The 71,521-nt window shown below is 41.7% G+C and overlaps 4 protein-coding genes, 1 long non-coding RNA gene and 1 pseudogene across 7 annotated transcripts; 1 reads left to right on the top strand and 5 right to left on the bottom strand.

Moving 5' to 3' along the window:
* Positions 1-19,712: 19,712 nt before the first annotated feature.
* On the top strand, positions 19,713-20,858 carry bcl2l16 (BCL2 like 16; the record flags this gene model as incomplete). Its single annotated transcript, XM_053420193.1, has 2 exons — positions 19,713-20,165; positions 20,425-20,858. Coding segments are annotated over 2 exons (582 nt in total), but the record flags the coding sequence as incomplete, so codon positions are not given.
* A 185-nt stretch (positions 20,859-21,043) lies between these two features.
* tubb2b (tubulin, beta 2b) lies at positions 21,044-23,996 on the bottom strand. Its single transcript, XM_053421146.1, has 4 exons — positions 23,480-23,996; positions 22,495-22,603; positions 22,298-22,408; positions 21,044-22,210 (listed from the first exon to the last, which is right to left on the bottom strand). The coding sequence occupies exons 1-4, from the start codon at positions 23,534-23,536 to the stop codon at positions 21,150-21,152; spliced, it is 1,338 nt and encodes a 445-aa protein (XP_053277121.1). The 5' UTR covers positions 23,537-23,996; the 3' UTR covers positions 21,044-21,149.
* An 8,146-nt stretch (positions 23,997-32,142) lies between these two features.
* Positions 32,143-34,627, bottom strand: LOC128438570 (Golgi-associated plant pathogenesis-related protein 1-like). Its single transcript, XM_053421156.1, has 6 exons — positions 34,530-34,627; positions 34,343-34,369; positions 33,963-34,166; positions 33,507-33,584; positions 33,116-33,265; positions 32,143-32,321 (listed from the first exon to the last, which is right to left on the bottom strand). The coding sequence occupies exons 2-6, from the start codon at positions 34,347-34,349 to the stop codon at positions 32,236-32,238; spliced, it is 525 nt and encodes a 174-aa protein (XP_053277131.1). The 5' UTR covers positions 34,350-34,369; positions 34,530-34,627; the 3' UTR covers positions 32,143-32,235.
* Positions 34,628-44,188: 9,561 nt separating this feature from the next.
* Positions 44,189-45,363, bottom strand: LOC128438572 (uncharacterized). The gene is made up of 3 exons (XR_008338345.1): positions 45,233-45,363; positions 44,731-44,800; positions 44,189-44,537 (listed from the first exon to the last, which is right to left on the bottom strand). It is a non-coding gene; the product is annotated as an uncharacterized LOC128438572 (long non-coding RNA).
* A 471-nt stretch (positions 45,364-45,834) lies between these two features.
* Positions 45,835-49,745, bottom strand: LOC128438571 (Golgi-associated plant pathogenesis-related protein 1). 3 transcript variants are annotated; one of them, XM_053421157.1, is made up of 7 exons: positions 49,615-49,745; positions 49,441-49,467; positions 49,061-49,264; positions 48,603-48,680; positions 48,189-48,338; positions 46,669-46,716; positions 45,835-46,055 (listed from the first exon to the last, which is right to left on the bottom strand). In XM_053421157.1, the coding sequence occupies exons 2-6, from the start codon at positions 49,445-49,447 to the stop codon at positions 46,709-46,711; spliced, it is 447 nt and encodes a 148-aa protein (XP_053277132.1). In that variant the 5' UTR covers positions 49,448-49,467; positions 49,615-49,745; the 3' UTR covers positions 45,835-46,055; positions 46,669-46,708. The 3 variants fall into 3 exon arrangements, with proteins under 3 accessions (XP_053277132.1, XP_053277133.1, XP_053277134.1); XM_053421158.1 differs by having other exon boundaries at positions 45,835-46,050; XM_053421159.1 differs by having other exon boundaries at positions 45,835-46,016.
* A 5,288-nt stretch (positions 49,746-55,033) lies between these two features.
* LOC128437900 (general transcription factor II-I repeat domain-containing protein 2B-like) lies at positions 55,034-57,224 on the bottom strand (annotated as a pseudogene).
* Positions 57,225-71,521: the final 14,297 nt, after the last annotated feature.

Below are 71,521 nucleotides of genomic sequence, written 5' to 3'. Positions count from 1 at the left end.
TTTACTATTGTTCACATGTGTGGTTAATAAATGAGTTTGAATTATATACTGAACTGAGAAGTAAAGAATTGCGGCAAGAAAAACAATTTTATACTTTCAAAAACAACAGGAAGTGATTCCATGATTTTCTTTTTTTGCAATGATGGACGCAGCACCTGCCGTCCATGTCTGTGCGATAACTGAATAAAAAATGATCCAAAGATGTGACTGCTGCTAAACACTGTCAGCTGATTTCCGTCTGCTTGCTTCTATTTTCAGCCTGTACACCATCGCACTGATTTGTTATATAATGAAACACATTTCCAAATGTGTTTTCTGGCTTGGCAATCATAAAACGCAAGTGAGTGTCAAGTACTAACTGGTCCCCAACTAACATAATGGTGCTAAGTTATGACATTTACTGGGTTATGCCTTCAACAACATGCCCATGGTCTCTCCGAATTGAATAGCTAGATGCTAAATTATTGTGTAAACATATAAAGATAGAATTCTCGAAAAAAATCCATTCTGACAAATCCATTTCAAAGGGCTTCTTCGAACATATTTTCTCCAACAGACAAACAAGGCAAAAACTCATGACCCTTTGACACATTATTGGTGTTCATGTCACAATAATGTGGCTGTTAAAACAGGTTGTGTATTAACATCTCTAACACATGCATCTTGTAGATTATTTTCCCCCACAACATTTAGCTGATTCTTCAGCTGGCGCAGCTCAGGGGGTGTTCTAGCCCCCTGCTTAAGGCTAAAGTATGCTTCTCCGAGTCCGTTACGCGCGGACGGATCGGACAGACTATTTTTCATTTATGGTTCTACGAGCTGTTTGTGCTGAAAACAATTCAACGCCAGAACAGTAGTTGGTGAAACGGAAGACGAGCTTAGAGAAATGCTTATGTTATCGTTTCTTAGCGCAGCGTTCCCCAGTCTTGTTTCCAAACTGGGTTGCTAATTCAACATCTTGAAGCAACACAGAGGCAGCTAGCTTCCCCCCCAGCTTCCAACACAGTCAGCAGGGACTACCGATAATAACTACTATCAAGTGTTTGCTTTTAACCTGACGGTATTTGAGAAACAGTGTCATGGAATTAAAGTGGTGACAGCGGGTTTTTGCTCTGTTACCACCGCAGCTAGCATGGTGGCTAGCGGCGTTATGACAGGGCATTATAACCGTATGTGACCGTACACACATGCCGTTAGTGCTCTAACCAGCCACCGTCAGCTGGACAACTCCGCTAGCTTAACACACTTGTCACATTAATCCTAGAGTCGTAGTTGTGTTTTGGGTTTATTGTGCCATAGGGAATGAAAACGGATGTTTGAGGTCCAGAAATGTCGTTAGCGGATGTTAGCGGACAAATCACAGCCAAGGGCTATCCCTAGGCTCTCCGAAATGCTGACAGATAGTTAGAAAAATCTGAGGCGCACGAATATCTCTCCGAGGAGCTCGGAGAGGGGCGTTCTCCTCTCCGTGTCCGTCCGTGACCGTCAAAACGGAGAAGCATACATAGGCCTTAAGGCCGAATTATAGTACTGCGACTGCAACTGCGGCTGGCCACGCAGTTGCATCGACCGACTCTTTTTGGTTTATGGTTCCCCAAGGGTTGCGCGTGTTGCAAGGGTTAGGGTTAGGGTTAGGGTTAGGGTTAGGGTGCATCTGCCATGTATTAGTAATTATTTCCCTGTTCCAGATGCAAGCTGGTGTACGGGCTGGGATAACTGTCTGATATGAAACTGCTGGCCTGTGGAATAACTTGAAAAATGGCATAAATGATTAGATTTCACCACTGCTAAAGTTGTGAACATGGGTCTAAAGTCGGTTGCTTTACGGACCTCTAAACTTATGTTATAATATGTAATAGAGGTTATCTGTATGTTATCAATAGGCTATTTGATGCTATAAAGATATGGTGAAATATGATAATTGACAGCTGAGGCAGACTAAAGATTAGTTAAAAGTGTGTACCTCATTACTGTGCCTCCATCCCATGATAATTTCTGGCTCCAAATGATGTCACCAGTGCAAGAATGGCAGCTCTCCTATCTGGGATACAATCTATGATCCCAACACATGGCGATAGTCTAGATAGTACCAACATACTGTAGGTGGGTTTTTAGATCAACAATTAGTTAGAGCAAAGTTTAAGTCCGAACAAATGGCCATTTTGGATGCCCTAATGTCAAATTAAAATATGCAGTAAATGAGCATTCATACAGTTTTACAGATTGATCAGTTTGCTTCACCAGCAGTAAATTCACAGTTTTCCCATGGTGGTAAAAGTGTGGTAAAAACTGAAGAAATTGGAGCCTCCACAACAGCTTCGTAATTCATTGTGAGTACCCACTGGGGCACTAAAATGATAATGAAACGCTGAGCTAATTTTCACCTTGCCTCTTTCATGACCAGTAGGGCTTTCTGTTTGTGTAGCAGTAGGGACTACTCAGTCGGTCAGAAAGGACATGTCAAAGAATTTACCATTAACAGTATTACACAGTTGTAATAGAAAAACAATCTACTCTTTGAAGGAAGATTCTGAGCAGAAGGAGGATGCTGGTGGGAGAATGGCACATCAGATCTATTCTTCAAAAAGGAAATGCACAGTGAGGTTTTCTGTGATTGACATTAAGAGTCAGCTGGTACACAGGTGTGATGAACCTGAAAGACATGAATCACTTGTGTGAAAGTGTGACATCATAGCAACACCTGAACTAAAGCTGTCACTTTTTTTATTATTATTATTATTTTCATTGATTTGTTATTTTATTTTTTTTAATGAAGTTAAAACATTTTCAGCTTGATTATCGCAAACAACTTTGTGATGCATTGTGTTGTCAAAAGTGTCTTGCAGTTGAAATTATATTGTATTTTCAAGCCAAACACACGTTTAGAAGGCTTCTCTTAAATCAACCTACTAATTCCACACGTCTGTCTGTCTGTCTGGTCGTCTGTCTGTGGAACAAATATCTCAGGTTCATCTAATCTTGGCATGTGTATTGTTAATATCAGAGGGGAAGTGCAGTGTCAAATTTGGTGAAAGTTGGACGTGCGTTAATTACAATAAATATACAAACTGCAATAAAAAACAGATGCGGTCAGTAACTGCGGACAAAATATCTGACCCACCTGATAATTTTGATAATTTTATTATTTTATTCCACTATTTGACATTATGACAAGGAATAATTCTTAAATTGCCCCAGAGCATTAACACAGGCCAAGAGAGCAGCCCATTCCAAAAAGTCAGGTTTAGAATGGGCACTGTGCTAGTGAGCATAATTTCCCTCTATATTGAATACTAACCTTATGTAAGACAGAAGTGGACCACTTATCCATAACACTGATAAAGGCTTGACTGCCACAGGCATTTTGCCCTTTATAAAATAGATATCACTTAGAAATGTACTTTTGTTGACAAGTCTGGCCTCATTCTTTTCACTACACATTTGATGCCAAGGGGAGCTTCCCACTCTCCAACCTAAAACCACTCAGTGAGCTGTACAATCCTGAAGAGCCAAGTACAAGCAGAGGAATATGCTGATCAAGCGTGCAGATGAAATGTCAGTGTGTGGTCTGTGTGTTTGTGTGTGTGTTTGTGTGTGTGTGTGTGTGTGTGTGTGTGTGTGTGTGTGAGGTTTGGCATTTCAGATAAAGATATCATTGCAGAGCAGGGTGAGAGGTGCACAGCTCGGATTCAGGAAGGGTGCCTGGGGCTGTTCGTTCTCACCCTGACAGTGGTGGACTGTGGTTTTCCAGACTTGAGCAGGGCCTTGCTACCAGACAACAATAGGTGAGATGCTTGGGTGCAGGCTAGGAGTTCAAGTCCACGTAGCTCCGCTGGGTGCCTGGTTCTCAGTCATGGGCTTGATAAGCAGCCTCACTTCTGATCTTCTCTGAGAGTCTCACCTGGTTGGAAATGCCAGGGCAGGGCCAAGGGCACAACTCGCCGAATGCAGCCTCACCTCGATGAACCACAGGGTACATATGCTTCTTATCAGCACCCATACACCTGCACAGTTACTACAATAGGAGGCCACAGAGGTGTGTCTGTGTGGGGGTAGTTGGGGGGGGGGGGGGGGGGACAGACGGACAAACAGAGGACGGCAGAGGAAGGAATAAGGCAGTGGACCCACACTGGTGTGTTAAACTTGGGTGTAAGATGGAGCAGGTCTGTTTTTCCACAGAAAACACAGACCTGACAGTTTGAGGTTTGTCGAGTCAGTGTGCATCAGCCTGTATCTGCTGCTGAGCTGAACTTTTCTATTCACCGTGGAGATGCTGCTAGATTGGACATCGGGCCAGCAGCCCTCCACCAATCTCTGGCCCCATCTTCTGCTCTGTTTGCTTATTCTGCTGGTCACGACCTCAGAAACGAGAGGGAGCTGAAACAGGGCACCGTTTCTGGGATGGTGGGTGAAAGCTATGATGGATCTCTGTAATAAAACAAGCTCATCATTGTTGCTGTCTGTTTGGTCTGTAAGACTTATGCTGTAATGGCCTGTGCAACAACTCTTTTGCCTTGAGGAGGTTAACTTGATCTATTTTAGATTTAAGTGGGCTGCTAAATGCCTCTTTGCATCTGTGTGAATGTTTTGCACACAAGCATGGCTTTGACTGTATACGTGGCTACACACTTTTGTGTATTTTCTATAATTGTGTAAGCCAATGAGGAACTGATAAGCCTGGTGGAGCCAGACAGCAGACACTTAAAGATGTCTGCATTGATAATAAAGGGAGAGTCTAGTATGGCAACCTTTCCTCCAAACACAAACAGGAAACACTCATTGTATCATTTTTAACCAGGGCTCAGACAGTGAACAGTGTACACAGTCACATGTGACTGAGTAAACATTCTTCAAGGAAGCAGGTAAACAGATTAATCTCATCACTGCTGGGATGGCAGGTAAAGCTCAGGTTGAACTCTGGTGCATGCGATATTATCAGGACACCATTTGTTGTCATCACTATCCAAACGCTGGTGCTGCGTTCTTGCTCTCTGGTGACGACAGACAGAGGAGGGCATTTATCTCTTCCTTCCAGTTTAATGTAAATCTCCATATTGGGAAAGGAAATCTAAACACATGAATGTCTGCGGAGCCTCTGCTCTGGTTGTGGGAGATCAAAGCGCCGGACTAACACTGTTGAAGGGGGCTTATCTAACTGCTGCGGCGAGGGGTCAGCGAGCTTAAAACAGCTATGATCTTAGCGCTCATTGAAATGAATCCTCCATGGCCGTGCTCTCTGCGTCTGTGGCCTTGAAAGAAACAAGCTTCAGAAAAAGGAGGTTAAAAGCTAATTGATTTCATGTTGTCAGAGTGCACAAATCGTGTCTCGGCCTGTGCATGTGAACACGTGTGTTTGAGCACAAGGACATCACTAGTGCTGGCCTGTGAGTGTGTGCGTGGAGTGCGGCTCTCGCCCCCATCCCTCCTGTCTGTGTTTTTGAACTTGGAAATGAAGCCATCTGCACTGCTCTCTGGAGATGCTGGGCTCCCTCGTCTACTCATCTCTCCTCCATTTTCTGCTCCCGCTGTAATGGGAAAATTGCTCTGTCTTTCCGCTCTAGTTGGGATTGGCAGCCTTGATAAGCATTGCAGGGACAATTAGAGGTAGGAGTTTTCATTGAGAGGCTTTCAAACGACGCTCAGCTGTCATTGGTGGCTGATACCCCCTGGGACATACCATTGCGCTGAACATGACTCCCTTATCAGTGAGAGAACACCAGAGGTAAAGTCCAATGTTTGGGTGCAGCAACAACCTTCCCAGAGAAACAGTCTGTCTGTAGTTGCAATCACATTGATGTGAACAGCTTTCACCTTCAGAATGAACTCCAGAATGAAAAAGTGTGGAGCAGCTGGTCTGATTTCTTCATGTTCTTTTATCTTGGAGTTGTCTTGTGATAGCAGTTGTGCACAATAAATACAACAAAAAGTATTTTTTCTCTCTCCAACTTTTGTCTTTGTTTGGATGGTTTTGATGAGCCTGTCATTATCTCAGCATGCTCCAACCAACACAGCTTTACCTTACCTTTCCCCTTCTCCCAGAGATGGGGAGGAATTAGGGAAATGTCTCGCTGTGCTGCAGTCCCTCAACTAATTACTGTTAAAAGGTTTGATATGACTTGGAGGCAGACAGGCAGAGAGAGGCTGGAGCTCATAGGCAGGCAGAAATATGAAGGTGTGGAAGGGGCTGGGGGCATTGTTTATGAGCTAAGTGAAGTGGACCATCACAGAGGGAGTCAAGCAAAGGCCAAGTAAGTGATGGAGGGAACGATTAGAGGAGAGTGAGGGTGGGATGAGAGAGGGGGGAGGCAAAAGCAACATTCCTGCGTAGGACTCAATCCCCCCCTTTCAGTAACAGGACACTCCTGTCTCTGCGGCGAGGGCGTCACATGAGGAAAGCCCAGAACCAGTTAGAAGCAGACCTGCCACCATTGCTGGTGTGTTTTCCTGTTGCTGGAACTGCCAAGTATTCACATCTGCTACTAGTGTGCACAATTTTCAACCCCTTTCCAAATCTGAGCCACGATCCAACCGTACAGCACAACTCTGCCACCATTCCACTTCTCAGGACCAGGTGTCCAATTTCCTCACGCATCTGGGGTCAAACAAACATCAGAACCCTAACTTAGTAGCCGCCAGGTTTCTCTTGAGCTCAGATAAAAGCTGTAATAATAACAGCGCTAGGTGAGTCAGTGGCGCTCCATTCACAGCACACTGCTAATTGGCCATAAATGAGCCCATCTGGTTTGATTTGCTGTTCGGTGAGGCAGCAGGATAGCGGCTCTCTCCTAGCTAAGCTCTGCCTGCTCAGCCCACAGCCCCACTATCATCCAAGACCACCTAAGCTGAACTCATAACACGAAACCTAAACTACACCTCTCCACACCAGCACGTAAAAAAACTAGGTGCAGCTTATTCCTAAGCCGTCCCTTAATGGCAGCATTATAAATAAACCCTTGGCTGAGGCTTTCAGTTGAGAAGTTGCATTCAACGTTCATGCCTAAGATTAGGGAAAATTTAACAGTGAAGTGAAATTTAAGACTGAAGAAATACAAAGTGCACTCAGGAAGGTTTGACTTTCCCACAGTGTAACATGATGGAATGGGGATGACAGTGTTGTCAGTATGAAAGACTTAATAAATGAGTATGTCTGCTCAGCCAGGTGGTTGAGGCTGGTGAGTCAGATCCATCAATAAACTAAAATAACACCAACTCTCTTTACATACAGCCATTTTTTAATCATGATGGTTTTGAGATTTCTGCATCCACCACAATGAAATATAGGAGAGTGGAATTTTGTATCTGGTCACTAAAGAAATGACATAAACCTGCATTTAAGGTTAATTTAGGCTTAGGGTACAGGAGGAGCGGGTTGTCCACTAACTGGAAGGTCAGCCATTCGATCCCCGTCTCCCCCATTCCGTGGGCCGAAGTGTCCTTGGGCAAAAATCTGAAAGACAAAATTACCTCTTACGGCTGTGCTGGCGGTGTAAAGGGTGGTGTGTGATCGAAAAGAGCTGCACATAGATGCACTGTATGGACACAGCAAAACTGCGTTTTCAAGCACTTTGAGTTGTCATCAAAACTAGAACACTGGTACATAAATCCAACGGAATGAAGACCATAATTATTTTCCCAATTATATTTCCATTATCACATTAGATATCCTCTGATTAAAGTCAAATTTGGAGTCTGTTTGCTACCTGGTGCACTTACCTTACAAGCGATAGTATGTGAGTGTTGGATATGTGTGTAGTGTAAAATATCTAGTACATCATAGTTTCTTCCAAAGTTCCCACAGTATGCCTTTTTTACTGCAGAGATTTTGACATGACTCAAAACTGAATTCAGGCTTCTCCTACCATGGAAAGTCACTGATTGCTGGGAAATAAGCCCATGGAGAATGTCCGTGACATCGACAGTTCATCTGTCCATGATGATGCACAATAACAATAATTAACTGCTCCCTCTTCTCTCTACAGTGTCTTATATTGCATGAGGAAACAAAGGACACACTGTTTTTGGACTAATAGTAAAATCAAAACTATTTCAATCACCTGGATATAAACAATGTTCTCTCATATTTCTTCAGCCTGATAGAAAAACAAGAGGCATTGGAAAAATGACGTTGTTACGTTACATTGTTATGATACGATGCTAAAGTAGATTAATTTAGCTGTTGGTATAAGCAATAAATTAAGTGAGCAGCCGGCTAACCTTTATTATAAAAGATCAGCTCAGTTTTAGCAAAATGCTAAACAAATTTTAAACCTTATCTTTCCACCAGTAAACTCTGCCTTTAGTTTCTACCATAACAACAGGGATGTTGCATTCCCAAAGTCACAAACTCCATTAACCTTTGCTCAGTTTAAACTCAAATAGTGGCAAATTTGACTGGTTCCACTCTGTGGGGTCCAGGCATATTGGCACCACTTCCCCACCTTTAGCCTCAGATCAATCCCAGCACATCCTGCCGGCTCTGTTTGCACAGCTTGCTGGCCAACACTCATACTAATACAGTACATTACCTCAAAGCAGAACAAACTATCGCAACCTGTCATAATGTGAAGTGGCTTCAGCTGGATCATCAAATAGGCGAACCTGCCAGCTCTGTGATGCTCAGGACAGGATTTGAAGCAGCTTTAAAGTCTGGGTCTGTGGCTGAGCTCTCTGATATGTAAACTGACTGGGTGGCAAAAGCAGGACACTAACCACAGTGTTTCGCACATCATTATATTATCAACACGGCAAAGATTTATTTGGTTTCTATTGATATCGCTCTGATGAGCATGGCCAGATTGACTTGCTATTGGGCCCTGAGGTTAAAATGACCCCCATTAACCTACTGTTCCTCCAGGTCTCCTTGCAGTGTGTACGGTTGTCCTATGTTGGAATTCTATCCAACACATTGTGTGCTGTGTGATAAAGTTATTGAAGACAAATGAAGCTTAGTGAAAGTTCACTCTGCTCTTTTCAGAACCCTGGGACTTTGTGACCCACCTCCAGCCTTCACCACCCTAGCTGCGGAACGCCCGGCCCTCTCCAATCCAACCCTCCGACCAGAAGTCTCCCTCACATGAAGACGTCCCAGCGGTGTGCTCAATCCCTCATCATCATCAGCAGTGTCCTAAATTTGTTTGTATTCAAAGCACCTACTTCAAAGGATAACTTAACATGGTGATGTTCTGCCAGTTACAGTCTAAAGCCTGAAACATGCTTCTGCGTTTTCACGGGCCCGTAAGCGCAAGAGCCCTTCCGGGTCCCTTACGTGCTTATGTATCCCTTCTTACGTGCTGACGGGCGTCGCCCCACTTTTCTAAAATTTACGACAAAGCTCTGCAAGCTCACTCAGCCCGCAAGGCTGTGATTGGTCTGCTCTACATCCCTTCTGGAGCTGCATTTCCAGTTTCATGCCCCATAATACAGGCAGAAACAACGGGAGATTTAGAAGAATGAATATGGACCAAATAGAAGAGCGTTTGGCAGAAGAGATCCGAAAGTATGTCCACTTGTATAACCCGTCACTGACCTCTTATTTGTCCGCCTGAAAAAGGCTACAAGGAGCCGCAGTAGCTATGTAAATAAACAATCGATGAAGAAGAAAGAAGGCGTCTCTCAGGTCGTCTTCGACAAAAAGCATTACTCCGCCTAGTGTTCTGGCGCGGAATTGCTTTGTAAGACGCGCAACGGTTGGGGAAGCATGAATGACAACGAGTCTTGCGCCACAGCGGCGTGAAAAGACGCAGACGCAGTCGCAGAAGCATGTTTCAGGCTTTAGGCTACATTTACACTACTAAATTTTCATTTGAAAACACATTAACTCTGTTACAGAAACAACTGGAGTCCACAGTACACTGCACTTTAAGAGAACTTAAACTCCGGAGAACGATCGGCTCCCCATCTAGGGTTGCAAAGGGGCGGAAAATTTCTGGTAAATTTCCGGAAACTTGTGTCACGTGCATCTCATGTGTGGAGACATTTCACCCCATTTCACGGCAATGTAGAAGGAAAGGCTGTGTACATTTGCAAATACTGTGCAAAGACCTATTTTAAGAATGACACAGACCCAGAAGCATATAGTCAAGTGCCCAAAGTTTCGTCAGGGCTCAAATCAGCCTATGACAAAACAAATGTTTATATTTATGTCTGTATATGACAAGGTAAACACAGTTAGTATAAATTACCCACACAATTTCCCGTTAATTCCCGTTAATTCCCATGGAAAGTTTCCAACTTTAAATATTCCCGGAATTTTGCAACCCTATCCCCATCACATGACTCAACCAGGATGACCATCCCGATCATACATGAATGCAGAATATTAAATAAAAGCTCCCTTTGTAATCTATCATTATATCACAAACCCCCTCATTTAGAAACTAAATACTCAACATATTGTGTAGATGTGTTAAGGTCCATCATGTCAGTGGTCGACTTCATCGCCTCCCTGATGACTGATTTTAGTAAGAACCAGCAGCTAGAACAGGTCAACTGGTTACTTTTTAATACAAAAATCCCCTTTGGGTATTTGATTCCATGAAACTGTCTGGTGGGATCACTAAGAGTTATTAATTCATACTGTACAGACACTCATCTTGTTTTTTGGAGAGCTGTACTTGACAGGCGACAACATATTGTGTACTTGTACACCTGCTCACTGCCTAGATGTATTTCTGTAGTGTTGGTGCTGATGTACAATGTCGTCCCACAATTACATCAGAGAAGCGGGGGGGAAAATCCATGACTGAAGAACAGTGAGGAACCGTGAGGAACAGTTGAAACGAAAATGTAATACAACAAATCATCAAAACCACACTATAAATAAAGTTGTTATTTTTTTGAATTTGTAGCATTTTGCACTCTCATTTTTCACAGTGCACTCTAGAAAATGGCTGATGGCATTATTTATAAGTAATATGAAATTGGCACACAGACACAAGCTTTGTTCCTGTTTCAGATTTGCTGCACCTGAGTGAATAAGTTGGGCTCTTGAATCAGGTGCTCGGTGGTAAAAGATCTGGTTTGCACCGATACAAACCTCAGCAAACATGTTGTGTTCAAATGGAACTATTTTAATGACAGTTCGCAAATATAAATAATATAGGCATGTGATGATCTGGCTTTGGTTCCAAAATCATATCATTTTGCATGGGCGATTGCACTACTGAGGTGTAATCGTAAATTGTATTGATTCAATTAGATTTTCTTCTGAAACTGCTTAGATTGTATGGGCTATTTGTTAGTTCAGATACATACAACATATTGTGATCACTTTTTTTCCAGCTGAGGACTATGACAAACCTTTTCCTCTTTTTTTACTGCCATCTGACCTTCCACTGAGCACTTACGTACCAGATGTCAGTTCATGTTTGCTAAAAACGTATATAATTAACAAAAGAAAATGTGAAGGAAATGTGAAGCACAATATAAACCACCTATAATCTGTGTGCACATTTACATTAAGTACATCATCACCAGCCATAGAAACGCGCCTGTTATTATTACATAGTCGAGGTTTGTCTCAGTTACAATCCACTAAATATTTCAGTAAAGACCACAGTTGAGTTTTGTAACCACCCACCCCACCCTCTAAATGAATATTGCAGTATTTCGCTTTACAATGCGTCTAAAGTATGTAATCTCAACATGGAGTGTCACACTATGACCCTCAGAGTCCCTGAGGTGGATGCTGAAGCTGGAATAAGGTAAAATCAAACATGGCCAGGTAAGCCAGCGCTTTCACCTCTGAGTGTGACAGCTGTTAAAGTGGGAAAATGGGAAAAGCAATTTCATTCCCATTCACTTTGGTAATAGCCGTGGTGTTGTGGAATTTTGCTACTAATGCATCACTTGCAGGTAACTGAGTGACAAAAATAGATTATAATCTCATTATCTCCAAAACTATGCAGGAGGAAAGAGAGTGTGTAGGAACAGAGCTGTTGGGTGTGTGTGTGTGTGTGTGAACGTTTCTGTGCTCATGCACTGTGAATGTATGTGTGTGTGTGTGTTTGTGTGTGTGTGATTGTTCATAAATGAGTGTGTGTCAGAGGGAGAGAAGAGAGAGAAGGGAGGGAGAGAGAGTGCAGGAGGGGGTATGGGTTTACAGATATGCACCCTCGCTTCCTCCCACCCCCGGGTGCTCTAATTGAGAGGAGGCTTTTGTTATATAAACAAGAGGTACACCTCAACTTGAAAATTAAATATTTGGAGAGCAGGTTTCGAAAGTGATATATATTCCAGTGGGTGAACGCTGGTGTCAAAGGATTGCCGATGAAGAGGTGGTTATTGGCATGGAGAGCCTGCTCTCTGCACCGGAGAGTCAATTCTCATCTCTCATCTCCTTCACAACTATGAACACAACAGCCTCTAAAGCGCTATTTCTGTACGCTCCATTTGGATCACGCTACTGCCAATTGTTTTACATCTCAATAGGCTGTTAAAGCGACAATCTGCAAGTTCCTTGTTATTTTCCTTTTTTACTTTGTCTCCATGTTTGGTGCTAAGCGCTCATTACTGCAGTTTTGCTCCAGACATCCCAGGGTTCAGTCTGCGTGTCTGCTACTCTGATGTATTTTCCCTTGAATTTTTGAAGCCTGACTTTCTGTAAGTAAGCAAGCTTTTGTGTGTTCGTCTGTGTGGCTACTGCTAATTTCCAGCTCTGAAAGTTGGTAAGTCTAACTTCCTGTGAGCAAAAGTGCAGCAAGTGAGTGAGAACACACCATGTTTTCACCATTCAGACATAATCCACCAAACAAAACATTGATAACAGATATTGTAAAGATGCAGTGAGAAAATGATGTGATGTTGAAAAGTTATCCTTATTTAGTTTTTAAGCTTTTTGCTATTGCTATTTCGTCTGGCACAGTTCCTCATGTTATTAGAATCTTTTTCTGACATGCATCATCCAGTGAATCTGCAAGATTTCTGTTATCACACAACCTCTAGGGGCCTTAGGGTCACACTGAAGTCTCAGGTGCCAAAGGAGAAGTGCCTGACTTTGATCAGCAGTACTGAGCTCAGATGGTTTACGTTATGATCATTGTGAGCAGACCATACAGTATCTTTGGGTGCCCTGTTAGTAGCATTATGGTAGCTACCCGGATACTGATGCACTATGTTGTATTTCTGATCTACTGTTCGTTAAATAACAACTCAAACTATACAAATAAAACAATAAAATATACATACATCTACAGTTTTGAGTAGTAAATAGTAAATCATCAACATTATTTTCTGAGTCGTTGCTGAGAAAGATGGAAGTTACTTCTCATAAAAACAGATGCTGCAATTAATGAGAATGACATTTGAAAGTTGAGCAGTTTTATTTTGAGATGCACAAACACCACACAGGCCCCATGTCTGCATTGATCAGCCACACATGGGGGCACAAAAAAAAGTGCTAATGCATTGGCAGAACAGAATAGTACCACTTAACAATTGCTGCTTTTGCAGATCCAGCTTTTAAGCTTGTGCGGCAAAGCAGAGGGTAAACGGGAGCTGGAGAGTCTGGTTTGAATCGATGAAAGCCATCAAACACCTGAGGGGTCCCCCAATTTTCCCGCAAACCACTCCACCCCCTGGGCAGGGGCGAAACAATGGCAGGGCATCAATACCTGCAATTGGGAGAAGGTGGGGCAGGAGACAGTGAGCAAACCGCACAAGTGGGTCACCTCTCCTCCAGACAGCAAATGGGCACACAATCGTTTACATCAATTCAGTGCAGTGGGAGATGGAGGACACGATGGGGAAGGGGTGCCATTAAGGATGTATTGGTATAGAAGGTGGGCACTGGGGATGAAGAAGGGGTGTGGAGGTTTTTAAAGCAGGTAGTGATGGACACACAGGGGGATATAGGTGTTTTCAATTACCCAGAAATTCAGAGCAATTTCCTCCTCTTTCTGACCACACCCCCCACTGTGAGGCTGATGGGAGTCCTGAACAAAGAGGTGTGGAGATTGCGATTGTTTGACTGCAGGTTGGTGGGGAGGAGCAGGAGGAGGTCTGTTTTCATCTGCCTGCCTTGTTCAACCTTTCTCTGTCACCTTGCAGCTTTTATTGGAGCCTTCTGTTTTTTTGCATGGGTAGGAACTTCAAAGTGCATTTCAACTTCTGTGTCGATGTTGATAAGCCACTTCCTGAGAGTGAGAGATACTCTTATGCTGCTTAAAGATAACAGGCCAACATACACATACACACACGCACTGCACTGTTCCATGTAGCAGAACAAGACTGTGCTGTTTCTGCATTGCAAAGTGTTTAGATTCACTCTGTAGGGTTGCCTGCTTCACGTCACTGATCACTGTCACCTTCAGTTCAAAACTCTTCCATTTGCTATTAGTGGACAGGGAAAGTTTGTAAGGCCTCACATTAAGTTAGAGCAGATACTTGCCAGACATGTGGTGTCCTGGAGGGAGCAATAATGTAATGACAAAAACACCTTGGCAGGGAAGCAAGAAGACAGAAATGGAACTATTGTGTTCAGGAGGTGTGAACCATTATCCACTCACACAGGCCTTAAAGACTCTTATCAACTCTTTTTTGTTGGTAGAAACGCTTATCCCTTGATCCAAGGTCAAAGCTCTGCTGCTGAGTTACTGCTGATAATTCACTAATCTACTTTTTCCTATGATAAATTCAAATCAATCAAAATCAAAAAAAATGTAATGAGTCAACTGGAGGCTAGTCTTGAATGCTGAAGAAGAAAGAGGGTCAGAGTTCAGATCTGGAACGCTGACCCTGCAGGGACCCAAAGAACCATGGTTTTTGATGCATCCTAAATTTGATTAAGAATTTAGGACACTATTCAGGACTGTGGGGCTGTCGCTGATGATGCTACTAGTACTCATACTGATGATGCCAGTTATTTCCCTGATTAATCTCTTAGTATGTAACATTTTACATGTAAACATTGCGCCCATCGAATCCCATAAAGCCCAGGGTAACTTGTTCAAACATATAACTTTCTTAAATTAGCTGTCCAAAAGCCAAAGATCATTATGGTTATTGTGGATAAAGAACATTCGCATTTGAGGAGCACGAAAACAAATTTTGGGCATTTTTGATTGAAAATGAATTACAGGATTAATTACCATGATTGCTGCTGATTTATCTTCTCTCACTCAGCTAATTGATTCATCTTCAGTGCGCTGGCTGTTGGCCTTGTAAATAACGAAGCTGCCATGTAACAGATCTTTGCCCATAAGGCCCCCAGCAGCTTAATCTGCCCACAATGACCAGACCACTGATTAGTAAGCAAGTTTGTGCTGTGGGTGAACTGTCTGTGGGTCTATGACTTTGTTCAAACAATCAATTATTAAAATTTTATTTGTATATTCACAAATCTCAATTTGCCTCAGGGGGCTTAACAAGTGTTTCCCCCTCTACCCTTAACTAGTGTGAGGAAAACTACCAAAGATAACCCTTTTAAAAATGGAAAAACAAAAACTTAAAAATCTCGAGAGTTGCAAGTGATGGACCCCTAATAGTGGTAGTAGCATATATGAGAATAAGCATATTGTATAGGTAAGCATTAGAGTTGGAAAAAGAACCCATCAGCTGCCATCATGATCCACAAAATACAATGTGGCTGCAGCATGATTGATAAGTACATACAAACACATGCATATCTCCCTAATCTGGCACCATAATCAGATCACAATTTCAGTTCATCAAATATTTTGAGACAAATAGCTGCAAAATCAATGACATTTGCTAACATGCTAAACTGATGAACATGGTAAAGGTTAAAGCTCACGTGGTTTCCTATACATTCTTTACCAATGCTACTGTGCACACGTGAGAATCCTCCCAACAGGAGACAGGAAGTTTCCTCTGCTTGCAGACATTGCCACATGCACATAAGAGAGGCCTGATAGCAGCCTCTATCAACCCAGTCACTTCCCCTGTTCCATGGCTTGGCAGCGAGGAACAACAAGGTAGCCATTTTACACACTAGCCCTGATAGTGGGCTACATCTGAAATAGTGTGTGTGTGTGTGTGTGTGTGTGTGTGTGTGTGTGTGTGTGTGTGTGTTTGTGAAGGGGGTAGGTTAGGGCTCTTTCTGGATGGTTAGCCTTATCTTCCCTCCCATGCACATTCACAAAGTATGCTAAGCCAGATGGCCAGAGAACACAGAGCCACTAATGGTACCACTTGATCATGTCTTTGCTCTGTTATAAATCAGTATATTAACTACGAACATAAATGCAAAACACAGAGCGTTTGACTGATCCCCCATGTGACGCATAAGCCAGTTCAAAAAAGAAGAAGTAACTCTTAGAGGACAATGTAGATTGCGACATTTGACTGAGCTTGAGTCCACTAAAGGGCTATAATAGGCAGTATCCATAATTTAAATATGTTTACTTAATTTAATTAGAATGGCTCCTCATGCTTGCATTTACATACAGTGTGTTTTAACTTAATAGAGAGATACGATTATTGCTGAACATGTGGGGAGATTTAATTGCACTACATATATGACTAAATACCTGCCACAGCCCCAAAACACACACAAGCAGTGGTAAATTAGGCTGTGTGTGTCTCGTAATACATTACTGCTCCCGTGTGGTGACATTAGGTCTGACGGCACTCATTGACATGAACTGGTGTTTCTCAATGCAGCTAGTTTTGCTTTTATGTGTACCAGCTATGTAAAACCTGTCTCTATTCTAATGCGATGAGGGTGGGATTTTTGTTTGTGCCACTCACAGAACAGGGAAATTATGTCTTTACTCTGTCCCATTAAACTAACTAATCCACAGAGGAGATACGATTAACAGATTTCCTTGGAGCTATGCTCTTATCCATTATATGCTCACTAGAATAATTGATGAAGACTCTTTTCATGACCAAGAATGAATGTTAAATGAAGATTTAAGGAACAATATACATTTCATATTATTGTGCGATGTCCATGTCATTTTTTTTAATTATTATTAAAACAAAGTTAAAGTTACAGGTGATGGACACTTTGATCACAATACAGCTAATATATAGTTGAATAGTTTTATAGGGCCATATCATGAGTTGGCTGAGCATTCGTTAACCTCAGCGCAAACAAAATTTCTTCGGGACTAGTTTCTGTGTTGATATCGTTAGCCTTGTCAACAGATTGTATATTATTTATTGGTCAGAGCGTAGTTCCAGCAAAAAATGTTCACAACAACTGTGAATTATCCAAGCAGCGATTAACTGTAATAGGGGGTAGAGGTAGCCTGACGTTGTCAGACTCACAATTCTAGTCAGAATGTGAGTCTGACACCGCTCCATTGGGCTGTGATTATGGGGCGTGTTTCAACTGACCAGGAAGTAAAATTATTCTTCGCTCAATTGGATAGACCTACAACCAATCAGAGCAACGTAGTATGTGACGTATGCTAAGCAACGCATTGTGAGTTATTTACTAACGCCGGGTTCACACCGGACGCTTCAGCGCAGCGCCAAGCCTTAAATAACAGCTGGCTCCCATCCACTCCCATGTTAAAACTTTGTGCCGGTCACACCGGAGGCTGAAGCACCGCGAGGCAGCCTTGGCGCAGCGCGTAGCTTCAGCCTCCGGTGTGACTGGCACAAAGCCGTGCAGCGATCTACTGGATCAACGGGTGATATTATTAGCGCTGCCCGGCGGTTCAGCGTCACTTCAGTGTCCGTTGTGAACAGCCAAGCGCCGGGGTGATAGGGATTAGCGCGGTGCTTTGGCGTCGCCTCCACGTTCTGTGTTCCTCTTTCAAAATGAATGCGCTGTCGATATCTTCTAAAACAGACTCAATGGCAGCATCTACACATCTCAGCTCGCTAGCGGCAGGCATGTTTGTTGAAAACGAATTCAACCCAAGGGCACTTTGATGACGTGGTTGATTACGTTACCGTTGATCATCTGTCAATCATCGTATAAAGCCCGCCCTGACAATCTGATTGGCCCGGTCGGGCCATAATTTTTCCTCAACGGAGCGAATCCAGACTAGCCTGGATGCCAGACGAATTTAGCCCCGCCCACAACATTTTAGGTCGGGCAGTTCGGTCTGGAGACCGAACTGCCCGACCAAAGTTCGTCTGGCATCCAGGCTAGGGTAGAGGTGGAGTTACTTATAACTACTTTACATTCAGTTTGTTTGCTTTGTCTAATGCAATACATCGTGATTTGTGAATGTGGGCTATACAATTTGATTAATGAATTGGTTTTATAAGACTATCTTTCTATCCAAGTATAAAATGCCAGAATTGTAGAGATAATACAAGTTCAAATACAAGTACCTCAAAATTGCTCTTATTCAGAAGGCTATTATGACAACAACCATTTCTACAAATGTTTTGCAAGTTAAACTTAGTAAATGCAGTAAGCTGCAGTCAACCTAAAGGTCATTAAATGTGACAAAATCCGTGGCTGAAACGTTTATCACAAAAAGTTCAATACTCTTGTGATGGGCACACCAGCAACCACACACATTCAGTAGCATGGTGGTATCCGTTCTAAATTCCTAATTTGCTTAGTTTGTTTCTCTTTGTACATGCACGCACAACACAGATAAATAACTGGACACATAGATTTTGGTTTCATACAACACACTTAATTTATTAAATAACTGGACACAGATTTTGGTTGCATACAACATACATCATGTATTTATATCTTTCTTTTCTGTGATAATTAATCAAGTTTTCTTTGAGTTACTAGTTTCTGGGGGTTGCTGCTGGAGTCATCTGGCCATTCATCAAAAGGAGGCCCAGCTGCAGCAGATAACCTTAAATGGCTTTGAGCATTAATTGGACAGCACCATGTCTTGTGTAATCATGGGGAGGGACATTGTTTCCTTATTTAGATTTTTAGTTGTTAATCTTTGACTACTGTTGATATTTATGTTTAATTATTGTTCCTTAGTTAATATTACATGGCCTTATACTGGGGTGTTATGTTGTGGCTGTAGATTGTTTTCGATATTAGTAAGTCTAAATCTACCCCCCTTTTGTGTTGCGAGTGGCTTGATCATCCACTATATATTTCCCCCGGTTGAGGGGCTGTTTTTGTGGTGTTATTAACTTGGCTTCACTGGATACCGGAGGCTAGTTGGTTGGTTGACCTTTTGCTGGCCCAGATTTGTGAAGTTGTCCTTTAGTGTTTTTGTTACTGAAAACTAAATTTAAATACAATTTTTTTTCAAAGAAAACTCTCTGCCTCTCTGGTCAGTGTAAAGCTGACCTGTTCCTCCTTGGTGTGCAGGTTCTCTGTGCTTTATTCTTTATTTAGCCTCCTGCTTGTGTTGGATTCGGAATGTATGTCAGGAGCAGCTATGACTGTGCATATGAGGTGGGAGATCGGTGTCAGTTTCCAACAAGGGCTCTATATTTAGCTGGTGAGGAGACGGGCTGACCTAGTCTGTCTGCAACACGCACAGACCCACTCCTCCGGACCTCAACTCTTTTACCTGCTGGCTCTTCCCTCCGCATTGGTGTGTTTGTAATAATGAAGAGTAGGTGAGTTGAACATACTTAATTATATGACACTGCAGTATGCAATTTAATTCCCCTTCTCCATATTCTAATGTGATTTTTTTTACTTCACCGTATCCCTACAGCACCATGACAGACAGAGGTGACATGGAGATTGGCTCTGCTGCAAGGAAATCTGTCAGCTAAGGCCTAATGAGAAAAAAGCTTTGTGGTTTGTTGAGTGGTCAGAGGGGACTATGTGTCAGTTGGAGGAGCCAGAGGCCTTACAGGGCCTGGACAATCCTGATCCACTGGTGAGAGAAGCATTTCTGATGGCCCATGATTACATCAACTATATTACCACAGGGGGGGCAGATGGAAGCATGGGTCATGCCCCTACTGCCTGCACCGCAGCCTTGCGCCATGCAGGGGACGAGCTCCTCAACCGTTTCCCCATCTTCTTCAGACGCTGGCCTCGTGTTTTCCAGGATGTGACGGAGAAAACCGCCTGCCCTATGCTCATGAGCATCCTTGATGAGCACTTTTTTCTGCCTGTCCCTGTGGGGCGCCGCAGGGACCTGGCCTGGAGCGCTGTGCTGTCAGTGTATGTGCTGGCTGGCCAGATGGCTCTGCATTGCCATGAGAGGGGCATGTTGGGGGTCTTGCCGCAGCTGAAGGAGTGTGTGGGCGCCTACGTACAGAGGGTCATCTGCCCTGACATACAAGACAGGGGAGGATGGGTGAGTGCTCACAAGTGAATATAAGAGGAAGATGATTCTTATAAACAAAGCAATATGTTGCTATGTTGAATCCCTCTGTGCATTGTATGCCACCTGCTAATAATATGAAGAAATACAAAATATTATAATTTCTGTAGTTCCTTCACATCGTATCTAAATAATAATTCTTCCCAATGTTTAATGGGGTTCCCTCTGTATTGAACACATCCTACTATCACTTTATATATTGTGGTGAAATCTTTTTATTTCTGTCTGACAGAGTGGCTTCGTGTCACGCTTTGGGGAGAAGCAGCGCTTGGAGGGTCAGGTGAAGAAAGTGTGCTGCTGGACATTGCTGGCACTGGCCACAAGCATTATCACCTACCTGCTGTGGAAAAGAATGGCTTAACCAGCACTGCCCCCTACTGTTCACCATCAGGAAGTGCTACATCACTGTCATCTGGGAGCGTTGTATTTTCTTTTAAATGTACAGAAACCTTATACAGGTAACAAGCATATCTGCACCCGTTCATATCGTTGTGTAACACACGTAGTATAAGCCATTCCAACAGTCACATGCCAGCTTATCATGTTTATTCAGCAATTCATGGACTTTGATTATGCATCACCCATCGCTGTTGTCAAAGTCTAGTTATTGAGGTTGGATTTATTGACTACTTTGGAAATGGCAACCTGCATTTCCAGACCAAAGCTCTGAACTACTGAAGTAAAGTAAAGCCTTTTAAGAGGCACAGTGCATGCTCAAGTAAACATATGGGCAATATTACTTTAACTGCCTCCATTTTTATGTAACCATGCATCTGCCAATCATCTAAACCTGTACATGATAATTAGGTCTGTATTGGAATGCACAGTCATTAAAAACAGACAGTTTGCCGTTTGTTGAACTTGTTGAACTTTTATTAACTCCAACAGCAGACAGAACACTGAACAACACATGTTACAAGAACGAAACAATTTTTAAGAACAGCAGATTGGAAGACTTTAGGCGAGCTCCTCCTCACCCTCCTCCTCAAACTCTCCCTCCTCCTCAGCAGTTGCGTCTTGGTACTGCTGGTACTCGGACACCAGGTCGTTCATGTTGCTCTCTGCCTCGGTGAACTCCATCTCATCCATACCCTCTCCGGTGTACCAATGGAGGAAAGCCTTGCGCCTGAACATGGCAGTGAACTGCTCAGAGATACGCTTGAACAGCTCCTGGATGGCTGTGCTGTTGCCAATGAAGGTGGCTGCCATCTTGAGGCCCCGGGGAGGAATGTCACAGACTGCGGTCTTCACGTTGTTGGGGATCCATTCTACAAAGTAGCTGCTGTTTTTGTTCTGTACATTCAGCATCTGCTCATCCACTTCCTTCATGGACATGCGGCCACGGAAGATGGCAGCCACGGTCAGATAGCGGCCATGACGTGGGTCGCAGGCAGCCATCATGTTCTTGGCATCGAACATCTGCTGGGTGAGCTCTGGCACAGTGAGCGATCGGTACTGCTGGCTGCCTCGGCTTGTGAGGGGAGCAAAGCCTGGCATGAAGAAGTGCAGACGGGGGAATGGCACCATGTTTACAGCCAACTTGCGCAGGTCAGCGTTGAGCTGCCCAGGGAACCTGAGGCAGGTGGTGACGCCGCTCATGGTGGCAGAGACCAGGTGGTTGAGGTCTCCGTACGAGGGGGTTGTGAGTTTGAGGGTACGGAAACAGATGTCGTAGAGGGCCTCATTGTCAATGCAGTAGGTCTCGTCTGTGTTTTCAACAAGCTGGTGGACTGATAGTGTGGCGTTGTAGGGCTCAACAACTGTGTCTGATACTTTGGGGGAGGGCACCACGCTGAAGGTGTTCATAATGCGGTCGGGGTATTCTTCACGGATCTTGCTAATGAGCAGAGTTCCCATACCGGAGCCAGTGCCCCCACCCAGTGAGTGTGTGAGCTGGAAGCCCTGCAAGCAGTCACAGCTCTCTGCCTCCTTCCTCACCACATCCAGGACAGAGTCCACCAGCTCTGCACCTTCCGTGTAATGACCCTTGGCCCAGTTGTTGCCAGCACCACTCTGGCCTGTAAGGGAAGAATTAAAGATTACGCTTTTTGCAGAACTAATGGTGCATCATAATATCTGAAAATACACATTTAATGAAATCTTACCAAATACGAAGTTGTCTGGCCTAAAGACCTGGCCAAAAGGTCCGGACCTCACGGAGTCCATGGTGCCCGGCTCCAGATCCACCAGCACAGCACGGGGAACATATTTACCACCTGCAAAATCAGGACGAGAGAAAATGTCATGTCTGACTATACTCTGCAACTTAAGTCATGTAAAATGAAGACCGAAAAAAACTAACCTGAGGCCTCATTGTAATACACGTTTATCCTGTCCAGCTGCAGGTCACTGTCTCCATGGTAGGTTCCAGTTGGGTCAATTCCGTGCTCGTCACTGATGACCTCCCAGAACTAGGAGAAAAATAACTTGTTAACTGAGGAAAGCATACATGACCAAGTCACGCTCATCCACCAGAATAGATTAGATTTTTCCCGTTTTTATTTTTTTTAAAGAATTCATATTGATCAAAGTTGTAATTTAACCATCTTAATTTCCCGCCACGCTGCCTTCGGCGCGCGCGCCTTCACCCCCTATTGGCTGAGACTCATGGGTTATGAGTTTCAAATTCTTCGTTACGTCACTAGCCGCCAACTCCGCCCAGAGCGGGCGCAGTTCAGACAGCAGTGCCAGGAGGGCCTGGCTGAGCCGCAGCTGCGCTCCCAGACAAAAGAGCCTTCATTTCTCCTTGTAGCGGTGCAAACGCGTTTTATCAGTACAAAAAACACCCAACGAGCGAATACGTTACAGGACTGAAGGACTCTGTCATTCTTATAAAAGAATGACCCTCACTTCCTTTTTCGCATTGCGCTACCGTTGAGTAACTGTTTTAATGAATTAACATATCCTCATTTAATCCCACCGTTATTGTTCAGATGGCTATTAAACGGTTATTAAAACATCAGATGAATTTACAATTATGGACTAAGTGATTTCGAGGAAATTTGAAAAACATGTCAAAATTGAGTTAAAATGGCTTTATTTGGTCCACTTTTCGATAAAATCGGGGTGCTAAAACAGCACCTAAAAGTCACCGAGTGTAGATCTAACGTTTAACCCCCATTGTTCCCTGAGAAGGACACATCGATCTTCCCAGGGTGTGGTTTTCAGGGACCCGTATGGACACAAAGCAGCGGCTCACACACACAATCAGAAATACAGCACAGCACTTTAAATTGAAATAAAATGACTCAGTTCAGGACTCCAGTGATAAAAAGGGTTTCACTAACCTTGGCACCAATCTGGTTCCCGCACTGTCCGGCCTGGAGATGGACGATTTCCCTCATTTTCGCAGCGGTTAGGAGAGTCTTCCACACAGACGACTTTAGCTTCGATATGCAGGGTGCACGGCTCAACCCTCCACTTTATACTAAAACAGAACCCGCCCTTTTCTGCGCCACTCGATTGCCTATTGGCTGATCCGCGGAAGTATTTCTTACAGGCACAAATTTTGACCAATCAAATCTTCAGAAACTCATCTGCCATTGGACCAGACAGTCTGTCAGTCACAGTCATCGCTAACGCGTGACTACTAATCTGTAGACGTAGACCTACTTCTCTCAACATGGCGGAATAGATTCACGATGCTGACATCACACTCCGTGTTCTGCACTTCACTGCCGCATCGAAGCTGAAGACGTAGACAGAGAAACGTTTTTTATTCAAGTATTGGATCAAATTCCTGATCACAATCCCAGTCGCCTGCTCGCTAGCCACAGCCGACGTGGCGAACAGGATGCAGCTGTCAGTGAGAGGATTCATCAGCGGAAACTGTCGCAATGACACAGGCCCTGCCTCTGCTCATGCTACAACAGTGATTTCCAGTCATGTGCTGGTTAGGCCTGTAGTCTTCAGACTTTCATCACAGAGCAGCACAATGGACACGTCAGACCCTGTGCTGCAGTTGGTGCTCAGAGACGAGCTGCTGCTGTAGGTTTACCCTCAGAGGGAGAATCTCACGCATTCCTGGTTCATTCTAGTGATAGAGTATGAATATTAAATCCAAGCATGCAGGCCCAATGTAAGGCTTAAACTTAATGTGTATAAAATCTGAAATGCTGTACAGAGAATAGAAAGGTTTATCCTCATGTTGCTGTTAAATGAGGGCAGATGGTTTTATTGATAGCCGAGACAGTGGCTGTGTTTCCAGCATTTCTTCTTGTTGCAGTTGCCAAGGCCTTGTCTCTAAGGATGGACCGCCACTCCTAGGGAGTGGTCGCCATGACGATTAGGCTGGACACAGCTGACTGGTGTACAGTAGCACAGGGTTTCATAATAGGATTTCTGTGGAGCCACCAAGCCTTTAGCACAGTATCAGTACATACCATACATTGTTATGTAGATTAGTTATTGTGCAGAAAAGTAAAGGCTTTCTGGGGGTGTATGAATTGCAATGGATTAATTCTGTTTCATTAAATCTAATCGTGTTCTCATAAATTAATATTCTCTGGGCCTGGCAGGACAACCACTGCTACACTTATCATATCACACTGTATGTAGGCCAGGCTCATTCTCTGTGTGCATTGTAATCTAACACACAAAAGCCTCCTTTGTGTGCTCCATGACAGAGGTATGGCACTGAGAGAATAACTTAGGATATAAGACCAGCTAGCTTGTAGTGCAGCCTCTTCCCTTTTTTACGTTGTGTCTTGTTGTTTTCCTGAGTGCTTCCTGAAACTGCTGAACACAATATGACAATTTTTCAGACTATACCCACAGCGTTTAGCTCAACCACTGTATAGTTTGACATATCATTTGAATCCATTGTTTTGTGCCCTGAGGAAGAATCATAAGGACTTTGGTCATTGTCTGATGTTGACTCAAGTGTCACTATGAGGATGACAGTTATGGTTCCATATTGTTCATTGTTGGATGGATTGATAGTACATTTGCATTCATATTCTCCTTATGATGTATGATCAGTTTATATTCATGCAATGCTTTGCACCAACAACACAATAAATCATAATGGTGAACATGGCAAACATTATACCTGCTAAGTATTAGCATTGTCATTACGGGCATGCCAGCATATTAACATTGGCATTTAGATCCAAGCTCCAAGCACTCGTGGAGCATCTTGCATTCATTTTAAATTAAAAATAATTAATACGTTTAATGTAGATAAAACAGATTAATTCTTTTAAGATGTTGGTTGTTGATTTTGAAATTGACATTTTTTGGGGTGTAGAGTAATTCTTTTAGGGAAATCTTGCCTCATGAACTCAGTATGTGTGATGTCGTGGTAACAGTCCTGCTAACATAGGACTCGATTCATTGTACTTTCTAACATGTGCAGTAAACTCCAGCAGGCCACATGAGTCTGACAGTATATTGCAGGCAGCCTCAGGACACAGTGAAGATTCTCTTTGATCTAAGTCATTTCTGTTTCTCTGCAGTCGGTTGCCTTTGTGTAAAAAAACGATTAATTATTCATTGACATCTTTCTTTGGGAGAAAAGGTGCACTTAGTGGTTTGTGGTGAAAGCCGGAGCAGGTCAAAAAGCTTTCAGTGGACAGGGAGGAGATTTTGCCTTTTGATGCTTTTCAAGAGCACTGTACCACATGACCAGGCACTCGCCTTTTAGTGTGCTCACAGTACAGTAACAAGCAGCGTGTGTCTGTGAAGCCCTGTTGAACCAGTGCTGCATCCCATGACTCAGCATCTCTCATGACTATGCAGCATGCAGCATTTTGCCTCCAGCAGCCAGATCAATACTACAAAAAGGAAACGGATGCTGCTGGGATAGATGTACCCTCATCAACCCTGCTCAAAGGATAAATGCTTTAACCAGATTTCCTGTTATGCCACTGATGTAATTTCATCATAATTAATGGTAAATGGCTTTGTATTTATATAGCGCTTTTCTAGTCTTGATGGCCACTCAAAGCGCTTCACAGTACAGTTTTACATTCACCCATTCACACACACATTCATACAGTGCATCTATTCGCAGCACTTAGTTATTCTATGGGGGGCCATTCGGGGTTCAGCATCTTGCCCAAGGACACTTCGGCATGCAGATGGGTCAGACTGGGGATCGAACTGCCGACCTTCAGGTTGGAGAACGACCACTCTACCCTTCAGCCACAGCCACCCATCAATTATCCACTTAGGAAAGCTATAATTTAAAGTCAAAGATGGAGGGAATCTGGTAGTGAAGAATATGGTCATAGCATATCAATATTTCCATCATGACATGAATATAATCAAAAGATGTTTAATTTTCATTATGAGAAGCTTTAATCTCAAAATATAGAATTTTGTGTTGCACAAAATTGTGACATTTTGCTGGATGTTTTGTTTGCCTATTGGATTTCATTCAAAGAACTTAAGTTGAAACCAGCATGAAGTGATACATTTATAATGATAAAGCAACAGGCTCCAAATCCCTGAATTACTATTAAACTGCCAAACAATAGCTAATACGATTTAAACAGAGTAAGAACCAGTGAAATGAAATGCACTTTAAGATAATGATGAATGCCTGAATCATGGTCAGAATAAACAGATCACGTATGCATCAATAACGGAAATATGTGTATATGGTAAGTGAGTGTAATTTGTACAATCTAAAACAGTGGTCCCCAAACATTTTCAGTCATGTTCTCCTTTGGAAGCCAGATGTTGGGCCATGGCATGAAAAACACATGTTCCTGGTTTGATCCTAGAGTTTCTCTTCCTATAGAATGGTTTGAACTATTTGATGACTGCACTCATAGGTTTTACTCACTCTGTGGCCAATGACGTATTCTGGAATTTTTTAACAACCTTCCTCTGACTTTGAATTCTGCCAGTTAGCGACTGGTGCACAGAGACCTACGCTGTCCAATTAAGCCAATATATCTGTAAGAGCAGGGGAAGGTGGTGGCGAGAAGTCCTCAACAACAAAGTGCTGACTATTGTCATGATGTCCATGTTAAGCTGCTTTTTACAGTAAGACTGTTTACTCAAGTATCAACTGCTATACAGAATTGAAGAAAGACACTGTTCCATAGTTTGGATTTGACTGACTGATTTGATCTGTTCTAAACCTCTCTGTTTGGAGTGGACTGTTTGCTTGTCCTGTGTTAATGCTCTGGTGCTACTTCAGAATGATTCGTTGTCATCTGTGAGTCCTCCTCAAACAGTTCCACGAAAATCTGTTACAGAGGGCTGGCCGCCTGTTTATTCAATTTCTGATCATGGTGAATGGACCACATCGCAAAATCACACCAAACTCAGCACTGCACGTCCTCTGGCATTTTAAAACAGTCATGCCAAGTGTGAAGATTATAAGATGAATGGTTCACAAGAGGTGCATTCCACATACCGACTGACTGTGAAATTAATAGTGAGGTGTTTCTGCTTGAATCTTAATCATATTACCCCCCCATGGTTATGGCTCATGCCGCCAGGTTCCACTGACTTATACAGTGCAGAGGTGGACTTGTAAGACGAGGCCATATTGTACAGTAGAATACAGGTTAGGAGAAGATAAAAATCAGGTGAGAGCTTAGAATAACTATGAAACTTGAATTCAACTTTCAAACTTAAATTCATTTTGAGGACAATAATGCACCAGCTGGTCGTATGTTCATCTCATGTGCGACTGGTCCTGTTATAGATATTGTGGGGAAAGGGCTGCTAAGGTCGACAGGTGTCAGACAAGAGCAGCTGGGCTCATGTACAGTATGTCTGCTGGGAGAACCACTGAATCACTCTAATATCAGGTTACTGCCTTCCCACTGCAGACCGACTCAGCCAGTGTCAAATTCTGCAGCACAACATGGCCCTTTCAGTCTATAGAAACACATCGGACAGGATCAAAGTGTGTAAGGACAATCTGTTTGTTTGACTGCTAGTTACACCCTCAGGTCTCTTTGTGAAAGAGGCTGGAAAGTATAATGGCGGAGCTGGGAAAGAAGCAGTTTTACAGAGCTGTAAAGTTGAAAGCTGACACTGAGAGTTTTTGGATGTAGGCCACTGATAGCTGACTTTTGAGAAAACATTTGAATATATGTGAAAAAGCCAAGCTCATGTGAAACACATAAGACTGTGTATGGTGGAGAATTAGTTAAGACTGGATTTAATTCGATGTTTTTCTGTATTTGAAAAACTATATATTTTTGAGGGTAAAATATTGTTGGTACTGATTTCCTTTTTTTATTTAAATAAATGAATCAGAAGCTCAGCCGTGATGCAGCATATGTAGCTTAGCACAGCGCAGAAAAGTCTCTGCTATGTCCGAAAATCAGCCCCCTGGTAATTCACAACTCCCAATATAATGGAAAGTATTTTTTTACTCAAGTATATATTAAAGCCACCAGTTTGAACTATTTTGCTTCTGAGAAGACACGTGTTCACATGGCTCTCGGGTTTGAGTAGCACAATACACATGAGCTTCCGCCTGTGGAGAGGAAGCCAGAAGTAAAAAAAAGCCCTGTTCAACTGTAAAAAAAAATCACATTACGTTTGTTAAGAAAACATGATACCTTTTGAAATCTACCGGAACTGAATGTTATGAAACCACCATGAAACCCCTCTTCTGCGTTGTTTCCAAGCACATGGCCTCCTAAGGTGAGATAAAGCAGGATGGTTTCCTGTATCCTGCTCAACTGTGGCTGATGTAAATATAGAAAGACACACTCCCTGATTTGACCATTTTACACTGTGTGCCCTTGTGCTGGTTTAGACTGCTGGTCCTTCATGTGACACTGAGTGGCCTTAGGCTCTAACTTTCACTTATACTGTGTGTTGTGGTGCAGTTTAACACCAGGTCCTGATGAACATTCTATGGGATGTTCCCAGCAGTTATAAGTTATGTAACAGTTATACTGTCTCCTTATGTCAAAGCTGTGAATAAGATGGAGGATTTATATGAGGCCTAATATTCAGTTTGAAAGTCCATAAAAATGCTCTGTCAGAAATTGAAATTCGGTTTGGTTGCAGAGGTACAATGCCTTCATTAGTATTCCCTGCGTTACGCAACTAAGTGTATTTAGTCTTTGTGTTCTTTTGTCAGTGTCAGTTTGTTTCATCAGTTCCATGTCAGTCTGCCAGAGTTGTTTTGTTTGTGATGATTCCTCATCCTTGTTACGAAGTAAAAAATTGTTACTGTGCCTTTGTCGGTTGTCCTTCCTGATACCACTGCCTTTCTGTGTACCAACCCCATAAGTCTAATTAAAGAATATTTTTGGGAACTTTCCTTGTGTAGCATCTGCTTTTGGGTCAAACGATTGAGTATCAGGGTCTTGTTGAAATTCCTATGTCTTCACCAAAAATTGTATTTTGTCAAAGTTTGTGTGGTTCTTTCTTCAGAGTAGACTTAGTTTCTTTCAAAATCTTGTCAAAGCCCTGACACTTATGATAATGTGGTGCTGATGAAGCAAAATATGAAGTATTATGCGAATATGATGCTACATATTCCTAATTTTAACGCAAACTGCTCTGCTGACATTTTCCAGTTAAAATTGTAAAACTGTATTCTCTAAATCTAATTTTTCAACTTTTTCAACCTCAACTTCCCTGATTCTGCTTCAATATTTATTTTAACTTTTTTTAAATATCATCAGAAGACGAGAGCCTTCCATTGGAACAACTGGAAATGTAGATGCAATCTAGCTGCATTAGCACTAGTCAGACCACATTAGCCAAATACATATACAAAGTCTTGCCTTTTAATAAAACAGAGAGACCTGTATCCATTGCTTTTCCCCTATATCCTTAAGTATGTGTGCCTTTAAGAGACACACAGGAGTGCCTGTATGGCTGCTCTCCAGAGATTAGAGTGAAGAAGTACATTTGAGGCTAATAAAGCCAGACAGTCACCAACGGGCTATGCACATGTCACATCCCTACAGAGCACAAAGAATGATGGTCAGTGTGGTGCAGGGGAAATCCAGGATGCATCAGCCCACCCTCCTACAACAGAATATCCTGTTACATAAAAACACCTGCACTGTTGTAATATAAGGGCCAACTCGATGCCCCGCGGGAGGTTCTAGTCTCAAATGTACCATCAGTCTGCATCTCTCGACTTGATTGGGTGTATACTAACTGGGGTGGCTGTGGCTGAGGGGGTAGACTGGTCGTCCTCCAATCCAGAAGGTTGGCAGTTCAATCCTCAGTCTTGCCCATCTGCATGCCAGAGTGTCCTTGCGCAGTATACTGAACCCCTAAATGGCCCCACATAGATGTTGAATTCACTTATTGCAAATTGCTTTGGATAAAAGAGTCTGTTAAATGACTTGTAATTAATAATGAGAGTATTAATATCTGTTTTAGAGATGAGTTTAAGTTTGCTACATGTAGCATTACGTTAACTTTAAACCATTTTGTATTCCTCACTAAAATGTCATCAGCTAAAAGACTGGTTGCCTCCAATGGCTTTAGGCCAGCAGTGCAGATTTCCTGGCAGCTTCAGGCTTGCATCATGACAAGATGCCAGCAAAGGGAGGGGATCACAAAACTACAGGGCTCATGGGAAATGTAGTTTCCCTGAGACAGTAAATGTGCTCACCGTTTGAGTCACTGGCAGCAGTTGAAAAGGTTGAGATCAAGGAACGATGTAAAGGAGAGTCTTGTCAAATGTGTATTGTCCAAAACAGTTTCACACATCTTGAGTAATATACGATGATCAAAATAAAAACAAAAAAAGACCCAATTTGAGTAACATGAAAGAAAAAAATGGATTCAAGACTTTCTAAGGGCCTTTATAGACCTGGAGCCTGTGTTTGGTAGGTTACTTCTGGTCTTCTATGGAAACATGGTGGACTCAGTGGAAGATGACCTGCTCTTTATGAAGACAGTGTTATCAGTGAGTTGGAGTCCAAAACAGATACATTCTAAAATAGCATTCATATGTGGGCTTCTTCAGACAAACATGCGTTACATATGTCTTTCTTGTGGTCTGGACAAAATTGATGTGGGCCTAAAGTGGCCAACTTGTAAAATAGCAAACAAACAAACAAATGGGGCTTTTTTTCTGTGCTCATGGCAAGGGGTAGTCTGGATGTGAACCTAAAATGGCCATGTGTTGAATGGTGAATTTGGCCCAAATAGTACAATTTCGTGCCACCTTCGGCACCTCTGGCTAACATAGGTATTGCTATGGCTAACTTGTGGCCCATATCTGGCAGGTCATTTAAGCCAAAATTATTTTTCTATGTGGGTTAGAACCTTGTCTGTGAGCACCGACAGCCACAGGGGGCGCTGTATGGTTGATGAGGGACCAGCCAACATTTTTCAGCCTTGTCAGATATTTCATATACGGAACAGATAATGATGACCTTCTCAGTGTATGTATTTACCTGATGATTGAAATCCAGCAGGTCACGTCTTTTGCTCCGATCAGGCCGTCCCGCTCCCCGCATGTGGATAGACACAGAGTCCATGCATTTATGTCCCTATTCTTACTGATTATACATCAGCTGAAACAGAATAAATACGACTATGGTGGGTGTTGTCTACTACTTGTATGTGAACATTATGTTACTCTGAAACACTGAGATTCTTCATACTCTTAATATTACATAAAAAAAATATTCTGAAATGTCTGTGGGGCTGGTTTCGTGTCTCTTAGCTTCAATTTATGAAACCTTATGAAAAGAGTTCTATGGGAACTGTAGTCACTATCTACAAATATGAAGCATAGATCTTTCTCTGATTTGCATAATTTTGTGAAAGCTTCCAATTTCTGCTTGTTTAATTTTCCAACCTGAAGAGAGGGGACACGATTAGTTATATTATGCTTTCACCTGGTGGTGTATTTTGGAACTTCACACTGTCGTTGAATTCAGCTCTATCTGGAGAAGGCCTGTTTTATTGTGTTTATTTTATAGTTATTAAATGACTCAGAAATCATTGCTGACTGAAAGTCTCTCTAATAGCGTATAAATTACACTTAAAAGCATTCTCAATCAAACATTTTTTATAAAACAAGCTTTCATTTTTTCATTGAAAACATGGAATATTAAGAGGTAGCAGCAGGGATGGTCTAGGTCATCTATAGCAGTGTGCAACATTTCCTTTTGCTCTTGTCAGACTCCACACTGGGGTGACTGCCTGCTCCTTTCGCTACTCCTCCACTACCTGTAAAAGTAATTTGTTAAACTTAAAGCCAAATCACCAGAAACACACGACTGTTGCTGCTGCTGCAGGAAAAAACATAGGAACAAGTTAAACCTGCTGGATTACCCACAAGTGGCTGCATGAGAAGAAATCTGTCCTTGTGTACCTAGCATACTGTGAGCAGGAGATAATCCTCTAATAGCTGTTGCATCAAGCACATTAAAAAAAAGCCTTTCTTGATCAGTTCATCACACATCAAGAAGATTTGGATCCAACATAACTGGTTTGTTATGATGTACAATGAGTTTGTGCTCACTGACAGTGAACCACAACTACAATTTCACAATTCTTTTACAAATCCAGTGCTGCAGCATTCCTCTGTGTGTTTTTCAAACCAAAACAGGTAATTATGTGTCTGCAGCTTTAAAAAGTGGTAGTTTCAATATACTGAGTTACAAGTAAAATGACTGCAATTAGAATATATATATATATATATACAAGTAAAATATCATAGGTTTGTGAAGCAAAGCGTGATTAACATTCCAAAAGTAACTAGAAACTGACTCCTTTGCAAATACAGTCCATATATTGCATGGATGCTGTATTTTAATTCTATTATATATCACACTTAAAACATTAAATAATACATAAATGCATTTTTTTTTAGAATTGGGCCATGTGATTTTTATGTAAAACTGGAATCTTCAAAGTAAAAATAAATGACAGTGTGGTCAAATATATGTAGTGTAAGAAAAATACAATATTTAGTTTACAGACTAAACGGAGTGATTACCAATAATTTGGTGATTTCTTACCTTTCTCAAGGACGTTTTTCTCGAAGTATCCCGGCATGTTCATGTTGCCAGGTGGAGAATATTGGGCAACCACATAGACATTGGTACCAACAGAGGCTACACCCACGCCCAGTTTAGTGGTGTCTTTCCAAACCACCTGAGTAAAATGCCCTGCGAGAAGAAGCACAGCAGTGAAGTAAGGACCAATGTGTGTTTCTAACTTAAATTTCTCAATATTTTATTAAATGATTACTATTTCAAAAGTAAAGGTCATTATAAATGTTTTGCTTTTCTACTGAGTTTAATAGATTATTACAGAAAAAAAAGGTTATTATCTTAAAGTGATCTATATTTCAAATCTGGCTTTATTCATTGTCTCCCTATGGAGCCCATCAGATGTTATGTGTTTTACCAGTGTTCATGCCGAACCCAGGACTGCTCCAGTTGTAGTCTTTGATCTCACTGTACCACGCATCCACAGCTCCTTTCCCTAAAGAGCAAAGAAAAGCAAAAAATAACACAATATGGACAAACTACAATGATGTGATTGAAAAACAAAATGATAAAAATTCCATTATGACCAACATAAGAAGCTGTAAGAGAAAATGACAGTGTAGTGGTAAATGCTAAACATAGTGTAACAGCATAGTGAGTCAAGAGGTCCCATTAAGTTACACAACTGAGTAAGGAATGTCTTAAAGCTTGTTAAGTTCAGCCCCAGGAGCTGCTGGTTACACTGCAGTAAGTGAGGCTGCAGCACCAAATCCCCTGAGTGTGCTATTAGGTGTATTCATTTAGTTTTTAAATGATCAGTCTAGAATAGTGGCATTCCTTATTTCAAATGTTTCAATTTGAATGTGTATCTCACCTGTCAAGGCCCCGGAGCCCATCATGTGGTAGATGTTCTCTCCATGTTTTGTATCGCTGTGTTGGAAGACACCGAGCTCCAGCAAGTGATCGGCCCATTTCTGAGATGAATCATTCATGTCGCTACTGAGCGTCAGTGGCAACGCACCATGCATCGCCCTGTAGGCATTGTGAGTCTCTAGGAACTCCTTCTGAAAGCTTTCATCTGAAGAAAAGAAGGCATCGACTTTCAGTGCACAGAAAAAATAAACTTGCTATGAGCAACTACTGTGGCTGGCTGTCCACACACTTGGGTACAGACAGGATTATTCATGACCTGTAATGACAAAGATCTCGACAGTGATGATGTTTTTGGATTCTTAATAGTTCTGAAGCACTAACCTGCCATTATGTCTGTGGTTGTGAGGGCTGAAGGGAGAAAAGAACAAATGAGAACAGAGTTAAAAGATAAAATCCAATAAATTATACCAAATAATCTGAAGGAACACTCAGCAGGTGCTCAGGCAGAATGATCTGATGACTGAAACAAATCTACTTTATCTTTCACAAACTAATCTCTTGCACTCACCTGAGTCAGTTTGTGTTCCCAAGATCTGAGGGAATGTCCTGTGTACACACTGCTGTCTCGAAGCCAGTTTTTATAACACAGATCTCACCACTCCTTCCTCTTGTCTGTATGGAGGAGGAGACAGAACCCCAGCCCTTTCCTGCTGGTACTCCCCTGCAGCCACTTAACCTTTTTCATGACTCACAGCTGTGATTGGTCTGCTAACTACATCCTTTCCGGAGTCTCATTTCCGGTTTCATGCCTCATAGTACCGGCGGAACCCACGGAAGATTTAGAAGAACTAATATGGACCAAATAGAACAGCGTTTGGCAGAAGAGATCCGAAAGTATGACCACTTGTATAACCCGTAACTGACTGGCGGATTTGTCCGCCAGAAAAAGGCTATGAGGAGCCACAGTGGCGATGTAAATAAACAGTCGACGAAGAAGAAAGAAAGTAATTCTAAGTTCGTCTTCGACTAAACACGTTACTCCCCCTAGTGTTCTGTCGGGGAATTGCTTTGCAACACGCGCAATCCTTGGGGAACCATAAACCAAAACGAGTCTGTTGATGCAACTGCGTGGCCAGCCGCAGTTGCAGTTGCAGTTGAGGAGAGCGGGGTAATGTGAGACACCCCCTGTATCTAGGCAACGGAAAACATTTGTGGTCATGTGACCATTATGTTTTCAAACCCCTCCCATTCCCCCCTTGCCATGAAGGAGAAGTTGGTGCTGGTGCTGTGGTAATTATTTTTTTTCACCCAAAATTTTTTTTTGCATGTTAAAGTACATTTTCTTGCTTTGAACTTAATCAACTGTTGTGTCAAAACAAATTGAATCAGGTAGAAAAACTTACATCATACATGTTGGTGAACTTCCAACATATAAAACCATGTGATTGATGCTAGCTGAAGATTAGCCTGAATTGCTAAGAGATGTTTTTTTTCTAAAATGTTGACTGTGGGGTAAAGTGAGACATGTAGCACAAGTTAAGTTTAGTCTTAACCATATTTTAGTGTAATATTACATTACATATGTTTTATTATTTAATGCCTTAAACATTGTAGAAAAGCCATCATGCAAAGAAACTACACCAGGAAGACAACCTGGGGCCAAACACCCCTCGCAGAGATGGAGAGTGTAGCCGCTGAGGTCATGCAAGGAAAGAAGTCCTTAAGAAAAGCTGGAAGGGATAGAAATATTGATAAGACAACCCTCAAAAGATTCATAAAGAGAAAGGGAAAGTAAAATCAGTAGCCTGGGGTGCAGTAGCTGAGGTAAAGAGAATATTCACAGATGAGATGGAGGAGGAGCTTGCCAAACACTTGAAACAACTAGCTGACCAGTTCCATGGCCTTGCTCCAGTTAAGTGCCGTGAACTGGCATTTGAATACGCAGAGAAAAACAATATCCCTGTCCCTGCCAATTGGACAGAGAAACAATGTGCAGGCAAGCTAGGGTGTGCAAGAGATCACATGAATCATAATAATCATAAATGTGCTTAATTGACCTATTACAACTTGTGTTGTTATGGTAGTTTTAAAGTGGAAAAGGTAAGTGGACCACTTTACCCCCTTGATTTCTCTGGTCTGTCTCACTTTACCCCTAAGCTGGTGTAAAGTGAGACACAAGACCACTTTTTTACAAACAATCATATTTTCACTGCCCGTTGTCCTGAAGACATTCTGATCATTTCCATTGCTATGAAACATCCTGAATTAATAGGAAATGTGTAAATTTGACTGATATATGATTTTAGCTCGCCTAGAGGGGAGCAAATGTAAAAATTGTCTCACATTACCCCGCTCTCCCCTACTCGAGGGTAAAAACCCAGAACAACAAGAATCAAGAAAGTACAATTTCTTCAAAAATAGAGCAAAACTACATAGTGCTATAAGTAACTGCCATTTCAGTGCTACTAAATTGTTAGTTTAAAAAAATATATATATATTATTATTATTATTAATTTTTTTTTTTTTTTTTTTTTTTTAATTTTCTTTTAAATTTTTTTTTTTTTGAGACTGGCCAATAAAAAATGGATGACGGGCCGCAGATGGCCCGCGGGCCGTAGTTTGGACACCCCTGCCATAGATTATCGAATACTTCGAATACTACGAAAGCATCTGCAATAAATGGCAAATTAAATTTGAATACAAAGAAAATGGATAAGTCATGATGGGTTTAAGGGTTCCTCTCCAAACTAAGCTTACAAATTATTTACCAAAAAAACAAACAAGAATAAAATATCAACATCTTGCGTGCAAAAACATAAAATTGTATAATTGACCTATAAAATAAATAGAACAATTTAAGTATTGCAGGCCTGTCTTCAAGCGAAACCTCTCTAGTTTCTTCATAATCCCTTTTTTATTTTAAGAGATTGTTGAGAAACACGACAGATTCCACTAAATCACAGCTCTGTTGTTAGTTGACTTAACCGGACCCCTCCTTCATGTTCAAGCATATAAATGAACAGCATTTGATTGCAATTCTTCTTGTTTATTTTTAACAGAATTTCACGTTAGCACCCCTGACAACACTTTAGGCTCGGCGGCTGTGTCTGCTGAGAGAGGGGAAACATCGCTGCCTCTTCTTCAGCCCGCGCTGGACCCCGACACACTGCGAAGTAGTCTGAGAGAGTCCCTCCAGGAACTGCGAGACACACAGAGGGAGCGGGTATAAGAGCTGCATAATATACACACACAGACACATTAACCACTCACTCAGTTTTTCTTTTGTTTGTATGATTCAAGTCTTTGTTTCTGGCTGATTTTGAAGGATGATGCTCGATGCCAGCAGGGGGCGCTGCAGCAGGAGCTGGAGGAGCTCACGCAGAAAAGAGTCTCTGCTCAGAGTCGTCTGATTCAGCTACAAAACACTTTACAAGAATAACAAGAAGGTACATCCATGCACATCCATCTTGATAGATAATTTACTCTATATTAAAAATGGATGAGTGTCAACATTTCCTCCCATCGTACAAACGTGAAGCTAGTCGTTCGTTGTTATACAGAGGTCGATAGATATATAGATAGATAGACCGATAGATAGAAAGTATAAAGTGGAACAAATAGACTTAAATGCAGAGGCTGTCCGCCGGTACTTCAACAACTTTTTTACAAAGCTCACTGCAGAGCAGTGGGAGCTGTTGAAGTCAGGCAAGCCGGATGAAGCTACAACATTTATGTTGGCAGAACTTCTGCTGAACTTCATGACGTCTGTTTCAAATGCCATTGTAAAGCGCCGTCCCTGTGCACCCGTGTCTGAGGATAAAGTTTGGTCCATTCTGGGCGACACTCTCAACAACAGTCTTTCACCAGGCAGTACAACAACGTCTGAGAGTTTGGATAAGCTCACAGACTTGCTTGTAGAGGAGGTGACGGAGACTGTTAACTCCACCATGTCTGCAAGCTTTGAGAAGACTGTACCAACCCGCCTCATTAACCCCGCTAAAGTCAAGAAGATGATCGTTTATGCCTGCGAGACACAAGTACGCTCCAAGTCAGGTAGTTCCTCAGAGGGAAGTTCAACAGCAAGCAGTATGGACAGTGTGAAGAGGCTTGTCCAGGAAAAATCAACAATAGTTTGACTGACATCACAGACTTCTTTAATGAGTTCAATGACAGCCTCTATCTCAATTCATAGTTTTCTCCAGAGATTGATATGGCTTTAGATGAAATAATTGAGTCAATCAGTGAGGAAAGCACAAATGGAAAGGAATCTCCACAGCCAAACTTCTCAATCGGTAATGGAATGAGAAAGATCAATAGGCTTTCATAACGACTTTTTCCACAGCAGGGACACTCTAAATACTGTCACAGGTCACAAAAAAATTCAACAACAATCCCAAAGTCACTAGCAGGCAGGCGATACAGTCACGATTGCTAGTATTGAAGCTGTGCTTCTGGAGAAGGAAAAGCCAGGAGGTGGCAATTGCATTCCAAACACTGAAGAAGCCTCCATCTGAAAAGGTTCTTGTATTCATAAAACAGCTTTCAGATCTCATCTAACGCGCATCGCACCTGGCAGGAATTCAGACATGGGTTCAGGTCCAGTGAAACAGGTTTGTGTTCCTACTTCACACATAGGCATATACGCAGACATTCAGATCAGGGTGTTTTGTTTTCTGTCCTGATAAGCTGGTGGCTGGACAACCAAGTTAACCGCCACACAACCAGAGTGTCAGACGCTTTAATGACCATTGACTCACTGGAAAAAAAGAAGCAGTCATCATCATTAGCGGTCAACAGCATCGAGGAGAAAAGATCCGAGCAGTCGTCATCATCATCAGAGGTCAGCAGCATCGAGGAGAAAAGATCAGAGCAGTCGTCATCATCATCATAGGTCAGCAGCATCGAGGAGAAAAGATCACAGCAGTCGTCATCATCAGAGGACAGCAGCAGAGGGAAGAAAAGATCTAAGCAGACTTCATCATCAGGTCAGCAAAGAATGTGAGAACTCAGCACCATCTGACAGGAGCGCCAGGGAGAAGACTGAAAAGATCCAGGCAGACGTCAAATATAAAAAGTATGTCAGTGTTCTCTTGGACAAGCTCATCACACAAATCTATAAAAAGGCAAAGGTGATGTACTGTACTGATGATGACATAAGGCGTCATCTGGTGGACAGAATATGGGCCGAGGTCAAAGACATTGACTCAATTTTAATCCCTAAAAGAATCCTTGACGAGGCCATTTTCAAAAGTTGTGTAAGAAGTGGTCTTGTCCAGATATGCTACTGTGTTCCCTTCTTGGAAGAGATCCATAACTTGAGTTATCAATAAGCTTCATTTTGAGAAGACGCCTGTGCAAAAAGCCTGGCTTCTTCTCCTCTTTGAGAGCAGGCATCTCTTCCTTCTTCGGGAGATAATAGCTGGATGATGTTACTCCGATAGCTTCACTTTCAATAAGAAGTACCCTATTTTTAAATAAATAAAAACATATAGCTGCAGCCTAATAGCTTAAAAATATATATTTTAGTTGGCGAAATATTAAAACAAAAAACAAGAGCAGGTCAGACTGGAGGCGAACACAGATACTGAAGATCGGTAGAAACCAACTGCAGCTTCTGCTCTGATCAAGACGCTGAGGCGCTGATATCTGATCAGGTGACACCAGAGAAACTCTGTGTTTTCACTGTTTCCATAGTTAAGAGGCAGTCAGTCACTGAGCGTGACCGACTTCACGTGAACAAGCTCTGATCTCACTGTGTCTCTCTGAGCGAGTGCGCGGTGGCGGTGGGCGGAGCCGCCGGACCGGTGCGCTATCTGGGAGGACACACACACACACGTGTGAGAGTTGGCAGCTCTGCGTTAATCTCGTGATAAAAAAATTAACGGCGTTAAAATGGGTTTGCGTTAACGCCGTTAATAACGCGTTTAACTGACAGCACTAATAAATACATTTAATAGAAAAAGATGATGACTTGAATAATCCATATATGCCCTCTGTGACCTAGGGGAGAGCGGGGTAATGTGGGACATCGGGTAATGTGAGATACCCCCTGTATCTAGGCAACGGAACATATTTGTGGTCATTTGACCATTATGTTTTCAAGCCCCTCCCATTCCCCCCTGGCCATGAAGGAGAAGTTGGTGCTGGTGCTGTGGAAAGTATGTCTTTTCACAAAAAAAATTGAATCAGATAGAAAAACTTATATCATACATGTTGGTGAACTTCCAACATATAAAACCATGTGATTGATGCTAGCTGAAGATTAGCCTGAATTGCTAAGAGAAGTTGTTTTTTCTAAAATGGTGGCTGTGGGGTAAAGTGGGACGAATGCTGTGGGGTAAAGTGAGACAGTGTCTCACTTTACCCCCCCCCCTTAAAGCACAAGTTAAGTTTAGTCTTAAACATATTCTAGTGTTATATTACATTATATATGTTTTATTTTTAATGTCATAAACATTGTAGAAAAGCCATCATTCCAAGAAACTACACCAGGAAGACAACCTGGGGCCAAACACCCCTCCCAGAGATGGAGAGTGCAGCCGCTGAGGTCATGCAAGGAAAGAAGTCCTTAAGAAAAGCTGGAAGGGATAGAAATATTGATAAGACAACCCTCAAAAGATTCATAAAGAAAAAAGAGAAAGGGAAAGTAAAATCAGTAGCCTGGGGTGCAGTAGCTGAGGTAAAGACAATATTCAAAGATGAGATGGAGGAGGAGCTTGCCAAACACTTGAAACAACTAGCTGACCAGTTACATGGCCTTGCTCCAGTTAAGTGCCGTGAACTGGCATTTGAATACGCAGAGAAAAACAATATCCCTGTCCCTGCCAATTGGACAGAGAAACAATGTGCAGGCAAGCTAGGGTGTGCAAGAGATCACATGAATCATAATAATCATAAATGTGCTTAATTGACCTATTACAACATGTGTTGTTATGGTAGTTTTAAAGTGGAAAAAGTAAGTGGACCACTTTACCCCGTAGCTGGGGTAAAGTGGGACACAAGACCACTTTTTTAAAAACAATCATATTTTCACTGCCCTTTGTCCTGAAGACATTCTGATAATTTTTATTTCTAGAAAACATCCTGAATTAATGGGAAATGTGTAAATGTTACAGATATATAATTTTAGCTCGCCTAGAGGGGAGCAAATTTCCCACATTACCCCGCTCTCCCCTACGTTGTGCATCCTTTCAAAGTTAATGTACCGACTGGACCTGCGTAGTGATTTTATATGAAAGAAGTCAGATGAATACATGTTAACCTGGTGCTGTAGAGGCCAAATCCCTTCAGTTTTCATAAAGCTGTGGCACAGAACGTAAAGAAGGTCAACTGCAAACCTGGAAGCTCCTCCGCACCTCCAGTTTGCATTCTTAGGAGTCCTTAGACATGAAACTGAACTCCACGAACAAGCCGTGTCCAAAAGTTGTCATCAGGCGGCGCAGCCTTGATCTCAAATCTCCTACGACTTGCTTTTTCCTGGAAAGAGCTATCAGTTCACCAGCCTGGAGTCAGTCTGTGTCCTGTCTGCTCGACGTGGTGTCCTGCTGCCATCACATCATATGATCACACTCATTTCTGCTTAGAATCGAAAACAACCATGAACATTATTCTACTTTATTTACCTTTGTTCAAAAAAGTTGACACATATTAATGAAAAATCCAACAGGTGCTACAAACAAATCTCTCAAATTCAAAAAAAAAAATTAATGGAATAAAAAACAGTTTTTCACTTAAATTTGTCTTCTTCTTTTCAACTTTAGGTTAGATATTAATTCAAACCAATGAATACTATGTTGAAGTGAGCAAATGGTTGATAAGTATAATGTAAATAGTTACGGTACTTGCATTAGTTTTTGTAGTAATGTAATTATTTGTCCATCTTTAAATCTAAATTTGGATGCTTAGGATACTTAATACCTGGGCAATAGAATGTGAAAACCATAAAGGTTTATTGTTAAGAATGTACAGGCAGCATAACGTTCACCATGTGTTCAGTGTGAACCTGCTCTTCATCTTGCATGTGGGGTACCTCAAGGATCAGTTCCAGGCCCTGTCCTTTTCTCCCTATATATGCTGCCCCTAGCATCAATTTTGGAGAAACATAATGTTTCCTTTTACTGCCTCGCAGACGACATTCAAATGTACTTGCCCCTGAACAATAAAACTAAGACATCACTCCAGCCCCTGCTTGATTGCTTAAATTACATAAAATCATGGATGGAATCAAACTTACTCAAATTAAACAATAATGAAGACTGAGTTTATCATATTTGGACAATCAGAACTGCAAGATGTGAACAATCTTGGGCCTTTGGTCCTTATACTCACTCCACTGTAAAGAGTCTTGGTGTTGTTTTTGACAGGGCCTTTAATTTTGAAAAGCAAATTTCCTCAGTAGTCAGAGTTAGCTTTTTTCACCTGCGTCAAATAGCAAAGGTAAAGGCCTACCTCCCACAAAAATACCTAGAGAGAATTATCCATGCATTCAGAACCTCCCGTCTTGAATATTGCCATTCCCTGTATGTAGGCTTAGACAAATCCTCCATTAAACGGCTGCTGACTAGGAAAAAAAAGAGAGACCATATCTCACCCATGTTGCGCCTCCTACACTGGCTTCCTGTTTGTCACAGGATTGTTTTTAAAATCATACTTTTAACTTTAAATCTCTTAACGGACTGGCACCGTCTTACATATCCGAACTTCTCTTTATGCACACTCCAGTTACCGAACTGAGATCAGCCAGTCAACTGCCCCTTGACAAACCTCAGACAAGGCTAGTTACCAGAGCCGATCGCGCCTTCGCAGTTGCCGCCCCAAACCTGTCGAATAAATCTATCACTTCACATTAGATCGGCCCCGTCTTTAACACACTTTAAATCACTCCTAAAAACAAAGCTGTTCTCCCAGGCTTTCTCCTTGAGTTGAGTATGTTTCTTTCAAGGGGCAACATCCTGGGCTGAGCGGTGAGGCCAATACGGAAGTGTAAAAAGCTGCAGTTTCATGGGAAGCCGCTCCGCCTGGCTGCAAGAAGGGGATAGTCCCCATTGACTCCAATGTTAAAAACCCAGACTTTAGAGCAGAATTAAACCTGTTTACAGCATGGTTAAAAAATTGGTTTTAGAGTCAATCACGAGGTTCTTCCTGCATGACAACTCTGAGGGGGGCGAATTTTTTTCTAACTCCCTCGTTTAAGAGATATAGAGGTTTGGAATTCATGTGATGTCACAGTCAGCGCGACGACTGCAACTCCTAGCCTCTTGACTGCTCAGCTCTACCTGAGCTACCAGGCTACATCCCGGCACTGAACACCACCTGAAACTGTGGATAGAATTCAACTCACCTGTACCTGGCTTGTTAGCTTAGCTACGCTAGCCCGCAGGCCGACATGAGCCGGTTCACCCAGCAGAGAGAAGCGTTAGAGATTGATGATGAATCTTTTAAACTGAGACAGGCGACTGTGTGTGTCCGGAGAATAAGCTCCACCACGTTAGATATCTAATGGTATGTAAAGTTGTTTCACTGGCCAAATCATTTGACTTGACAATGTGACACAGATTCTTATTCTGCAGAAACAGATTTACTGTGATCAACTGAAACCGGAGTATTTAAAGTCACATCTGCATTTTAAGAGCAGCTGTTTGAAGTAGCATTATGTCTCCTAAAGCTCTTTATTCAGAGTATTGGTGTTGGTGTGTTGTAACGTGTTACAGTGAAAACTAAACTAAACTTGTCTGCTACCTTCAGTTTTTACATCATTAATCTAAGGCAGACTTCACTGAATTATTGTGTTAAATATAAATAAATTATAGGAAGTGTAACTTTACTAGAATAGACAGTTACATAGAGAACCTGAGGCTGATGTCCACCATCTATTTCCTAAGCTAAATGATAAAAGATTATGATTTGGTGAACTTTGAAGTAATAATAGTGATTTTTACCATGTTAAAGTCTGTTAAGGAGTTAACCCGTCACATGTATGACTTTACATATCTGTGTATTTGTGTTGAATGTTACTCTAGGATGTCCAACATTAGACACAACTGGAATCCAACCAGACTGAACACTGAGTCCTCACTTCAACACTGACTCCAGGTACAGACCTGTTTTCATTACTTACAAACAATCAAAGCAATGTATTGCACATAATACATAATGTATTAAATAATATATGCAATACCTTTATTGTGGAAGAACTCCATACTGTACATTCATTTTCTTGGTAGTGCACAGTTTAATCCAAAAGCATATTCAAATACATAGTAAAATATCCACAGAAAATAAGGATACAAACTTTGTACGCTGGGTTCTTATCTAAAGTGTATTAAATCAGAAAGCAAAAGATAAACATTGTTCTAATAAGTGTTCATTTATTTAACCAACCATAATTAATACAGAAATTAACTCTGTTATCTATGACACTCAGCCAGTTCTAAACAGTTGCAGGCCAACTTTAGTTAATGGAGGAAAACATGAAGTGTAGATGAAAACTGGTGCAGTCATCCTCATGTTGACCAGCCTGAAGCTGCCGATCCCAACTATATTGCTGCTGAGGACATCAGGTGCTGCAGTGCTTCATCTAATGAAAAGAAGAAACTCGCTATTAAAGAATGTTTTGTGTTGTTTATGAAGCACCACAGATGTCAGATGGAAACGATGTACTGGGCTCTGGGTTTGTACCCTCATGGTTAAATGCACATATTGTCAGTCGCTTTGGATAAAAGTACTGAAAGAAATAAAACATTGTTCAAATAGATAAAATGTCTTTCTACCTCATCTGTAATATTCAAGGTGATAATCTCCCACAGAGCTGTTGATAACAGTCCACATCAGGTCTCTCCACTGCCCTCAGTGTGAAAACATAATTATATAATTAATTTGAGAACTGTTTACAACACTGGTGTGTGGAGATCATAATCATATCTAAACCGTCTAATTCACTCTAAAATTCCATAACAGGCTAAATAAACGAGGTGGCAATAGTAATGGTGGATATACCAGCCTTTATCAGCACGTTTGTGAAACATAGTTACTATCACATGCAACTTACACATGTAGCGTAATGATATTAACTTATTCAAATAAAAAATCACGTCACAACCAAACACACGACTCTGTCATTATCTTGCTTCAATCTGTTCATTAGACATATTAAATAAATGATAACTTTTATAACAATTACATATTAAAAACCACTTGAGGCATGTAAGCATATGATTTTGATAATAGATAAAGCAATAGGTTTTGTTGTTGTATAGTTTCAAGGCTACTTACCTCTAGTTCATGGTAAAGATCGCGACCCTCTGGCTGGGCAGCGCTAGCCGTTAGCACCGGCGCTAAGCATGTCGCCAGTAGCCGGTTAGCCGTAGCCTGAGCTAACCAGGCATCTAAAGCTCTGCTGCCGTCGCTCAGCTGTGAGTCGTCACTCGCGCTCCTCGTCCTTGCCCATTGATTGGTTAGCCAGGAACTAGGAGGAGTCAGCACCGGCAAGATGGCGCCGGGGGAACGCCTCCTACTAGCCTCATTCTCACTCTGCAGAAACCAACGGGTGACGTCACAGACCCTCAGTCCATTTATATTTACAGTCTATGGTTTCATCGCGGCTGATTTTATTTATCTTATCGTATATCTTATATTTTATTTATTTATATTAATAATTGTATTTCATCTGTATTACTTGCACTATGATGTATTACGTTTTTACTGTCCTTTTGTTGTACCAATACGCCTGTAAAGCACTTTTGTCAACCAAGTTGTTTTAAATGTGCTATATAAATAAAATTGACATTGACATTGAGACAATAAATGTGTTCATCCTTTGAGTCACTGTCAGCAGTTGAAAAGGTTGAGATCAAGGAAAGATATAAAGGAGAATCTTGTGCAATTCATTGAATGTTTATTGTCCAAAACAGTTTCACACATCCTGAGTTATCGACGATGTTCAAAATAAAAACAAACAAAGACCAAATTTTGAATACAATGAAAACAATTGTGTTTAAGACTTTCCATGAGCCTTTATGGACCTGGAGCCTGTGTTTGGTAGGTTACTTCTGGTCTTCTGTGGAAAAATGGCAGACTCAGTGGAAGATGATCTGCGCTTTATGAAGAAAGTGTTATTAGTGAGTTGGAGTCGAAACAGATACATTCTTAAATAGCATTCACATGTGGGCTTCTTCAGACAAAGATGCGTTACATCTGTCCTTCTTGTGGTCTGGACAAAATGGATGTGGGCCTAAAGTGGCCCACTTGTAAAATAGCAAATGTGTCCCAAATATCAAAAAAACAAACGGGGCTTTTTTTTTTAGCTCTTGGCAAGGGGTAGTCTGGATGTGAACCTAAAATGTCCAGTGTGGTGAATGGTGAATTTGGCCCAAATAGTACAATTTCGTGCCACCTTCGGTACCTTTTCGCTAACAAAGGTATTGCTATGGCTAACTTGTGGCCCAGATCTGGAAAATTGGAGCAGACAGTCCAAGTGCCATCATTCCAAGTGGTATATGGGCCAGTTCACAGTCCAGGTCATATGAGCCTAAACAATTTTCCTATGTGGGTTAGAACCTTGTCTGTGAGCACCGACAGCCACAGGGGGCGCTGTATGTCAGCCACCAAAATGGCTGATGAGGGTCCAGCCAATATATTTCAGCCTTGTCAGATATTTCATGGTCATATACTGCACACATAATGATGACCTTCGCAGTGCATGTATTTACCTGATGATTGAAATCCAGCAGGTCACGTCTTTTGCTCCGATCAGGCATCTTGACAGACACAGAGAACATGCATTTATGTCCCTATTCTTACTGATAATACATCAGCTGAAGCAGAATCAATAAAACTATGGTTGGTGTAGTCTACTACTTGTATGTGAACATTATGTTACTCTGAAACACTGCGATTCTTCATAGTCTAATATGACATCAAAAACTGATTCTGAAAGGTCTGTGTGGCTGGTTTCGTGTCTCTTAGCTTCAATTTATGAAACCTTGTGTAAATATTTTTCGGGGAATTGTAGTCACTATCTATAAATATGAAGCATACATCTTTCTTCGAGATGCAGATTTATCTGAAACACCCGATATCATTTTGTTAAAGTTTCCAACCTGAAGAGAAGGGGACACGATTAGTTATATTATGCTTCCACTTGGTGGTACCTTTTGGAACTTTACACTGTCTGTAAATTTAGCTCAATCTGGAGTTGGCCTGTTTTTATTGTGTTTATTTTATATGTGTTAAATCAATCAGAAGTCATTGCTGACTGAAATTCTCTCTAATAGCATAGACATTACACCTTAAAGCTTTCTCAATCTAAACAAATTATAAGACAAGCCTTTTTCATTGACAACATGAGATATTAAGAGGCAGCATCAGGGATGGTCTAGGTCATCTTTAGCAGTGTGCAACGTTTCCTTTGTCTCTTTTCAGAATCCCCACTGGGGCGGCTGCCTGTTCCTTACCCTTCTTGTCCACTACCCATCAAATTAATTTGTTAGCCGTATCTCCATAAAGACGCGACTGAAAAACATAGGATAAAGTTAAACCTGCTGGATTACCCACAAGTGGCTGCATGAGAAGAAATATTTCCTTGTATACCTTACATACTGTGAGTAGGAGATAATCCTCTAATAGCTGTTGCATCAAGCTTTTCTTTATCAGTTCATCACACATCAAGAAGATTTGGATCCAACATAACTGGTTTGTTATGATGGACAATGAGTTTCTGCTCACTGACAGTGAACCACAACTACGATTTCCCGATTCTTTTACAAATCCAATGCTACATCATTCCTCTGTGGGTTTTTCAAACCATAACAGGCTCATAATGTGTCTGCAGCTTTAAAAAGTGGCAGTTTAAATATAATGAGTTACAAGTAAAATGACAAGAATATAAATATATATGATTAAAAGATCATAGGTTTGTGCAGCACAGTGTGATTACCATTCCTAAAGTAACTAAAAACTGACTCCTTTGCATATACAGTAAATATATTAGATGAATGGTGTATTTGAATGCTATTATATATCACACATTAAAACATTTAATACATAAATGCATTTTTTATAGAAGTTTATTTAAAACTGGAATCTTCAAAGTAAAAATAAATGGCAGTGTGGTCAAATACACGTAGTGTAGGAAAATTACAATATTTAGTAGACAGACAGTAAAACTAAAGTAATGGAGTGATAACCAGTGGTCTAGGTTTGACTGATAAATAATTTGGGGATTTCTCACCTTTCTCAAGGACATTTTTCTCGAAGTAGCCCGACATGTTCATGTTGCCAGGTGGAGAATATTGGGCGACCACATAGACATTGCCACCACTAGAGGCTACACCGACGCCCAGTTTAGTGGTGTCTTTCCAAACCACCTGAGTAAAATGCCCTGCGAGAAGAAGCACAGCAGAGAAGTGAGGACAAATATGTGGTGATGTGTTTCTAACTTAAACTGCTCAGTGTTTTATAAAATGAATAATATTTCAAAAGTAAAGGTCGATATTAATGTTTTGCTTTTCTACAGAATTTTATATATTATTACAGAAAAAAATTGTCATTATCTGAAAGTGATATATATATTTTACCTACAGATTTCAAATCTACGTTTATTCATTGTCTCTCTATGGAGCCCATCAGATGTTATGTGTTTTACCAGTGTTCATGCCGAACCCAGGACTGCTCCAGTTGTAGTCTTTGATCTCACTGTACCACGCATCCACAGCTCCTTTCCCTAAAGAGAAAAGAAACACACATAAAGAACACAATATGAATAAACTACAATGATGTGATTGAAAAATAAAATGATAATAATGCCATTATAACAAACAAAGCTGTAACAGAAAATTACGGTGTAGTGGTAAATGCTAAACATAGTGTAACAGCATAGTGATTAAAGAAGTCCCATTATGTTACACAACTGAGTAAGGAATGTCTTAAAGCTTGTTAAGTTCAGGCCCTAGGAGCTGCTGGTTACACTGCAGTAAGTGAGGCTGCAGCACCAAATCCCCTGAGTGTGCTATTAGATGTATTCATTTAGTTTTTAAATGATCAGTATAGAATAGTGGTATTCCTTATTTCAAATGTTTCAATGAATGCGATTGTGTATCTCACCTGTCACGGTCTCAGAGCCCATCATGTAGTAGATGTTCTCTCCATGTTTTGTATCGCTGTGTTTTAAGGCACCGAGCTCCACCAAGTGATCGGCCCATTTCTGAGATGAATCATTCATGTCGCTACTGAGCGTCAGTGGCAGCGCACCATGCATCGCCCTGTAGGCATTGTGAGTCTCTAGGAACTCCTTCTGAAAGCTTTCATCTGCAGAAAAGAAGGCATCGTCTTTCAGTGCACAGAAAAAATAAACTTGCTCTGAGCAACTACTGTGGCTGGCTGTCCACACACTTGGGTACAGACAGGATTATTCATGACCTGTAATGACAAAGATCTCGACAGTGATGATGTTTTTGGATTCTTAATAGTTCTGAAGCACTTACCTGCCATTATGTCTGTGGTTGTGAAGGCTGATAGGGAAAACAGAACAAATGAGGACAGAGTTAAAAGATAAAATCAAATAATCTGAAAGAGCACTCAGCAGGTGCTCAGGCACAATGATCTGATGATTGAAACAAATCTACTGTATTTGACACAAACTAATCTCTAGCACTCACCTGAGTCAGGTTGTGTTCCTAAGATCTGAGCGAATGTCCTGTGTACACACTGCTGTCTCAACGCCAGTATTTATAATACAGATGTCTCACCGCTCCTTCCTCTTGTCTGTATGGAGGAGGAGACAGACCCGCAGCCCTTTCCTGCTGGTACTCCCCTGCAGCCACTTCATCTTTTTCATGACTCACAGCGCACAGTGTGGCTGTTTGCTGAATAGCCCACATTTTCTAATCGTCTGCACCACTCTTGATTGATACAGAGTGGTTGTCTCTCTGATCCAGGATTCCACAGACACTTTAGTGTAATTCAGGATTTTTCAAACTTTGTGTTTGGCTTTTTTGGTTCCTGTGTACTTTCAAAATTATATATTTTAATTAAAAGATGGAAAATGTGTTCATATGACTATTAATTCACAGATAATACCTGTTATACTGCTCAGTCTTGGTTACCACCATAGATCCATACTATATAAGGAATAAATGAAGCAACTGAAGAGCTGCTGACAAAGAAAACGTGTAAACAGAAAATAGATGAGTGAAGCCTTGAGGGGGTTGAGGTTTCTATCGCACAGGTTGTGGAAAAGTCTCCTCCAGTGCAGTACAGTTTCCTTCCTGCCATCTGACAGCAATCGCACAGTTACTGGTGGTTTAACCAAGCTGAGGCCTAAATCAGACAAACACTGACAAACTGAAGACTGACTCTGGAAACAGACTCCTTTGATCCTTTTCTGGTCTTGACCAGGCTGCAAGGCACTGGGTGGGTGTGAAGGAGAAACAGAGGTTCACAACCAGTGTAAGCACAGCAAGTTGCTCCAAGGATGGCTCTTATTATTGCCAGTTTATGTATAGAACAGACAACCATTTAGAGTATATAGGTGGGGTCCATGAGGTGACATCACCTTGGGAGTCAGTAGCCCCTTTGAGGAGCTTCAAGGCTCACATGGGCATCGATGAAAAGTCTGGGGGACGGTGGGAGGAACAGACATCTGGACTGCCCTGCTTCAGCTGCTGTCATTGTGATGCATCTGTGACACCAGGTGAAGATTCCTCTAGAGCAGCAGGGCCTGACGCGATGCTCAGGGTAACGTCTTCATTCTCTTCATCGAGACCAGCTGATTAGCCAAAGCACAAACGACGAGACACAACATTGGCTCTTAAAATACATACAAATGAACATTGCTGTAAAGAACATTGTTACTGTTAAGTCAGATAAGTTTTATATGGTCACTATTTCATTCAGCTCAACATTTTGTTTACAAAAGGAGTGAGAAACGATTACACACTATAGTGGAAGAAATCGACAGATTATTTACGGAAGTCAAGTATGAAAGTATTTCATGTACATAATTGTCACTCGTACTTATTTAGAGATAATCAATCCTTATGAACAAAATGTACTTATTCAAAGTAAAAAAAGTCTGCCTGTCTGACTGACTTGTCTCATTGGATGACTGCACACCACTTCAAAATCAAACTTGACAAGACCGAACTACTTTTCCCTCCAGGGAAAGGCTGTCCCACCCAAGAACTGATTATTACCTTTGACAACTGCATGGTAGCCCCCACCCAGACTGCTAGGAGCCTGGGTTTGACACTCATCAGTCATCTCTCCCTTACTGTGAATATTACTGCAACAACCCGTTCCTGTAGCGACATGTTGCACAACATCAGGAGAACATGTCCCTTTCTCAGTCAGAAGGCGAAGGTCCCGGTCCAGGCTCTGGTCATCTCACGCCTACACTATTGTAACTCACTCCTGTCTGGTCTACCTTCTAGTGCAGGGGTGGGCAATTCTTTTTTTTATGGGGCCACATGAGAAACAGAAAATATTGTGGGGGACCAGGCCAAAGGCTGAACTCAATTCTCCATAACACAACAGGTGATGACATGTTTAGCCGCATGTTGTCTTTTAACTGCTGGCTGTCGAAGTGGTGTCCTGTAAATGGTGTGGGCTTTGTAGATAATTGGCAAACTTTTTGAAGAAAACCTGGTCTTGTTAGGAGAGACGGCATTCATCCCACTTGGGATGGAGCAGCTCTCTTATCTAGGAATTGTCACACCGCGGTGAGGTTTGTCTTGTCTTGGGGTTTCTGTCTCGTAACTTCCTGTTTTATTTTGAAATCCTAACTCTACTCTCGTTTCAGGTCACTTGCCCTTCCTCATGTGTCACTGATTCCGGATTGTTTCCACCTGTTACCTTCACCCTCATGTGCTTATAGTCTGCGTCTCCCCTTTGTCTTGTGCCAAAGTGTTTCGTCCTTGTCCGTGCACCTAAGCCCTTGTCCACAGTCATTGTCGTGTTTTGCCTTGAGATTTGCTACGCCACGTAAGTTGTTTTCTGTATCCTCCTTGAGAGTGATTTTTCGTTCTGGTTTAGCTTCGTTTTGTGTTCTTTTGTAATCTGTTCTTCTTCCTCCCTTTTGGAGCGATTTATGTTTAGAGAGTTCTGGTTAGTTTGAGGTGCCTCATGTCTAGGTGAGCCTTTTTCTTTTGTCCCTTTTTCATAGTAGTTTGGTTTTCCTCCTTCGGGAGCGCTTTTGTTTTCTTACTCTAGCCTTTTGTTTATCATCCTTCGGGAGAGATTTATGTTTATAAACCTCTTTCTTTTCCTAGTGTGTATTTTCAATCTTTTTGGGAGTCCCCCCCCCCCCCCCCCCCCCCCCCCCGAGTTATTCTTGCCAGGTCCTAGAAGTATTAAGTAAGTGTTTCATAGCCCAATCATTTGTCACTCATCATAGAGGATCTGAACTCAATAAAGTGTGCTGGTACGTGTAATCCTCTGCATCTGAGTCCTCATTTTAGTCCAGGTCTGACAGGAATATTACTCAGTCTATACCATGACAACCCATAGTTGGAAGCAGAGCTGCAGTGCTAAACACTTCTCTGCACTCCCTCTGGATCAGTCACAAAACCCCATAGAGATTGTGTCTGTCCACCGTCCGATTTAAATTATTGAAATTAAACAATAACAGAGCGACAAATACACACAAATCTAATACAAATTAAAACAACCTCTGAAACAACACAGGAAACTAAGGCTTTTAAATGTTGTCTTTTAAACATTAGATTACTGTCATCAAAGGCTATTTTAGTTAATGAACTAGTCTCCGATTACAACAAAGATTTATTGTCCCTCACTGAGACGCAGCTGCATCCTGATGAATATGTCAGTCTAAATGAATCTACTCCCCCAGTCATATAAATTCACAGGTTCCCAGAGAATTTGGGTGAGGAGGTGGAGTTGCTGCTATTTTTAACTCCAGTCTATCAATTAATCCTAAACCTAAACTCTGCTATAACTCATTTGAATGTCTTGTTCTTAGTCTTCCACGCCAATCCAGGAAACACCAACAGCCAATCATATTTGCTGTAGTTTACCGTGCTCCGGGGCTTATAGCGAATTTGTAACGGAATTCCCTGAGTTTTTACCAAGAAAAGAGAGCACATTTCTCCAGTATTAGCATCGCTGCACTGGCTTCCAGTTAATTCTAGAATAAAATTAAAAATTCTTCTCTTCACCTTCATGGCCCTGAATAATATTGCGCCATTTTACCTTAAAGAAAGAGCTGTTAGTACCCATAAACCCATTAGAGCACTCCGCTCCCAGAACTCAGGCTTACTTGTCGTCCCTAAAGTCTCTAAAAGTAGAGTAGGAGCCAGAGCTTTTCGCCATCAAGCCCCTCTCCTGTGGAATAATCTACCACTTTCAGTTCGGGAGGCAGACACTATGTGTTCGTTTAAGAGTAGACTCAAAACCTTCCTTTTTGATAAATTTTATAGTTAGAACTAATTAGTGCGCCAGAAAATTACTTGTCCTATGTTCTAAAATGGGAAGCATTTAGTTTAAAAAGGCATAGAGGTATTGATGGCTGATCTACTGAGTGGGCCACATGGTTTTCATCGTACTACCATACAAACCAGTAGCCAGTCAGAATTACCTTGAGCCTCAGTGTACCCCCAAGTTCGGCCTGTATCATTGTATCATTGATTACAAGGCAAAAACCCCTGATGATGCTAAGACGCAAAGGGAATTTATGACACACGGAGCTTCTCTTTCCAGCATCTTCTTCCTCTTCTTCATCCCTATCACATTGAAGTAATTCATATCTCATCAGTACATGTTACTGACTTGACCCCTTCCCCGGAATCCCTTTGCTTTATCGCCCGCAGATCCGGGCCCGCTTTGGCCGCACCATGGATTACGAATTGTGGATTGCGCATCAGAGGCCGAAATAGTGGATCCAGTATGGCGGATTCTATATCATGCAGGCTGATCGTAGTGGTAATGGCGGATGCTGTGTCGGGTTGGCATCATATAATGGTGGTGGACCACGACCGAGGCGGCGGCTGATGATTGATCCTAATAAACGGCAGTGGACAATGACTGTGGACTATAGTGGCATCTGATCTGGATGGCGGATCTTGATCTCGCTGGCTGCTGACCATAGACTATGATTGCAGCAGGACAGCTTGACATATAGTATTGAAGTTACCCTTCAAAATGTTTACCCTCATCAATGCTGCTAAAAACTTTAATCTTGATGATGTTTTTCCTACACTTGACTTCTATTGCACTTCTGTCCGTCCTGTGAGAGGGATCCCTCACATGTGGCTCTCACTGAGGTTTCTACAAATTTTTACCCTGTTAAAAGGGTTTTTAGTAGTTTTTCCTTACTCTTGCTGAGGGTTAAGGACAGAGGATGTCACACCATGTTAAAGCCCTAAGAGAAAATTGTGATTTGTGAAAATGGTCTATACAAATCAAATTTGATTGATTGATTGAATTCTGCATAATATTAATTATATTTCTTTATAAAAGCAGTATATAGCATTGTTTTGACAAGCTGGTAAGACTGGCAGGAGTACTGCATGTTATGATTAAGCAACGAAAAAGCGAGGTTGCCTTACAAAAACAGTAATTTATTCAATAAAATTTCCCAGAACAATGGTAAACAGTAATAGAAACATTTTGATCCCACTGCCAATGAATCAAAAGACATTATTTATCTTTCATGTGGGGTTCTGTGAGTGTGAAAGGGTCCCAAATTTACAATTCAGAAGAAAACACTCTTCCCCACCCACCACCAGGGGTGTGACTTGGGCTTGAATTCAGTCCTGAAGGATAGCCATTTCTGCTAAATAATCATCCAGAAACTATATTAGTGTCATTTTCAGGCACATTCACCCCAAAACACATTTGAGTTCCATAAATTGTTGGAAAGAGGTTCTTAGCTTTCTAAAGACACCGCAATATTGTATTTGTACTCCAAATAGTAAGCAAGATACATCATATTATAACGATTGTCACTGAACTGTGATTTTGAGAAAAAGGTCTCCAAAGAAAGTGTCCCAGTTCAATGCTAGTCGGTGCCTTTACATGCCAGCATTTCTAGTCTAACCACCTAATTTGACTTATTTCAGTTCAGTGGGAGAAATCTAGTCTCTGTTGGGCTTTCACAAGTGCATCAAAGTGAGGTTGAATGTCTGAGGTGGAGATGCGAAGCACAGCTGCCAGATGATCATCAGTGAGAGAGGATCTATACCTGGATTTTGCTAACTTCATCACTGAGAATGTTTGTTCACATATGTAGGTAGAGCCAAAGAGAACCAACATCTTATGAGCATTTCTCCTTATGTTTGGAAAGTTCTCCTCCTTGAGAGAAGAGTAAAAATCCAGCAGTGATCCTGACTTAAAATGCTCTGCCAGTACCACGTCAGACTGCATGTCAATGAGTTCCAGCTGAACATCACTGGGTGCATTATCCACACTACAGGTAAAGGGAGAATAAATCATGTGCATTTCATCCTCGATCATTCTGAGATCTTCAAATCGCCTTGAAAACTCACCATGCAGTGCTCCTAGCATGGATGAGTACCTGCAAAGGTGATCAGCTGATGGTGTGACCTCTTTCAGGGTTTGCATGTGAGTGAGATTGTTGCTCTCCAGTTGGCTTGAGAGAAACTGCATCTTTCTCATGAACGCCTTCACCAGGCTGTGCTTTTCATGAACAAATAGTCCCTTGCCTTGCAGTTTGGTGTTCAGTTCATTCATCAGTGCAGTCACATCAACAGCCAATGCAAAATCTGGCATCCTGTCCTCATCTGAGAGCTCTGGGATGTCCTTGCCTTACTTTTCGCAGAACTCTTGAATCACTGCTTTCAGCTCCGAAACTCTTTTTAGCATTTTCCCCAGATTGAGCCATCTGACAGCTGTGTGGTAGCCTATGTCAGTGATTTTCAACCAGTGTGCCGTGAGAGATCGTCAGGTGTGCCGTGGGAAATTATCTAATATCTAGTGTTGCACCGAAGTATCGGCCGAACATCGGTAGCGGCAGATATTTGCCTCGTTTACCGACATCTGCACATCGGTAATAAACTTGACTTTCACCGATATCATTGGTATTTGTGGTTAAACCGCTGGGCAGGTGCCGCGGCTGGGGGAGCAGTCGCCCTCCTCTCCACAACGCCGGAGACTCGGCGTGCGGCACACCTCGACGTTTTTTGGGGGGGGAGGTCCTATACCGCTGTGCCTCACAGCGTCAGTGATGCGGGGTGCTTTCTTTCTCTTGGACCGTGGGGCGGTGTCCGTCGCCGGTGCGGAAGGCGGGCCGTTGGAGGGGACCGGGTACGGCGGTCGGCGGCAGCGACTCTGGACGCGTGTCGGGCCCTTCTTGCGGATCACCTCAGCTACGGCGCCCGCTGGGGGAACCCTCCGTTCGCGCGGGGGGCCCCTTCCGGCGATGCGCCTAGCAGCTGACTTAGAACTGGTGCGGACCAGGGGAATCCGACTGTTTAATTAAAACAAAGCATCGCGAAGGCCCACGGTGGGTGTTGACGCGATGTGATTCCTGCACAGTGCTCTGAATGTCAAAGTGAAGAAATTCAATGAAGCGCGGGTAAACGGCGGGAGTAACTATTGGCACTCAAAACAGGTCAATCTGTTTTAGACAGGGCTAAAAGGTCCTGTTTTAAATGATCCTTGTGGTATTTTGACCAAAATATGTTGCAGACATTTCAATAAGACCCCAAGGAACCATATCAAATGTGATAAAATGGGTATAATATGTCTCCGTTAAATAAAGTTTAGTTAAATCAAAGATTGTTTCATAAATCTGATTCAATTTGTGCTCATTAAAAGGTAAGGGTAAGAAAGGGCTGAAATAATTTAAAATAGTGCTTTTTACTACATTTAGAAATTATATTACTAACTATATGTATTATATGTACTGTGTTGGTCCATAGAGTGTCATTTTGGTTGGTGGTGTGCCCCAGGATTTTGTAAATGTAAAAAATGTGCCGCGGCTCAAAAAAGGTTGAAATTCACTGGCCTATGTCACCATTTTCAGTCTCATGCTCTTCCAAAAGTGAAACAAACTGTCTATGATTCAATGCTCGTGCCCTAATGAAGTTAACAATTTTAGTGAAAACATCAATAACATGGTTCATTTTTAGCACTGATTGCACAACACATGCTGATGTATTGTACAATGCAAAAATACCAATTTCTGATCTGGGTCGATTTCAGTCACTTTATCTTGAACACGTTTCAAAAGTCCGAAATTTTTCTCGATAAGACTTGGACAGCCCTCCGTTGTGACACCTTCTAGTCCCATTTCAGCGTGTTCATGCATGCATCTACTTCCGTGAATAGATCGCTCCCTGTCGTTGTCCCTTTCATTGACCGCAGTGCTGCCAGCTCCTCCGTAATCTTGATGTCCTTTATCCCACGGACGAACACGAGTAGCTGGGCTGTGTCACGGACATCGCAGGTCTCGTCCAAATCCAAGGAGAAAAAGTCAAAACTTGCCACTTCACGTTGCAACTGAAGTTCAAGATTCCCCGCTATGTCCTTGATTCTTCTGGTCAGGGTTCGCCTGGATAGCGGGACTTGCTCAAATGCTTCTTTTTTTCCCGGGCAAATTAGTGCTGCAGAGTCCACCAAGCACTCCCCCTCCGAGAATGGCTTACTGTTTTTAGCTATTTTGTGAGATATCACAAAGCTGGTCTTGGTTGCTGCATCCCTAGATGTGTGAAGTTGGTAAAAAAGCCTTGCTGCTTTTGTAGCTTAGCTAGTAAAGCTTCCGATGTCCCGGCATCAGTCAAGCTTTTGTATTTCTCCGCGTGCTTCGTTTCGTAATGCAGACTCAAATTGAAATCCTTAAACACGGCGATCTGCTCTCCGCAAACTAAACACACAGCTTTACCTCCGACTTCAGTAAATAAATACTTTTTTGATGAAAACCCTGCATTCGGTGTCTACCTTTCTTCTTCTTTTTTTTTGCGCGAGCAGACATTTTTGAGGACTAGAGTTGTCTTGTGAGTTGTGACTGCTCGTACACTTGATTCAATCATGCGCACGTATTTGATTTACGTTCTGCGTTATTACCGGAATAAAACACTGCAGCTTAAGTCCATGCATGAGGTAAAAATAGAAGAAAAAAAAATTGTTGTTCTTTAAACTAAGTACGCTCAAACTACTCTGCTCCTACGCTCCCTTCACTGGTTACCAGTGGCTGCCCGCATTCGAACAATTTGACAAGTAATACAAATAAATATAAACACTTTATTTACCCACATATCCAGACTTCTTTCCATCCTGGGAAAAGGATCCCTCACATGTTGCTCTCTGAGGTTTCTACATTTTTCCCCTGTTAAAATGTTGCTAGTTTTTCCTTACTCTTGTTGAAGTTTAACCTTGTTAAAGCCCAATAACAAACATTGTGATCTGTGACCATGGGCTTTACCAAATAAATTTGAATGATTGATTAATAAATATATGTCGCTTTAAGTAGCATGTAGACTGTGTAACCCTCTGCACAGCTTACAATTCAAAACTCAAACACAACTCCAGTCCGAGAAACTCTTTATTTCAGATCTCATGATATACATCCACTGCAGCTCCAAACCAACATATCAGTGATCTAGTCTTGACTGGCCAGATATTAATTTTACATATTCAGAATCCATATATGCATTTTATGATATCTGTAATGCAAAAAAAAGTTGATGGTATCTGCAACATCGCCAGAAGTAAGACATGAATTGTTGTTATCAATGATTGACATTTCTACTTGTGAAAACTGAAATGTTGATATCAATGGACATTTTGACCAGCGAGTCAGATTGATGATATCATTAATTAGGTTTGGACAATCACATTATGTAGTGGGTAACTTGGAACCCATCAAAATGGTCTGTAATTGAGTAACAGTCTATGGTAAATGTTGATTAGTTGTAACTATGCAGATGGACATTTTAATGACTTAGTAGGATTCACATCATGAAAAATGGATAAATTAAATTTATTTTAGGGTATATTTAATTAGCATTGCTATTTCAAAAAAATTATCCAATTGGATTTGTCAGGTAGTGAGAGAGAACACTTCTCTGCAGAGCGAATAGATAATAATTGAGTATATGCATGTAATGCAACCACGAAAATAGTAGGGTCAGGAACCTCAATTCTGTGACATTCTCTGGCAAATATGTTTTGACGACTGATTTGACTTCTTTATACCTTTTTATAAAAAATTTAGCCCCCATGTCCCTCGCAAAAATGTCGGCATTTTTCGCTAGAGGGCCGAATCCAAAATGGCAGCCGCACTATCTTGTAAAAGTTACTTTTTTACCAGAGCACCTAGAATAATGTATGAATACACTTTTTGTGGTAAATTGACCATAACAATTGGGATTCTGACGTCATTTTGCCATTTAGAAATCATCTTGACCCCGAAATCCAAGATTGCAACCATCTGGTAGAGCGAAAACAAAATTTTTGATACACAAATTAACTTTTTAACCAGAGCACCTAGAATAATGTATGGCGACACTTTTTGTGGTAAATTGACTATAAAGATTGTGATTCTGACATCATTTTGACATTAAGACATCCTGTTGACCCCAAAATCCAAGATGGCCACCATCCGGGAGAGCAAAAATGTTACACAAATCAGCCCCCAGGTCTCCAGGAGTTGTGGTAGGTCGCTTTACAATGTACTCTGTGAAAAGAGATGCAAGGGAGAGTGTGCTTGGAGACAGATCTACTACCCCCTTCTTCCCCTGCAAAGAAGATAGCAGTTGAACAATGAGTGGTGAGAACTCTTCCTCCTCCTCTAGTTGCTCGACTCTCGGAGGCCATGGGACAAGTTTGATGGACTTGACATCATCTCTGAGCTGCTCAGCTACATTGTGCACAAGTTGCTCACTGCTGACACCAATGGATGAGAGCGCTGCTTCGACATATGTACCTCCCCCACATGTATCATAGACTAGGTCACTCTGGTTCCTCTGAGGGCGTGAGTTGAAGCCAATCTTACCCCCAAACTCCCGGGTCAGGATGTCTTTGATGTAAGATGACTTTACCCCGGATCTTGGGAAGCCGTACCCAGATATGATGGATGTGTAGTCATGGAGGAGGCTCTGTATTGATCTTAGTTCATGTTCCACAGAGATAACTGTTTTGACGTGGTCAAAGAACATTGTCTGAGCCTCACGGAGAGTGACATTGTGCATCAATGGAAGCTTGTCATCTTCACTCATTTTCTGGTATCTATGCACATGTTTCAACCAGCATTTTAGGTGATATCTGATCTCCAGTGCGTAGGGTTGATCAGCCGCCAAATCTATGAGACAGTTAATTCTGTCGCGCATTACTTGATCTTCCAGGGCCACTGTGTGGCTCTTGAATGCTGTCCATGCTTGATCATATGAAATCAAGTGCAGCTTTGATTCTGGGTGCTTCTTCGACTCTGGAGCACAGCACCAGACACATTTAGTTTTGTCATGGATCGGCCCTAGGCTTGATCGCAGCCGTTTGGAAGCTGCAGCCACATGTGGGGAACAAACATCAGACATAGACGAAGACTGACATTGGCTTTCTTCAACTCTTCTTTTCTCTGTCTTTTGTTGGCTTGTTCTAGTTTTTTGGCGTTGGAAAAGGTCAGTATACATGTGTTATGAACACATTGTCCAATCGGACCTTTATCCCAATCGACAGTTCTGTAAACATCTCCAAATTTGTCTAGACCCTTCCATAACAGGGCCTTTTTTTTTTAATTTTTCCACCTCTCCATTGAGGTAATTGAATCAGTGTCTTTATCGCAAAGCATGCCACACTGAAGGACACATGGACTGCCTGGCATGTTTGCAATTGTCAATTCACTTTGCTGTTTCGCATACACTGGAAAGACTGGAAATAAGTGTTTGTTAATAATGTGTGAGTTATTATATGATTGAAGGTTTTGGGTGTAAAAGAACCTTCGCGAAGCTAACCAACCCTGTCTGTGACCACCCGCAATGAAATTACATTAAAAGAGGACCTCGTGTAATCTGTGTATACATCTTGGATTTCCGGGTCAAAATGATGTCAGAATCACAATCTTTATGGTCAATGTACCACAAAAAGTGTCCTCATACATTATTCTAGGTGCTCTGGTTAAAAAGTTAATTTGTGTATCAAAAATTTTGTTGTCGCTCTACCAGATGGTGGCAATCTTGGATTTCGGGGTCAATATGATGTCTAAATGGCAAAATTGTGTCAGAATCACAATCCTTATGGTCAATGTACCACAAAAAGTGTATTCATACATTATTCTAGGTGCTCTGGTAAAAAAGTTACTTTTAAAAGATAGTGCGGCTGCCATTTTGGATTTGGCCCTCTGGCGAAAAATGCCGACATTTTTGCGAGGGACATGGGAGCAAATTTTTTTATAAATGGTGTATAGATGTCAAATCAGTCGTCAAAACATATTTGCCAGAGAATGGTCACGGAATTGAGGTTCCTGACCCTACTAAAAGGGTGCATATTAGTATCTAGATCAGGGGTAGGCAAACTTTTTGACTCGTGGGCCACAATGGGTTGTAAAATTTGACAGAGGGGCCCGGCCAGGACCAGATGGATGGAGTGTTTTTGTGAACTAATATAAATGACTTGGAAAAATCTTTACATGAAAGGATTTGTGCTTTAACAGGTAGCAAAGCATTTATTTGCAAGGGAATTTAACAAAACCCGCCTTCGGAGAAAGGCTTGCTAGCCTTTGCTATTTCGAATGCCACCAAAAAACTTGCCTTGGTAGTTGGCTCTTGAATCGCAGTTTGTCGGTTAAATTTTTTTTGCTGAGTCTATAAATTAGCAGGCAACCTCTGAGCCGTAGCCGCCCGTTCTTGCGTTGACTGCTTGCTAGTGTAGTTAGCATGCTTCGTAGCAAAGTGACAGCTGATGTTGTACTCCTTGAAAACTGCGACAATTTCTCTGCATATCAGGCATGCAGCCTTCAATTGGATTGCATTGAAAATGTATTTTGTTGTCCACTCCGTGATAAACACTCGGCACTCATTGTCCACTTTTCATTTCCTTGATCCGCCCATTTTACAAAAGGGCTCACAGGGCAAAGCGAAAAAGTGAAGGGAGATCATGTGCCCTTTCGAGCCCTTTCAAATTTAATTCAGCTGACGCTTTTATCCAAAGCGATTTACAATAACTGCATTCAACCCCGAGGGTACAAACCCAGAACAATAAGGAGCAAGAAAGTGCAATTTCCTCAAAAATTCAATAAAACTACAAAGTGCTCTAAGTAAGTGTCATTTAAGTGCTACAAAATTGTTAGTTTTTTTTTCATTTTATTTAATAGTTTTTTTTTTTTTTATAAATATTTGAACAAGTTCGGCGGGCCAGAGGCCATACTTTGCCCATGTCTGATCCAGATAATGCTACCTTAAATAACACTAACTTTATTTGTTGTTGGCCAATTATGCAATTACTTTCTGCGGCCTAAAGACAGATGCACCAGCAATATGTCTCACCACACCACATTATAAGACCAACTTGTTCATTTGTTATTTAAACAAGCTGCATTTTATTGCATCACTCTGAGACCTTGTTTGCATATACTGGAGACTGACAGGAACTGGTTTGGACATGTCTCTGAGAGATTCCTTCCAATGTCACCTATAGATATGCAAATATATATGTGTCTCTTTTGTTCAAAGATGAACCTCTCAATGCATTCCCATGATTTAAGGGATGTAAAGAAGCCTAGAGGTAACTGTTAAATATATAACTGTGTTCATGCCTGTAAAGTAATGATAGTTGTGTGAGTTGGCCCCACTGGCCTTGCTCTCTGTAATTACACAGAACACATTAGAGGCTTGGGCAGTGTTTGTTCGCACGGCTGCCAGGAATGAGAGAATGGCCCCCACGCGCCTGCATACATCGTTTTTTTTGACAGTCTTCTTCCTTGTGTCTCCAGAATCCACTCTCCAGCTCACCAGAGGTGTCAAGTAACGAAGTACAAATGCTTTGTTACCTTACTTAAGTAGACATTTAGGGTATCTATACTTTTCTTGAGTATTTATTTTTCAGACGACTTTTTACTTCTACTCCTTATATTTTCACGCAAATATCTGTACTTTCTACTCCTTAAATTTCTTTAAATAGCCTTCTTACTCCTTTTTCATTTTGACTTGTTTTCATTCCAGTTTATCATAGTTCAAAGACACACACAAAAAAAAACTATCCAGATAAATCGCGCCATCAGGATAGAGTAAATGTGATTGTGGTTGGATGAGAAGTATAAGCATATACCATTCCGACACCCTAATTGTTTTCTATGCGATGCACCTGCAGATGAGATGACAGAGGGTTAGAGAACTCGAGCGAAATGTCCCACTCCCAACCAGATTTCAGCGAGGAGGTTGATTGCCAGGAAGACCAGCCAACCCTTGTACATCCCTGGTCGTACCTGGAAGAATTTTTCGAGATAGTTGGGTCCAAAAAAAACTCATTTCATTCAACGTTGCAAGTTCGTTTGTTGGGCTCTGTGTGAAATTTTGAAATCGACTTTGGCCAAAGGTTATCTGAACTTATATTATTTGTTGGGCCAGAGCCCAGAGGCTGATCACCAGACACTGGAGCCGAGGGTGAACAAAGGGTTGTTAACTTTTGGCGGGAAAACATTCTCCTGCAGGCTCAAGAATCTCCCCCTGGTGGTGGAAAATGTTCTGGGAATGCCTTGGAACCCCCGCTGAGTTCCAAGCCCCGCCCACTCAGATTGATTCCTGACAAATCAATTGGCCGATGTCCTATGACCAACTCCTCAAGGAGGAGGACCTCTCAGGTAATTTAAAAGCCCTGGCACCCCAAAAATCGCTGCCATTTACCCTGCACTGAAGACATCAACAGACCCCTCCGGGTCTTCAGCTGATTTAGTTGCTAAAGGGGGCAACCTTAACTTTTATCGGCCATTTCTCCCTGCTAAGGACTTCGACCAGGCCCTTTCCGGGTCTCTCAGACGTTCCAGCTCTAAAGGAGGCAACCAGAGTTATTTTCTTTTATCTTAAGTTGAATCTTATTTTGATAGGACTTTTTGTTATTTTAACTTGAAAGAGATCGCCTCAGGAAGTCCACTCGCAGGCAGAGATCACAGACTTTCTTTCTCACGATCCCCACAACTGCGCCACAGCTGATCATCCCTGCAGAAGAGACGATGTTTCATCCCGTAGAGGAGCAAGACGAATCCGTTCCTATTCGGCCCAGCCGACGCCGCTGCAACCGAGGATCCAGCGCCACCGAGCTTGAGCGGCCACGATCATTCACTGGATTTCCGGAAAATCCGCGCGCCATGCGCAAGCAACACCACGAAGGTCACAGTAAGAGGCTTTATTGTCTGGGCAGAGACTAGTTTAAATACTTAGCGTGTCATTTATTTGATTGTATGTTTGTTTTAAGATCGCTGATCTGTTTTAAGCCATGTAACACGAGGAAACGATGCGTCACTTCCGGTTCCTTGTTTACATTGTCGAATGTTTTAAAGTGCCTCGCGCCGTGACAGAGAGCCTCCGGCAGCACTGTTATCGTCCGACTAAGTTTGCAGAGACTTAACCTGTTAAAAGATCGGTGCACAACTCTAATTTGTGTACTGTGTGGTGAAGTCACTGTAGCTGGTCTCAGACGATGTTTTTGATGTCTCTCTCTCTTTTCTCCTAAACCTGTTTTTACACACGTCCCGACTTACACTTACATATTTCATGTGGCATAGAAAATTCTAGATTTAAAGAGCCTTAATACATCTCGACGCCATTCGGCGCCAGAACCAGGAGATAAGAAATCTCTTTGTCTAAAGTTCCTTTGTGTAACAGGCGACCGACCGCCATCTTGTCTTCGACCTCATGTCGTCACCGGGGTCATAAACCTCCATCTTGAAAGTACGTGAACGTAACATCTTGATCCTGGCCAGACTACGTCACCACGTGATCTCGTCATTACGCCATAGCCACTCCTCTTTCTCTTTAGACACACACACCCACACACACACATAGAGACACAGACAGGCAGACACACACGACCACACACACACACACACCAGTAGATACTCAGTATTACATGTGTGACCATTGTGATAAGTGCTGCTGCTGCTGTTGCCATCTTTGAAATATTGGAGTTTGTTAAATGAAGAATCATGGAATAACATTAACTTTATTTCCCTTTTAATAAATACTTTTGTAATTAAAGTATTTGTATTTCTGTGATTATTTGTACATGTGTAGGTGAATACAGCTGGATTACTATAGCCTGTGCTCGAACTTAAAACCCTTCATTGTTTATTATATAATCATTAATATTAAATATTGAGATTATTAATTTAACTTTTATCACTTGAGACTGATAACTATAGTTTGACTAGTTGGTCCCTGTAACCAGGGTGGTGCCCCGCTACGATAAGCAATGATTACAGATTGTATTGTTCTTAATTGATAATTTTATTGTTTTCATTAATTATTTAACCATTATTAATGGATAACCGTATCATTTCTAATTAATTATTTTACTATTCTTAATTAATAGCTTTATAATTTTTTATTATTTTTAATAAATAATTTCTATTTTAATAATAATTTCTCATGATTATTAATAATTAGCCAACGTCAAATCTACTACTACTATTGCACAACATATTGCTATATGCAATATTTGTAAGTTAATTGTGCAAAACTGTAGTCGACAGCTTGTTGATAAAGCATGTACTAAGGATAGGCAAGATCCTGTCTGTGTATGAGAGTGCACGCACCTGTGTAGGGCAGGCCCCATGGGTCATGGTAAAGAGATAATAGGCCAAACTAAATTCGGACTATCTCATCAATAAAACGACTTTTTGGTCATGCCAGCAGCTGCTTGTGGTCCTAAAACAGCTGGACATTTTCCGGTCTGCTCAACATAATTGCATAGACCAGGGAAACTGCTTTCTAACTTGTAGTCTGACCTTTATTCATGAACTTCAAGCATGACATTTAATACAGCGGAAGGCAAATGTCATGACGCGCAATACTGTTGTAAACCAAGTCACAAAGGCCTGTGTTGAAATGAAAAGAAAAGTGAAAGCTGCCCTTAGTGAAATTGAGTTTGTAGCAACATCAACAGACTGCTGGACAGCACACCGTCGTGGTTTCATTGGTGTCACTGCGCACTGATTTAACCCCCAGACCATGAAGAGATTCTGTGCTGCCCTGGCATGCAAGCAACTTAAAGGGTCACATAATCTTTTGCCCTGGCTGGTGCCCTAAATTCATACAGCATTCAATATCAAAGAGAAGATCGTTCGCACTACAACTTACAATGGATCAAATTTCCTGAAAGCCTTCAGAGTTTATGGGCAGACTGAAGAGAACAATAATCCTGAACCTGTAGGAGAGGGTGATGGAGAAGAGGATGATGGTGGCCAAAATGATGATTATGATGACGATGAGGAAAGCATTGAGGGTGTTGAATTTGTTGATGCTGGAGCCCTGTTGGACGAAGATGACTACTTGGAATACCAGCTACCCAAGCACCATCGTTGCGCCTTCAACCATTTAGTATCCACAGTTGATGCTTCAAAAGCAGAGGTCAACACATTGTACAAGCGTGTGGCAAGGTCCACATTTGCCAAATGCTCTAGCCTGTGGAACAAAAGTTCAAGATCAACCACCGCATCTGAAGTAATTGAAGACCACTGCAAACTCCAACTCGTAAGGCCTGCTGCTACAAGGTGGAATTCACTCTTCTCAGCAGCAGAGGTTTACTCCAGTGGAACTTGCATTTCTTGCAGAATATGCAAAGACAATGAGCCTGGTTGCCAAGGCACTTGACGTCCTTCAGGGAGAAACCAGTGTGCAGATGGGATGGTTGGTCCCAACCATAACTCTGCTAAGGACCAAGCTCCAGCACCTTCACAATGCCTCCAAGTTCTGTGATCCTTTGATTACGGCACTTCTTTCAGGCCCTGAAAAACGCTTCGGAGAGACTGAAGTCCTTCCCAGCTGTGTGCCAGCTATCACTTAAGTTTAATACGGCACTCCCTGCCTCAGCAGCCTGTGAAAGACTGTTTAGTGTTGAAGGGCTCGTCTTCAGGCCAGGAAGAGCATGCATAGGCTCAAATAACTTTGAGAACCTGCTGCTTTTGTCAAGGTCTCTTCCAATAAAGGTTATTGATAACATTCCACTTTTTGCACTATTACGATACTTATTGGCAACTAGTTAGCATGTCTTCCGCTCCATGAAACGCATGTTAATGCTCAGTAGTACACATATGGTACTTTAATGTATTTTCAACGTAACATTTTAATATAACATTAAAGTCATTATGGCCTTTACAAAGACCTTTTGGACGAGGTGGGGTAGTGCACTATAGGCCCCTGAGACGCGGCTTAAGAGTTTGTCCTTAATGGAAAACATTTCCCCCTTACATTACTTTTACTTTTATACTTAAGGTAGTTTTGAAACCAGTACTTTTACACTTTTAATTAAGTAAAAAGCTTGAGTTGATACTTCAACTTCTACAGAAGTTTTCTATACTTCTACTTGAGTAATGAATGTGAATACTTTTGACACCTCTGCAACTCAACTGCCTTCTGAACCCGCCCACTCGATTTTTAGAGCGAATCACTCGCTCTCCACTTCCTTGTATACTCTGTTGGATTGGATAATTAATGCTTTTGAACTTCCACTGACTATTGCTCTGTGTTCTGTCTCTGCGCTAGGGTCCAAAGAAACTCTGATTGCCACAGGCTCTTCAAATACATGCAAATGAACATGGTTGTAAATTAAATTGTTACTCAGTTAAGTCAGATAAGTTTTATCTGTTCACTATTTCATTCAGCTGAACATTTGGTTACAATAGGACTGAGAAATGATTACACACTGTAGTAGAAGAAATCCACTGATTATTTACTTCTTACAAGTATTAAAGTATGTCATGCCGTATACCTAATTGTAGCACGTACGTATTTAGAGATAATCAATCCATATGAACAATAATAAAATTATTATTGTTGGTGACTTTAATATTCATATTGACAATAATAAAGATAGCCTTAGCTTAGCATTTATTTCGATACTAGACTCAATTGGTTTCAGTCAGTGTGTACACCAACCTACTCATTGTTGTAACAACACACTTGACCTTGTATTATCGTACGGTGTCGGAATTGAACATTTAACAGTACTTCCGCGCAATCCAGCCCTATCAGACCATAATTTAATAACCTTTGATTTTTCAATTACTGAATATATGCCACTAATAAAAACTAATTTTCTAGATGTCTTCCCGTATTATCCGTAGATATAAACATCAAATTCTTTAAAAAACCCAAGCTCCATTGAGATCGATCATCTCGTCGATAGCTCTGCAGACTCATTACGATTAACATTAGACTCAATAGCGCCTCTAAAAAAGAAAAATGTCAAACATAGTAACTTAGCTCCGTGGTATAATTCCCAGACAAATGAGTTAAAACAATTATCAAGAAAAACTAGAAAGGAAGTAGCGCTCCAGCAACCATGTTGAAAACCTCATAGACTTGAAGAATAGTGTTAAAGAATATAAAAAGGCTCTCCACAAAGCAAGACCTGCCTACTATTAAAAACTAATAGAAGAAAACAAAAACAACCCCAGGTTTCTCTTCAGCATTGTAGCCAGGCTGACAGAGAGTCACACCTCCACCGAACCCAGTATTCCTCGATCCCTAAATAGCAATATCTTTATGACCTTTTTTAATAATAAAATTCTAGCTATTAAAAATAAAATCAACTATCTCCTGCCCTCAATTAGCACTAATACCCTACCAACAACAGAAATCCCAGAAACGGCTGAGAATCCTACCCATTATTTAGACAGTTTCTCTGTGATCACCCGTGATCAGTTTACCAAAATAATATCAGGTTCTAAACCAACAACCTGTATCTTAGATCCGATTCTGACAAAATTACTTAAAAATATTCTGCCCCTAATTGATGGTTCGTTACTTAAAACAATCAATCTGTCATTATAATCGGGTTATGTACCACAGTCTTTTAAAATAGCTGTAATCAAACCCCTTCTAAAAAAAAACACCCTAGACCCAGATGTTTGAACCAATTACAGACCAATATTTAATCTCCCCTTCCTGTCTAAAATCTTATAAAAAGTTGTAGCCAATCAGTGAGTTTCTCCAGAAAAATCATACATATGAAGACTTTCAGTCTGGGTTCAGAGCCAATCACAGCACAGAGACAGCCTTAGCAAAGCTCACTAATGACCAGTGTTGCCACAGTTACTTTTTCAAAGTAACTGTGGCCTGTACAGATTACTTGATTTTAAAAGCAATTTAGTTACTTTACAGATTACTTGATTTTAAAAGTAACTAAATTAGATTACAAGTTACTTTATTAGTTACATTCAGCAGCTGCCAACAATAACCCCGCCGCCTCAACATAAAAATGACAACCGGTTTTGCCAACACTCACTTAATTAGAAACCCCCAGCGGGCGCCGTAGCTGAGGTTATCCGCGAGACGGGACCGACACGCGTCCAGAGTCGCTGCCGCCGACCGCCTTACCTGGTCCCCTCCAACCGGTCCCCGCCTTCCGCACCGCCGACGGACACTGCCCCGTGGCCCAAGAGAAAGAAAGAAAGCCCCCGCACCAGTGACGCCGTGAGGCGAGGAGGACCTCCCCCCCAAAAAAAACGTGGAGGTAACACTAGATATTAGATAATAGGGATGAGCGAGTACAGCATTATCTGTATCTGTATCTGTTAACCATATGAATTATCTGTATCCGTATCCGTACTCTGAGTGGGCGGGGCCTAACCCGGAAGTGGGTGTGATTTAACCCGGAAGTGGGCTGGATTTAACCCGGAAGTAGGCCGGGTTGTCTTGAAACGGGCGGGGCTTTAACCAGTATGTTATTTTAAGCATGCAATTGATATGGGTTGATTAGAAATTGTTATATTTATTGCTGATTAGAAAACTATTACAGGACAGCATCAGCATTGAGCTTCAGATCAATGATTTTGATAACAATAGCAAACGAACTATTTACAGAACAAGTTTTGCAACAATGAATACAACACATGCTGTTGCAATTATGAAGTGAAATGTAATAAGTGTTTTCATACTCAACATAACTTTCTTTTTTAAACGAGAGAGAGAGAGAGAGAGAGAGAGAGAGAGAGAGAGAGAGAGAGAGAGAGAGAGAGAGAGAGAGAGAGAGAGAGAGAGAGAGAGAGAGAGAGAGAGAGAGAGAGAGAGAGATTTAATACCTACTTTATTCAGTTTTACAGAACAAAAAGAGTAGGAATAATCAATTATTCCTTTCCATCAAAGAAATAGAGAATTAAAACTGATAAACAAACACAAATAAATTATAAAATATGGCTAAAAAGCAATTCATTTTCTTTTACAGTGCAGATCGCTTCTTTGACACACCATACATCCTTAAATGTTTCAAGATTTTCCATTAGCTCATAAAACCTAAAATCAACCACAACTCTGGCTTTTACCAGGGCAGGAAACAGAGCAATGACATTAGTCCCTGGTTGTTGCTCGACCTTATTTCTCCTAGTAATGTAAATAGCCATCTTGGCTTGACCTAGGACGAAGTTTAAAATTTTACATACATTTTGTTTTTTCTTAACATATTTAAAACCAAGGACAAACGTCTCAGTGGAGAAAACTTCACTAAATGCACTAAACACATCCTTCAGCATACAAAACAAAGGTTCTAACCTTAAACAAAGTGTAAAAGCATGAAAAACGGTTTCTCTTTGTTGACAGAAAGGACATTCTTGGCTTACATTTCTGTTTATCACTGAAACAAATGCATTGACAGCAACTGCTCCATGAAGAATTCTCCACTGTAAATCACACACTCTCTTAGCCAATAAAAGATTTAATATATAATATAAAGGTTTATAAAGAGCTCTCCATTCCGGCCTCACCCCACTATTCAGTTTGAGAGCAGCGCTCCACGGTGTGTCAACCCTGCCCTCCAAACTTTTCTTATTAAAAGCTTTGACACATGCATGATACAGTTGTTTCCCTGTAACCATATTTAGCAGCATAGTGTTTGGGTTCCTAGATAGAAGTGGACCTCTACACTCGTCCAGATTGGGCCAGACTACCAGCCGAGGGAAAAAGTCCTGCTTGTCCGGACGAGACACCCCTGCACAATAGTCCACAAGCAGTTCAGTCTCATCTGTGGTACAGGCAGCACGCCATTTTTCCAGGAGCTGCGAAACCACCCGAAGCGACCTCAGCCCCAAAGAATCAGCAAACCCCCTCCTATTTCCAAAGTCTGGCCCCGTCAGATCCACTACATCCTTCAACGTGACGATCTTGGCGCCACACAGCATCTTCTGTAGCGCCGGGAAGTTGGTCGAAGAGACATCCAGACGAGCACCTCCAACCACAGGCTCTTGCAAGAGCCAATGTAAGGAGATTGCAGGGCCAAAACGTCTGACATTAAACAAGGCCCAGACTTTAAAACAACTGCGATAAAACGGTGGCAACTTTGAAAACAACCTCACATCTGGTTTCATCAAAAACAAAGATTTGTCTAACCCCAAATCCCCCCCCATTTTCAGTATAGCACAGCTCAAACCCCTCCATGCAACCTCTG

This window comes from Pleuronectes platessa, chromosome 4 (assembly GCF_947347685.1).
Source record: "Pleuronectes platessa chromosome 4, fPlePla1.1, whole genome shotgun sequence".
Taxonomy (NCBI): Eukaryota; Metazoa; Chordata; class Actinopteri; order Pleuronectiformes; family Pleuronectidae; genus Pleuronectes; species Pleuronectes platessa.
This window is presented reverse-complemented; position numbering and strand designations above follow the sequence as displayed.

Coding starts and splice junctions, on each gene's coding strand:
- LOC128438571 (XM_053421157.1), bottom strand. Junction 48,681..49,060: donor GGGCTCTGAGACCGTGACAG/GTGAGATACACA, acceptor TTTTCTCTTTAG/GGAAAGGAGCTGTGGATGCG. Junction 48,339..48,602: donor TGGGTTCGGCATGAACACTG/GTAAAACACATA, acceptor TTCTTCTCGCAG/GGCATTTTACTCAGGTGGTT.
- LOC128438570 (XM_053421156.1), bottom strand. Junction 33,585..33,962: donor GGGCTCCGGGGCCTTGACAG/GTGAGATACACA, acceptor TTTGCTCTTTAG/GGAAAGGAGCTGTGGATGCG. Junction 33,266..33,506: donor TGGGTTCGGCATGAACACTG/GTAAAACACATA, acceptor TTCTTCTCGCAG/GGCATTTTACTCAGGTGGTT.
- tubb2b (XM_053421146.1), bottom strand. CDS start 23,536: ATGAGGGAAATCGTCCATCTCCAGGCCGGACAGTGCGGGAACCAGATT. Junction 22,604..23,479: donor GGAACCAGATTGGTGCCAAG/GTTAGTGAAACC, acceptor TTTTTCTCCTAG/TTCTGGGAGGTCATCAGTGA. Junction 22,211..22,297: donor GCCAGACAACTTCGTATTTG/GTAAGATTTCAT, acceptor CTTCCCTTACAG/GCCAGAGTGGTGCTGGCAAC.